Source organism: Oncorhynchus nerka, linkage group LG24 (assembly GCF_034236695.1).
Source record: "Oncorhynchus nerka isolate Pitt River linkage group LG24, Oner_Uvic_2.0, whole genome shotgun sequence".
In the NCBI taxonomy this organism is placed as follows: Eukaryota; Metazoa; Chordata; class Actinopteri; order Salmoniformes; family Salmonidae; genus Oncorhynchus; species Oncorhynchus nerka.
The window spans coordinates 80,109,371-80,179,012 of NC_088419.1; the positions used below are offsets into that span (position 1 = coordinate 80,109,371).

The following is a 69,642-nucleotide window of genomic DNA, read 5'->3' on the forward strand; positions in this document are numbered from 1 at the left end:
GCCACCAGCTGGCATGGATACACTGGAAGTGATTACAACCATAAGCGGGCACACACTGGGTGAGAAGAGAATGGATATCGCCTGGTTGACTGTCTGCCACCTTTCCTTCTGGCAACAGCAGCACTGCTGGCAAACATACAGCATCACAACATAAAATAATATATTAGACATTTCACACAGAATTGTACTTTGACACACTAAGAATAGTAGTTCCCGGGTGGAAGATCCACGTATGGAAGGGAAAGGGACAGGAAAATGTTAATTCTAGAACCAACAAAAGCATGAGTTTCAAATTCCATTTTTGAACGGGTATTTTAGCCATTTGGTTATTTTGCGGTTTTGTTCAGAAAGCAATTACTTTTTGGAGGGAGATATTGTGTTATGGCTCTAGCCTGAGTCATTACATATTTGTATTGCTGAATTCTTGTGGATGTAGGACTTTTGTTGTCTCAACCTGGAGATCATCCAAGCTCACTCAGTATGGTTTGTATTGCTCAAAATAAAACTTTAAAACTGTTTTTTTTCTTATTATGATTCCTATAGGAGTAGAACCAAGTGGAGGTGTGAAGATGGTTTCAGAGAGCTCCATGGTGACCCTAGCAGCACTTTTAATGAGCACAGCACACTATACTGTGTGCTACTCTCTCCTGGGAGTTCTGATTATGTATGATTACCACAAGTGAAAACGGTAAAACTTTAAATGGATAGTTCATCTGTAGATGCTCTAAAGACTATCTACTAATCCTAACCCTTATCCTAATCCTAACTCTAACCCTTATCCTAATCCATCTGTAGATGCTCTACAGACTATCTACTAACCCTAACCCTTATCCTAATCTTAGCCCCAGTCTTTACCTTTACCCTAACCCTTATTCTAAACCTAACCCTAACCTTGGCAAGCAGTTACTTATCAGCAGATAGTTTGTTGATAGTATGACCATCTGTAGAGCATCTACAGATAGGAAATCCGGACTATTCAAATAAAGTGTGACCGTGAAAACGAACTGAAGAATGTTTACATAGGCCCAAATTAACCAGATTCAAGTTCTGTAACAGTGAGGGAAGAAAAGTGATTTGTTTTTTCTGAAGGCGAAGGTCTGTGTTTACGACTGTGTTTATAATGACGCACCTTGTTATTGGCCAAGTACAAGTAGGTCAGCTGTTCCAGCACTGTAAACCCTTCATCTTCAAGGCCTGAAAACACACACACATGCACACACACACACATAAACACACACGCAAACTAAATGGAACATGAATATAGAACATGTTATTCAGCCTTCAACCCATGCTTAAAAGCATATACAACACAGAAGATAAAGATCGGACTGCTTTGCTTAAGTGAAAAAAGCTGGACAGCAAATAAGAGAAAATAACACACATATGTTAATCATAATTCCAGCTAAGCATATATTATAAATGGGGTGGATCTAGAAGAACTGGAGCCCAGTCTGTAGAGGCTGCGATTCCACATGGACCCAGACAGAGAAAGACAGAAAGAACAAGACAATAATAAGACACAAACAGAGTTCTCACAGTTTGTTGTCAACAAATAAAAAAATGTCCAACCATACATAATGTCTGTATCTCCACTAGCTACTTTCAGATATCCGTCCCCTGATGTCATTCATTTGTTGTTTTCGTTTGATTCTTTTTCTCTTGGTCTCTGTATCTGGTTTATCTTGCATGTGTAACGGATGTGAAACGGCTAGCTTAGTTAGCTGTGGTGCGCGCTAAATAGCTTGCAAGGGCCTCGGCTTTTGTGGAGCAATGGGTAACAATGATGGGTAACAATGCTTCGTGGGTGACTGTTGTTGATGCGTGCAGAGGGTCCCTGGTTCGCGCCCGGGTATGGGCGAGGGGACGGTCTACAGTTATACTGTTACACATGGTCAGACTAACGTCTGTCTGTCTCTTTCTCCCTTGGCTACTTTCAGACTAAATGTCTGTCTGTCTGTCTGTCTGTCTGTCTGTCTGTCTCTTGCTCCCATAGAAAACTTAATTAGCTGTTTGCTCTTGATTCTCTTCCAGTCTGACTAGTTTTTACCTTGCTCTCTCTCTCTCTCTGTCTAGTTGTTACCTTGGACTCTATCTCTCTCTCTGTCTAGTTTTTACCTTGCTCTCTCAATTCAATTCAATTCAAGGGGCTTTATTGGCATGGGAAACATGTGTTAACATTGCCAAAGCAAGTGAGGTAGATAATATACAAAAGTGAAATAAACAATCAAAATTAACAGTAAACATTACACATACAGAAATGTCAAAACAATAAAGACATTACAAATGTCATATTATACATATATATATATATATATATATACAGTGTTGTAAGAATGAACAAATGGTTAAAGAACACAAGGGAAAATAAATAAGCATAAATATGGGTTGTATTTACAATGGTGTTTGTTCTTCACTGGTTGCCCTTTTCTTGTGGCAACAGGTCACAAATACTGCTACTGTGATGGCACACTGTGGAATTTCCCCCAGTAGATATGGGAGTTTATCAAAATTGGATTTGTTTTCGAATTCTTTTTGGATCTGTGTAATCTGAGGGAAATGTGTTTCTCTAATATGGTCAAACATTTGGCAGGAGGTTAGGAAGTGCGGCTCAGTTTCCACCTAATTTTGTGGGCAGTGTGCACATAGCCTGTCTTCTCTTGAGAGCCAGGTCTGTCTACGGTGGACTTTCTCAATAGCAAGGCTATGCTCACTAAGTCTGTACATAGTCAAAGCTTTCCTTAAGTTTGGGTCAGTCACAGTGGTCAGGTATTCTGCCACTGTGTACTCTCCGTTTAGGGCCTCTCTCTCTCTAGTTCTTACCTTGCTCTCGCTCGCTCTCTCTCACTCTGTCTAGTTTTTACCTTGCTCTCTCTCTCGCTCTCCCTAGTTCTTACCTTGCTCTCTATTTCACTCTCTGTCTAGTTTTTACCTTGCTCTCTATTTCTCTCTCTGTCTAGTTCTTACCTTTCTCTCTCTCTGTCTAGATTTACTATTTGCTCTCTATTTATTTTTTAAATATTTATTTTACCCCTTTTTCTCTCCAATATCATGGTCTTGTCACATCCCTGCAACTCCCGTACGGACTCGGGAGAGACGAAGTTCGAGAGCCGTGCATCCTCCGAAACACGACCCAGCCAAGCCGCTCTCCTTATTTGACACAATGCATACTTAACCCTGAAGCCAGCCTCACCAATGTGTCGGAGGAAACACCGTACACCTGGAGACCGTGTCAGCGTGCATGCGCACGGCCTCCAACAGGAGTTGCTAGAGCCCGATGGGACAAGGACATCCCTGCCAGCCAAACCCTTCCCTAACCCGGACGACGCTGGGCCAATTGCGTGCCTCCCCACTGGTCTCCCGGTAACGACCGGCTGCGACAGAGCCTAGACTCGAACCAGGATCTCTAGTAGCACAGCTATCACTGTGATGCAGTGTCTTAGACCACTGCGCCACCCGGGAGGCCCCTCTGTCTAGTTTTATACTTGCTCTCTCTCTCCCGACTCGGACTAGTTTTTACCTTGCTCTCTGACTAGTTCTTACCTTGCTCTCTGTCTAGTTTTTACCTTGCTCTCTCTCTCCCGTCTCCGTGTAGTTTTTACGTTGCTCTCTCTCTCCCGTCTCTCTCTAGTTTTTACCTTGCTCTCTCTCTTCCATCTCTGTCTAGTTTTTACCTTGCTCTCTCTCTCCCATCTCTCTCTACTTTTTATCTTGCTCTCTCTCTCCCGTCTCCGTGTAGTTATTACCTTGCTCTCTCTCTCCCGTCTCTCTCTAGTTTTTACCTTGCTCTCTCTCTCTCCCATCTCTGTCTAGTATTTATCTTGCTCTCTCTCTCCCGGCTCTCTCTAGTTTTTACCTTGCTCTCTCTCTCCCGTCTATGTCTAATTTTTACCTTGATCTCTGTCTAGTTATTACCTTGCTCTCTGTCTAGTTTTTACCTTGCTCTCTCTCTCCCGTCTCTGTCTAGTATTTATCTTGCTCTCTTCTCCCGGCTCTCTCTAGTTTTTACCTTGCTCTCTCTCTCCCGTCTATGTCTAATTTTTACCTTGATCTCTGTCTAGTTATTACCTTGCTCTCTCTCTCCCGTCTCTGTCTAGTTATTACCTTGCTCTCTCTCTCCCGTCTCTGTCTAGTTATTACCTTGCTCTCTGTCTAGTTTTTACCTTGCTCTCTCTCTCCCGTCTCTGTCTAGTTATTACCTTGCTCTCTCTCTCCCGTCTCTGTCTAGTTTTTACCTTGCTCTCTCTCTCCCGGCTCTGTCTAGTTATTACCTTGCTCTCTCTCTCCCGTCTGACTAGTAATTACCTTGCTCTCTCTCTCCCATCTCTGTCTAGTTTTTACCTTGCTCTCTCTCTCCCGGCTCTGTCTAGTTATTACCTTGCTCTCCGTCTAGTTATTACCTTGCTCTTTGTCTCCCGTCTCTGTCTAGTTATTACCTTGCTCTCTCTCTCCGGCTCTGTCTAGTTATTACCTTGCTCTCTGTCTAGTTATTACCTTGCTCTCTGTCTCCCGTCTCTGTCTAGTTTTTACCTTGCACTCTCTCTCCCGGCTCTGTCTAGTTATTACCTTGCTCTCTGTCTAGTTATTACCTTGCTCTCTGTCTCCCGTCTCTGTCTAGTTATTACCTTGCTCTCTGTCTCCCGTCTCTGTCTAGTTATTACCTTGCTCTCTCTCTCCCGTCTCTGTCTAGTTATTACCTTGCTCTCTCTCTCCCGTCTCTCTCTAGTTTTTACCTTGCTCTCTCTCTCCCGTCTCTGTCTAATTTTTACCTTGCTCTCTCTCTCCCGGCTCTGTCTAGTTTTTACCTTGCTCTCTGTCTAGTTTTTAGCTTGCTCTCTCTCTCCCGTCTCTCTCTAGTTTTTATCTTGCTCTCTCTCTCCCGTCTCTGTCTAGTTTTTACCTTGCTCTCTCTCTCCCGGCTCTGTCTAGTTTTTACCTTGCTCTCTCTCTCCCGTCTCTGTCTAATTTTTACCTTGCTCTCTCTCTCCCGGCTCTGTCTAGTTATTACCTTGCTCTCTGTCTAGTTTTTATCTTGCTCTCTCTCTCCCGTCTCTGTCTAGTTTTTACCTTGCTCTCTCTCTCCCGTCTCTGTCTAATTTTTACCTTGCTCTCTCTCTCCCGGCTCTGTCTAGTTTTTACCTTGCTCTCTGTCTAGTTTTTAGCTTGCTCTCTCTCTCCCGTCTCTCTCTAGTTATTACCTTGCTCTCTGTCTCCCGTCTCTGTCTAGTTATTACCTTGCTCTCTCTCTCCCATCTCTGTCTAGTTTTTACCTTGCTCTCTCTCTCCCGGCTCTGTCTAGTTATTACCTTGCTCTCTGTCTAGTTATTACCTTGCTCTCTCTCTCCCGTCTCTGTCTAGTTTTTACCTTGCTCTCTCTCTCCCGGCTCTGTCTAGTTATTTCCTTGCTCTCCGTGTAGTTATTACCTTGCTCTCTCTCTCCCGTCTCTGTCTAGTTATTACCTTGCTCTTTGTCTAGTTATTACCTTGCTCTCTGTCTAGTTATTACCTTGCTCTCCGTGTAGTTATTACCTTGCTCTCTCTCTCCCGTCTCCGTGTAGTTTTTACGTTGCTCTCTCTCTCCCGTCTCTCTCTAGTTTTTACCTTGCTCTCTCTCTTCCATCTCTGTCTAGTTTTGACCTTGCTCTCTCTCTCCCATCTCTCTCTACTTTTTATCTTGTTTTCTCTCTCTCGTCTCCGTGTAGTTATTACCTTGCTCTCTCTCTCCCGTCTCTCTCTAGTTTTTACCTTGCTCTCTCTCTCTCCCGTCTCTGTCTAGTATTTATCTTGCTCTCTCTCTCCCGGCTCTCTCTAGTTTTTACCTTGCTCTCTCTCTCCCGTCTATGTCTAATTTTTACCTTGATCTCTGTCTAGTTATTACCTTGCTCTCTCTCTCCCGTCTCTGTCTAGTTATTACCTTGCTCTCTCTCTCCCGTCTCTGTCTAGTTATTACCTTGCTCTCTGTCTAGTTTTTACCTTGCTCTCTCTCTCCCGTCTCTGTCTAGTTATTACCTTGCTCTCTCTCTCCCATCTCTGTCTAGTTTTTACCTTGCTCTCTCTCTCCCGGCTCTGTCTAGTTATTACCTTGCTCTCTGTCTAGTTATTACCTTGCTCTTTGTCTCCCATCTCTGTCTAGTTATTACCTTGCTCTCTCTCTCCCGGCTCTGTCTAGTTATTACCTTGCTCTCTGTCTAGTTATTACCTTGCTCTCTGTCTAGTTATTACCTTGCTCTCTCTCTCCCATCTCTGTCTAGTTTTTACCTTGCTCTCTCTCTCCCGGCTCTGTCTAGTTATTACCTTGCTCTCTGTCTAGTTATTACCTTGCTCTCTCTCTCCCGTCTCTGTCTAGTTATTAACTTGCTCTCTGTCTAGTTATTACCTTGCTCTCTGTCTCCCGTCTCTGTCTAGTTATTACCTTGCTCTCCGTGTAGTTATTACCTTGCTCTCTCTCTCCCGTCTCTGTCTAGTTATTACCTTGCTCTCTCTCTCCCGGCTCTGTCTAGTTATTACCTTGCTCTCTGTCTAGTTATTACCTTGCTCTCTGTCTCCCGTCTCTGTCTAGTTTTTACATTGCTCTCTCTTTCCCGGCTCTGTCTAGTTATTACCTTGCTCTCTGTCTAGTTATTACCTTGCTCTCTGTCTCCCGTCTCTGTCTAGTTATTACCTTGCTCTCTCTCTCCCGGCTCTGTCTAGTTATTACCTTGCTCTCTGTCTAGTTATTACCTTGCTCTCTCTCTCCCGTCTCTGTCTAGTTATTACCTTGCTCTCTCTCTCCCGGCTCTGTCTAGTTATTACCTTGCTCTCTGTCTCCCGTCTCTGTCTAGTTTTTACATTGCTCTCTCTTTCCCGGCTCTGTCTAGTTATTACCTTGCTCTCTGTCTAGTTATTACCTTGCTCTCTGTCTCCCGTCTCTGTCTAGTTATTACCTTGCTCTCTCTCTCCCGGCTCTGTCTAGTTATTACCTTGCTCTCTGTCTAGTTATTACCTTGCTCTCTGTCTCCCGTCTCTGTCTAGTTATTACCTTGCTCTCCGTGTAGTTATTACCTTGCTCTCTCTCTCCCGTCTCTGTCTAGTTATTACCTTGCTCTCTCTCTCCCATCTCTGTCTAGTTATTACCTTGCTCTCCGTCTAGTTATTACCTTGCTCTCTCTCTCCCGTCTCTGTCTAGTTATTACCTTGCTCTCCGTGTGGTTATTACCTTGCTCTCTGTCTCCCGTCTCTGTCTAGTTATTACCTTGCTCTCTCTCTCCCGGCTCTCTCTAGTTTTTACCTTGCTCTCTCTCTCCCGTCTCTGTCTAGTTATTACCTTGCTCTCTCTCTCCCGTCTCTGTCTAGTTATTACCTTGCTCTCTCTCTCCCGGCTCTCTCTAGTTTTTACCTTGCTCTCTCTGTCCCGTCTCTGTCTAGTTATTACCTTGCTCTCTCTCTCCCGGCTCTCTCTAGTTTTTACCTTGCTCTCTCTCTCCCGTCTCTGTCTAGTTATTACCTTGCTCTCTCTCTCCCGTCTCTGTCTAATTTTTAGCTTGCTCTCTCTCTCCCGGCTCTGTCTAGTTTTTACCTTGCTCTCTCTCTCCCGTCTCTGTCTAGTTTTTACCTTGCTCTCTCTCTCCCGTCTCTGTCTAATTTTTACCTTGCTCTCTCTCTCCCGGCTCTGTCTAGTTTTTACCTTGCTCTCTGTCTAGTTTTTAGCTTGCTCTCTCTCTCCCGTCTCTCTCTAGTTTTAATCTTGCTCTCTCTCTCCCGTCTCTGTCTAGTTTTTACCTTGCTCTCTCTCTCCCGGCTCTGTCTAGTTATTACCTTGCTCTCTCTCTCCCGTCTCTCTCTAGTTTTTATCTTGCTCTCTCTCTCCCGTCTCCGTGTAGTTTTTACCTTGCTCTCTCTCTCCCGTCTCCGTGTAGTTTTTACGTTGCTCTCTCTCTCCCATCTCTCTCTAGTTTTTTACCTTGCTCTCTCTCTCCCGTCTCTGTCTAGTATTTACCTTGCTCTCTCTCTCCCGTCTATGTCTAATTTTTACCTTGATCTCTGTCTAGTTATTACCTTGCTCTCTGTCTAGTTTTTACCATGCTCTCTCTCTCCCGGCTCTGTCTAGTTATTACCTTGCTCTCTGTCTAGTTATTACCTTGCTCTCTCTCTCCCGTCTCTGTCTAGTTATTAACTTGCTCTCTGTCTAGCTATTACCTTGCTCTCTGTCTAGTTATTACCTTGCTCTCTGTCTCCCGTCTCTGTCTAGTTATTACCTTGCTCTCTCTCTCCCGTCTCTCTCTAGTTTTTATCTTGCTCTCTCTCTCCCGTCTCTGTCTAGTTTTTACCTTGCTCTCTCTCTCCCGGCTCTGTCTAGTTTTTACCTTGCTCTCTCTCTCCCGTCTCTGTCTAATTTTTACCTTGCTCTCTCTCTCCCGGCTCTGTCTAGTTATTACCTTGCTCTCTCACTAGTTTTTATCTTGCTCTCTCTCTCCCGTCTCTGTCTAGTTTTTACCTTGCTCTCTCTCTCCCGGCTCTGTCTAGTTTTTACCTTGCTCTCTGTCTCCCGTCTCTGTCTAATTTTTACCTTGCTCTCTCTCTCCGGCTCTGTCTAGTTATTACCTTGCTCTCTCTCTAGTTTTTATCTTGCTCTCTCTCTCCCGTCTCTGTCTAGTTTTTACCTTGCACTCTCTCTCCCGGCTCTGTCTAGTTATTACCTTGCTATCTGTCTAGTTATTACCTTGCTCTCTGTCTCCCGTCTCTGTCTAGTTATTACCTTGCTCTCTCTCTCCCGTCTCTCTCTAGTTTTTATCTTGCTCTCTCTCTCCCGTCTCTGTCTAGTTTTTACCTTGCTCTCTCTCTCCCGGCTCTGTCTAGTTTTTACCTTGCTCTCTCTCTCCCGTCTCTGTCTAATTTTTACCTTGCTCTCTCTCTCCCGGCTCTGTCTAGTTATTACCTTGCTCTCTGTCTAGTTTTATCTTGCTCTCTCTCTCCCGTCTCTGTCTAGTTTTTACCTTGCTCTCTCTCTCCGTCTCTGTCTAATTTTTACCTTGCTCTCTCTCTCCCGGCTCTGTCTAGTTTTTACCTTGCTCTCTGTCTAGTTTTTAGCTTGCTCTCTCTCTCCGTCTCTCTCTAGTTATTACCTTGCTCTCTGTCTCCCGTCTCTGTCTAGTTATTACCTTGCTCTCTCTCTCCCATCTCTGTCTAGTTTTACCTTGCTCTCTCTCTCCCGGCTCTGTCTAGTTATTACCTTGCTCTCTGTCTAGTTATTACCTTGCTCTCTCTCTCCCGTTGTCTCTGTCTAGTTTTTACCTTGCTCTCTCTCTCCCGGCTCTGTCTAGTTATTACCTTGCTCTCCGTGTAGTTATTACCTTGCTCTCTCTCTCCCGTCTCTGTCTAGTTATTACCTTGCTCTTTGTCTAGTTATTACCTTGCTCTCTGTCTAGTTATTACCTTGCTCTCCGTGTAGTTATTACCTTGCTCTCTCTCTCCCGTCTCCGTCTAGTTTTTCGTTGCTCTCTCTCTCCCGTCTCTCTCTAGTTTTTACCTTGCTCTCTCTCTTCCATCTCTGTCTAGTTTTGACCTTGCTCTCTCTCTCCCATCTCTCTCTACTTTTTATCTTGTTTTCTCTCTCCCGTCTTCGTGTAGTTATTACCTTGCTCTCTCTCTCCCGTCTCTCTCTAGTTTTTACCTTGCTCTCTCTCTCTCTTTCGTCTCTGTCTAGTATTTATCTTGCTCTCTCTCTCCCGGCTCTCTCTAGTTTTTACCTTGCTCTCTCTCTCCCGTCTATGTCTAATTTTTACCTTGATCTCTGTCTAGTTATTACCTTGCTCTCTCTCTCCGTCTCTGTCTAGTTATTACCTTGCTCTCTCTCTCCCGTCTCTGTCTAGTTATTACCTTGCTCTCTGTCTAGTTTTTACCTTGCTCTCTCTCTCCCGTCTCTGTCTAGTTATTACCTTGCTCTCTCTCTCCCATCTCTGTCTAGTTATTACCTTGCTCTCTGTCTCCCGTCTCTGTCTAGTTATTACCTTGCTCTCCGTGTAGTTATTACCTTGCTCTCTCTCTCCCGTCTCTGTCTAGTTATTACCTTGCTCTCTCTCTCCCATCTCTGTCTAGTTATTACCTTGCTCTCCGTCTAGTTATTACCTTGCTCTCTCTCTCCCGTCTCTGTCTAGTTATTACCTTGCTCTCCGTGTGGTTATTACCTTGCTCTCTGTCTCCCGTCTCTGTCTAGTTATTACCTTGCTCTCTCTCTCCCGGCTCTCTCTAGTTTTTACCTTGCTCTCTCTCTCCCGTCTCTGTCTAGTTATTACCTTGCTCTCTCTCTCCCGTCTCTGTCTAGTTATTACCTTGCTCTCTCTCTCCCGGCTCTCTCTAGTTTTTACCTTGCTCTCTCTGTCCCGTCTCTGTCTAGTTATTACCTTGCTCTCTCTCTCCCGGCTCTCTCTAGTTTTTACCTTGCTCTCTCTCTCCCGTCTCTGTCTAGTTATTACCTTGCTCTCTCTCTCCCGTCTCTGTCTAATTTTTAGCTTGCTCTCTCTCTCCCGGCTCTGTCTAGTTTTTACCTTGCTCTCTCTCTCCCGTCTCTGTCTAGTTTTTACCTTGCTCTCTCTCTCCCGTCTCTGTCTAATTTTTACCTTGCTCCCTCTCTCCCGGCTCTGTCTAGTTTTTACCTTGCTCTCTGTCTAGTTTTTAGCTTGCTCTCTCTCTCCCGTCTCTCTCTAGTTTTAATCTTGCTCTCTCTCTCCCGTCTCTGTCTAGTTTTACCTTGCTCTCTCTCTCCTCTCTGTCTAATTGTCTCTGTCTAGTTTTACCTTGCTCTCTCTCTCCCGGCTCTGTCTAGTTATTACCTTGCTCTCTCTCTCTCCGTCTCTCTCTAGTTTTTATCTTGCTCTCTCTCTCCGTCTCCGTGTAGTTTTTACCTTGCTCTCTCTCTCCCGTCTCCGTGTAGTTTTTACGTTGCTCTCTCTCTCCCATCTCTCTCTAGTTTTTTACCTTGCTCTCTCTCTCCCGTCTCTGTCTAGTATTTACCTTGCTCTCTCTCTCCCGTCTATGTCTAATTTTTACCTTGATCTCTGTCTAGTTATTACCTTGCTCTCTGTCTAGTTTTTACCATGCTCTCTCTCTCCCGGCTCTGTCTAGTTATTACCTTGCTCTCTGTCTAGTTATTACCTTGCTCTCTCTCTCCCGTCTCTGTCTAGTTATTAACTTGCTCTCTGTCTAGTTATTACCTTGCTCTCTGTCTAGTTATTACCTTGCTCTCTGTCTCCCGTCTCTGTCTAGTTTTTACCTTGCACTCTCTCTCCCGGCTCTGTCTAGCTATTACCTTGCTCTCTGTCTAGTTATTACCTTGCTCTCTGTCTCCCGTCTCTGTCTAGTTATTACCTTGCTCTCTCTCTCCCGTCTCTCTCTAGTTTTTATCTTGCTCTCTCTCTCCCGTCTCTGTCTAGTTTTTACCTTGCTCTCTCTCTCCCGGCTCTGTCTAGTTTTTACCTTGCTCTCTCTCTCCCGTCTCTGTCTAATTTTTACCTTGCTCTCTCTCTCCCGGCTCTGTCTAGTTATTACCTTGCTCTCTCACTAGTTTTTATCTTGCTCTCTCTCTCCCGTCTCTGTCTAGTTTTTACCTTGCTCTCTCTCTCCGGCTCTGTCTAGTTTTACCTTGCTCTCTGTCTCCCGTCTCTGTCTAATTTTTACCTTGCTCTCTCTCTCCCGGCTCTGTCTAGTTATTACCTTGCTCTCTCTCTAGTTTTTATCTTGCTCTCTCTCTCCCGTCTCTGTCTAGTTTTTACCTTGCACTCTCTCTCCCGGCTCTGTCTAGTTATTACCTTGCTATCTGTCTAGTTATTACCTTGCTCTCTGTCTCCCGTCTCTGTCTAGTTATTACCTTGCTCTCTCTCTCCCGTCTCTCTCTAGTTTTTATCTTGCTCTCTCTCTCCCGTCTCTGTCTAGTTTTTACCTTGCTCTCTCTCTCCCGGCTCTGTCTAGTTTTTACCTTGCTCTCTCTCTCCCGTCTCTGTCTAATTTTTACCTTGCTCTCCCTCTCCCGGCTCTGTCTAGTTATTACCTTGCTCTCTGTCTAGTTTTTATCTTGCTCTCTCTCTCCCGTCTCTGTCTAGTTTTTACCTTGCTCTCTCTCTCCCGTCTCTGTCTAATTTTTACCTTGCTCTCTCTCTCCCGGCTCTGTCTAGTTTTTACCTTGCTCTCTGTCTAGTTTTTAGCTTGCTCTCTCTCTCCCGTCTCTCTCTAGTTATTACCTTGCTCTCTGTCTCCCGTCTCTGTCTAGTTATTACCTTGCTCTCTCTCTCCCATCTCTGTCTAGTTTTACCTTGCTCTCTCTCTCCCTGCTCTGTCTAGTTATTACCTTGCTCTCTGTCTAGTTATTACCTTGCTCTCTCTCTCCGTCTCTGTCTAGTTTTACCTTGCTCTCTCTCTCCCGGCTCTGTCTAGTTATTACCTTGCTCTCCGTGTAGTTATTACCTTGCTCTCTCTCTCCCGTCTCTGTCTAGTTATTACCTTGCTCTTTGTCTAGTTATTACCTTGCTCTCTGTCTAGTTATTACCTTGCTCTCCGTGTAGTTATTACCTTGCTCTCTCTCTCCGTCTCCGTGTAGTTTTTACGTTGCTCTCTCTCTCCCGTCTCTCTCTAGTTTTTACCTTGCTCTCTCTCTTCCATCTCTGTCTAGTTTTGACCTTGCTCTCTCTCTCCCATCTCTCTCTACTTTTTATCTTGTTTTCTCTCTCCCGTCTCCGTGTAGTTATTACCTTGCTCTCTCTCTCCCGTCTCTGTCTAGTATTTACCTTGCTCTCTCTCTCCCGTCTATGTCTAATTTTTACCTTGATCTCTGTCTAGTTATTACCTTGCTCTCTGTCTAGTTTTTACCATGCTCTCTCTCTCCCGGCTCTGTCTAGTTATTACCTTGCTCTCTGTCTAGTTATTACCTTGCTCTCTCTCTCCCGTCTCTGTCTAGTTATTAACTTGCTCTCTGTCTAGTTATTACCTTGCTCTCTGTCTAGTTATTACCTTGCTCTCTGTCTCCCGTCTCTGTCTAGTTTTTACCTTGCACTCTCTCTCGGCTCTGTCTAGCTATTACCTTGCTCTCTGTCTAGTTATTACCTTGCTCTCTGTCTCCCGTCTCTGTCTAGTTATTACCTTGCTCTCTCTCTCCCGTCTCTCTCTAGTTTTTATCTTGCTCTCTCTCTCCCGTCTCTGTCTAGTTTTTACCTTGCTCTCTCTCTCCCGGCTCTGTCTAGTTTTTACCTTGCTCTCTCTCTCCCGTCTCTGTCTAATTTTTACCTTGCTCTCTCTCTCCCGGCTCTGTCTAGTTATTACCTTGCTCTCTCTCTAGTTTTTATCTTGCTCTCTCTCTCCCGTCTCTGTCTAGTTTTTACCTTGCACTCTCTCTCCCGGCTCTGTCTAGTTATTACCTTGCTATCTGTCTAGTTATTACCTTGCTCTCTGTCTCCCGTCTCTGTCTAGTTATTACCTTGCTCTCTCTCTCCCGTCTCTCTCTAGTTTTTATCTTGCTCTCTCTCTCCCGTCTCTGTCTAGTTTTTACCTTGCTCTCTCTCTCCCGGCTCTGTCTAGTTTTTACCTTGCTCTCTCTCTCCGTCTCTGTCTAATTTTTACCTTGCTCTCCCTCTCCCGGCTCTGTCTAGTTATTACCTTGCTCTCTGTCTAGTTTTTATCTTGCTCTCTCTCTCCCGTCTCTGTCTAGTTTTTACCTTGCTCTCTCTCTCCCGTCTCTGTCTAATTTTTACCTTGCTCTCTCTCTCCCGGCTCTGTCTAGTTTTTACCTTGCTCTCTGTCTAGTTTTTAGCTTGCTCTCTCTCTCCCGTCTCTCTCTAGTTATTACCTTGCTCTCTGTCTCCCGTCTCTGTCTAGTTATTACCTTGCTCTCTCTCTCCCATCTCTGTCTAGTTTTTACCTTGCTCTCTCTCTCCCTGCTCTGTCTAGTTATTACCTTGCTCTCTGTCTAGTTATTACCTTGCTCTCTCTCTCCCGTCTCTGTCTAGTTTTTACCTTGCTCTCTCTCTCCCGGCTCTGTCTAGTTATTACCTTGCTCTCCGTGTAGTTATTACCTTGCTCTCTCTCTCCCGTCTCTGTCTAGTTATTACCTTGCTCTTTGTCTAGTTATTACCTTGCTCTCTGTCTAGTTATTACCTTGCTCTCCGTGTAGTTATTACCTTGCTCTCTCTCTCCCGTCTCCGTGTAGTTTTTACGTTGCTCTCTCTCTCCCGTCTCTCTCTAGTTTTTACCTTGCTCTCTCTCTTCCATCTCTGTCTAGTTTTGACCTTGCTCTCTCTCTCCCATCTCTCTCTACTTTTTATCTTGTTTTCTCTCTCCCGTCTCCGTGTAGTTATTACCTTGCTCTCTCTCTCCCGTCTCTGTCTAGTATTTACCTTGCTCTCTCTCTCCCGTCTATGTCTAATTTTTACCTTGATCTCTGTCTAGTTATTACCTTGCTCTCTGTCTAGTTTTTACCATGCTCTCTCTCTCCCGGCTCTGTCTAGTTATTACCTTGCTCTCTGTCTAGTTATTACCTTGCTCTCTCTCTCCCGTCTCTGTCTAGTTATTAACTTGCTCTCTGTCTAGTTATTACCTTGCTCTCTGTCTAGTTATTACCTTGCTCTCTGTCTCCCGTCTCTGTCTAGTTTTTACCTTGCACTCTCTCTCCCGGCTCTGTCTAGCTATTACCTTGCTCTCTGTCTAGTTATTACCTTGCTCTCTGTCTCCCGTCTCTGTCTAGTTATTACCTTGCTCTCTCTCTCCCGTCTCTCTCTAGTTTTTATCTTGCTCTCTCTCTCCGTCTCTGTCTAGTTTTACCTTGCTCTCTCTCTCCCGGCTCTGTCTAGTTTTTACCTTGCTCTCTCTCTCCCGTCTCTGTCTAATTTTTACCTTGCTCTCTCTCTCCCGGCTCTGTCTAGTTATTACCTTGCTCTCTCACTAGTTTTTATCTTGCTCTCTCTCTCCCGTCTCTGTCTAGTTTTTACCTTGCTCTCTCTCTCCCGGCTCTGTCTAGTTTTTACCTTGCTCTCTGTCTCCCGTCTCTGTCTAATTTTTACCTTGCTCTCTCTCTCCCGGCTCTGTCTAGTTATTACCTTGCTCTCTCTCTAGTTTTTATCTTGCTCTCTCTCTCCCGTCTCTGTCTAGTTTTTACCTTGCACTCTCTCTCCCGGCTCTGTCTAGTTATTACCTTGCTATCTGTCTAGTTATTACCTTGCTCTCTGTCTCCCGTCTCTGTCTAGTTATTACCTTGCTCTCTCTCTCCCGTCTCTCTCTAGTTTTTATCTTGCTCTCTCTCTCCCGTCTCTGTCTAGTTTTTACCTTGCTCTCTCTCTCCCGGCTCTGTCTAGTTTTTACCTTGCTCTCTCTCTCCCGTCTCTGTCTAATTTTTACCTTGCTCTCTCTCTCCCGGCTCTGTCTAGTTATTACCTTGCTCTCTGTCTAGTTTTTATCTTGCTCTCTCTCTCCCGTCTCTGTCTAGTTTTTACCTTGCTCTCTCTCTCCCGTCTCTGTCTAATTTTTACCTTGCTCTCTCTCTCTCCGGCTCTGTCTAGTTTTTACCTTGCTCTCTGTCTAGTTTTAGCTTGCTCTCTCTCTCCGTCTCTCTCTAGTTATTACCTTGCTCTCTGTCTCCCGTCTCTGTCTAGTTATTACCTTGCTCTCTCTCTCCCATCTCTGTCTAGTTTTTACCTTGCTCTCTCTCTCCCGGCTCTGTCTAGTTATTACCTTGCTCTCTGTCTAGTTATTACCTTGCTCTCTCTCTCCCGTCTCTGTCTAGTTTTTACCTTGCTCTCTCTCTCCCGGCTCTGTCTAGTTATTACCTTGCTCTCCGTGTAGTTATTACCTTGCTCTCTCTCTCCCGTCTCTGTCTAGTTATTACCTTGCTCTTTGTCTAGTTATTACCTTGCTCTCTGTCTAGTTATTACCTTGCTCTCCGTGTAGTTATTACCTTGCTCTCTCTCTCCCGTCTCCGTGTAGTTTTTACGTTGCTCTCTCTCTCCCGTCTCTCTCTAGTTTTTACCTTGCTCTCTCTCTTCCATCTCTGTCTAGTTTTGACCTTGCTCTCTCTCTCCCATCTCTCTCTACTTTTTATCTTGTTTTCTCTCTCCCGTCTCCGTGTAGTTATTACCTTGCTCTCTCTCTCCCGTCTCTCTCTAGTTTTTACCTTGCTCTCTCTCTCTCTTTCGTCTCTGTCTAGTATTTATCTTGCTCTCTCTCTCCCGGCTCTCTCTAGTTTTTACCTTGCTCTCTCTCTCCCGTATATGTCTAATTTTTACCTTGATCTCTGTCTAGTTATTACCTTGCTCTCTCTCTCCGTCTCTGTCTAGTTATTACCTTGCTCTCTCTCTCCCGTCTCTGTCTAGTTATTACCTTGCTCTCTGTCTAGTTTTTACCTTGCTCTCTCTCTCCCGTCTCTGTCTAGTTATTACCTTGCTCTCTCTCTCCCATCTCTGTCTAGTTTTTACCTTGCTCTCTCTCTCCCGGCTCTGTCTAGTTATTACCTTGCTCTCTGTCTAGTTTTTATCTTGCTCTCTCTCTCCCGTCTCTGTCTAGTTTTTACCTTGCTCTCTCTCTCCCGTCTCTGTCTAATTTTTACCTTGCTCTCTCTCTCCCGGCTCTGTCTAGTTTTTACCTTGCTCTCTGTCTAGTTTTTAGCTTGCTCTCTCTCTCCCGTCTCTCTCTAGTTATTACCTTGCTCTCTGTCTCCCGTCTCTGTCTAGTTATTACCTTGCTCTCTCTCTCCCATCTCTGTCCAGTTTTTACGTTGCTCTCTCTCTCCCGTCTGACTAGTTATTACCTTGCTCTCTGTCTCCCGTCTGACTAGATATTACCTTGCACTCTCTCTCTCCCGTCTCTGTCCAGTTTTTACGTTGCTCTCTCTCTCCCGTCTGACTAGTTATTACCTTGCTCTCTGTCTCCCGTCTCTGTCTAGTTATTACCTTGCTCTCTGTCTCCCGTCTGACTAGTTATTACCTTGCTCTCTGGCTCCCGTCTCTGTCTAGTTTTTACGTTGCTCTCTCTCTCCCGTCTCTGTCTAGTTATTACCTTGCTCTCCGTGTAGTTATTACCTTGCTCTCCGTGTAGTTATTACCTTGCTCTCTGTCTCCCGTCTCTGTCTAGTTATTACGTTGCTCTCTGTCTAGTTTTTACCTTGCTCTCTGTCTCCCGTCTCTGTCTAGTTATTACCTTGCTCTCTGTCTAGTTATTACCTTGCTCTCTCTCTCCCGGCTCTGTCTAGTTATTACCTTGCTCTCTGTCTAGTTATTACCTTGCTTTCTGTCTCCCGTCTCTTTCTAGTTATTACCTTGCTCTCTGTCTAGTTATTACCTTGCTCTCCGTGTAGTTATTACCTTGCTCTCTGTCTCCCGTCTCTGTCTAGTTATTACGTTGCTCTCTGTCTAGTTTTTACCTTGCTTTCTGTCTCCCGTCTCTGTCTAGTTATTACCTTGCTCTCTGTCTAGTTATTACCTTGCTCTCTCTCTCCCGGCTCTGTCTAGTTATTACCTTGCTCTCCGTCTAGTTATTACCTTGCTTTCTGTCTCCCGTCTCTGTCTAGTTATTACCTTGCTCTCTGTCTAGTTATTACCTTGCTCTCTCTGTCCCGGCTCTCTCTAGTTTTTACCTTGCTCTCTCTCTCCCGTCTCTGTCTAGTTATTACCTTGCTCTCTCTCTCCCGTCTCTCTCTAGTTTTTACCTTGCTCTCTCTCTCCCGTCTCCGTGTAGTTATTACCTTGCTCTCTCTCTCCCGTCTCTGTCTAGTTATTACCTTGCTCTCTCTCTCCCGTCTCTGTCTAGTTATTACCTTGCTCTCTGTCTCCAGTCTCTGTCTAGTTATTACCTTGCTCTCTCTCTCCCGGCTCTCTCTAGTTTTTACCTTGCTCTCTCTCTCCCGTCTCTGTCTAGTTATTACCTTGCTCTCTCTCTCCCGTCTCTCTCTAGTTATTACCTTGCTCTCTGTCTAGTTATTACCTTGCTCTCTGTCTCCCGTCTCTGTCTAGTTATTACCTTGATATCCGTGTAGTTATTACCTTGCTCTCTGTCTCCCGTCTCTGTCTAGTTATTACCTTGTTCTCTGTCTCCCGTCTCTGTCTAGTTATTACCGTGTTCTCTGTCTCCCGTCTCTGTCTAGTTTTTACCTTGCTCTCTCTCTCCCGTCTCTGTCTAGTATTTACCTTGCTCTCTGTCTCCCGTCTCTGTCTAGTTTTTACCTTGCTCTCTCTCTCCCGTCTGACTAGTTGTTACCTTGATCTCTGTCTAGTTTTACCTTGCTCTCTGTCTCCCGTCTCTGTCTAGTTATTACCTTGCTCTCTCTCTCCCGTCTCTGTCTAGTTATTACCTTGCTCTCCGTGTAGTTATTACCTTGCTCTCTGTCTCCAGTCTCTGTCTAGTTATTACCTTGCTCTCTCTCTCCCGTCTCTCTCTAGTTTTTACCTTGCTCTTTCTCTCCCGTCTCCTAGTTATTACCTGTCTCTGTCTAGTTATTACCTTGCTCTCTCTCTCCATCTCTGTCTAGTTATTACCTTGCTCTCTCTCTCCCGTCTCTGTCTAGTTATTACCTTGCTCTCCGTCTAGTGATTACCTTGCTCTCTCTCTCCCGTCTCTGTCTAGTTATTACCTTGCTCTCCGTCTAGTTATTACCTTGCTCTCTGTCTCCAGTCTCTGTTTAGTTATTACCTTGCTCTCTCTATCCCGGCTCTCTCTAGTTTTTACCTTGCTATCTCTCTCCCGTCTCTGTCTAGTTATTACCTTGCTCTCTCTCTCCCGTCTCTCTCTAGTTTTTACCTTGCTCTCTCTCTCCCGTCTCCGTGTAGTTATTACCTTGCTCTCTCTCTCCCGTCTCTGTCTAGTTATTACCTTGCTCTCTCTCTCCCATCTCTGTCTAGTTTTTACCTTGCTCTCTCTCTCCCGGCTCTGTCTAGTTATTACCTTGCTCTCTGTCTAGTTATTACCTTGCTCTCTCTCTCCCGTCTCTGTCTAGTTTTTACCTTGCTCTCTCTCTCCCGGCTCTGTCTAGTTATTACCTTGCTCTCCGTGTAGTTATTACCTTGCTCTCTCTCTCCCGTCTCTGTCTAGTTATTACCTTGCTCTTTGTCTAGTTATTACCTTGCTCTCTGTCTAGTTATTACCTTGCTCTCTGTCTAGTTATTACCTTGCTCTCTCTCTCCGTCTCCGTGTCTAGTTTTTACCTTGCTCTCTGTCTCCCGTCTCTCTAGTTTTTACCTTGCTCTCTGTCTTCCATCTCTGTCTAGTTTTGACCTTGCTCTCTCTCCCATCTCTCTCTACTTTTATCTTGTTTTCTCTCTCCCGTCTCTGTGTAGTTATTACCTTGCTCTCTCTCTCCGTCTCTCTCTAGTTTTTACCTTGCTCTCTCTCTCTCTTTCGTCTCTGTCTAGTATTTACCTTGCTCTCTCTCTCCGTCTCTGTCTAGTTATTACCTTGCTCTCTCTCTCCCGTCTCTGTCTAGTTATTACCTTGCTCTCTGTCTAGTTTTACCTTGCTCTCTCTCCCGTCCTGTCTAGTTATTACCTTGTCTCTGTCTAGTTATTACCTTGTCTCTCTCTCTCTCCATCTCTGTCTAGTTTTTACCTTGCTCTCTCTCTCCCGGCTCTGTCTAGTTATTACCTTGCTCTCTGTCTAGTTTTTATCTTGCTCTCTCTCTCCCGTCTCTGTCTAGTTTTTACCTTGCTCTCTCTCTCCCGTCTCTGTCTAATTTTTACCTTGCTCTCTCTCTCCCGGCTCTGTCTAGTTTTTACCTTGCTCTCTGTCTAGTTTTTAGCTTGCTCTCTCTCTCCCGTCTCTCTCTAGTTATTACCTTGCTCTCTGTCTCCCGTCTCTGTCTAGTTATTACCTTGCTCTCTCTCTCCCATCTCTGTCCAGTTTTTACGTTGCTCTCTCTCTCCCGTCTGACTAGTTATTACCTTGCTCTCTGTCTCCCGTCTGACTAGATATTACCTTGCACTCTCTCTCTCCCGTCTCTGTCCAGTTTTTACGTTGCTCTCTCTCTCCCGTCTGACTAGTTATTACCTTGCTCTCTGTCTCCCGTCTCTGTCTAGTTATTACCTTGCTCTCTGTCTCCCGTCTGACTAGTTATTACCTTGCTCTCTGGCTCCCGTCTCTGTCTAGTTTTTACGTTGCTCTCTCTCTCCCGTCTCTGTCTAGTTATTACCTTGCTCTCCGTGTAGTTATTACCTTGCTCTCCGTGTAGTTATTACCTTGCTCTCTGTCTCCCGTCTCTGTCTAGTTATTACGTTGCTCTCTGTCTAGTTTTTACCTTGCTCTCTGTCTCCTTATTACCTTGCTCTCTGTCTAGTTATTACCTTGCTCTCTCTCTCCCTCTCCCGCTCTGTCTAGTTATTACCTTGCTCTCTGTCTAGTTATTACCTTGCTTTCTGTCTCCCGTCTCTGTCTAGTTATTACCTTGCTCTCTGTCTAGTTATTACCTTGCTCTCCGTGTAGTTATTACCTTGCTCTCTGTCTCCCGTCTCTGTCTAGTTATTACGTTGCTCTCTGTCTAGTTTTTACCTTGCTTTCTGTCTCCCGTCTCTGTCTAGTTATTACCTTGCTCTCTGTCTAGTTATTACCTTGCTCTCTCTCTCCCGGCTCTGTCTAGTTATTACCTTGCTCTCTGTCTAGTTATTACCTTGCTTTCTGTCTCCCGTCTCTGTCTAGTTATTACCTTGCTCTCTGTCTAGTTATTACCTTGCTCTCTCTGTCCCGTTATTACCTTGCTCTCTCTAGTTTTACCTTGCTCTCTCTCTCCCGTCTCTGTCTAGTTATTACCTTGCTCTCTCTCTCCCGTCTCTCTCTAGTTTTTACCTTGCTCTCTCTCTCCCGTCTCCGTGTAGTTATTACCTTGCTCTCTCTCTCCCGTCTCTGTCTAGTTATTACCTTGCTCTCTCTCTCCCGTCTCTGTCTAGTTATTACCTTGCTCTCTGTCTCCAGTCTCTGTCTAGTTATTACCTTGCTCTCTCTCTCCCTTGCTCTCTCTAGTTTTTACCTTGCTCTCTCTCTCCCGTCTCTGTCTAGTTATTACCTTGCTCTCTCTCTCCCGTCTCTCTCTAGTTATTACCTTGCTCTCTGTCTAGTTATTACCTTGCTCTCTGTCTCCCGTCTCTGTCTAGTTATTACCTTGATATCCGTGTAGTTATTACCTTGCTCTCTGTCTCCCGTCTCTGTCTAGTTATTACCTTGTTCTCTGTCTCCCGTCTCTGTCTAGTTATTACCGTGTTCTCTGTCTCCCGTCTCTGTCTAGTTTTTACCTTGCTCTCTCTCTCCCGTCTCTGTCTAGTATTTACCTTGCTCTCTGTCTCCCGTCTCTGTCTAGTTTTTACCTTGCTCTCTCTCTCCCGTCTGACTAGTTGTTACCTTGATCTCTGTCTAGTTTTACCTTGCTCTCTGTCTCCCGTCTCTGTCTAGTTATTACCTTGCTCTCTCTCTCCCGTCTCTGTCTAGTTATTACCTTGCTCTCCGTCTAGTTATTACCTTGCTCTCTGTCTCCAGTCTCTGTCTAGTTATTACCTTGCTCTCTCTCCCGTCTCTCTCTAGTTTTTACCTTGCTCTTTCTCTCCCGTCTCCGTGTAGTTATTACCTTGCTCTCTCTCTCCCATCTCTGTCTAGTTATTACCTTGCTCTCTCTCTCCCGTCTCTGTCTAGTTATTACCTTGCTCTCCGTCTAGTGATTACCTTGCTCTCTCTCTCCCGTCTCTGTCTAGTTATTACCTTGCTCTCCATCTAGTTATTACCTTGCTCTCTGTCTCCAGTCTCTGTTTAGTTATTACCTTGCTCTCTCTATCCCGGCTCTCTCTAGTTTTTACCTTGCTATCTCTCTCCCGTCTCTGTCTAGTTATTACCTTGCTCTCTCTCTCCCGTCTCTCTCTAGTTTTTACCTTGCTCTCTCTCTCCCGTCTCCGTGTAGTTATTACCTTGCTCTCTCTCTCCCGTCTCTGTCTAGTTATTACCTTGCTCTCTCACTCCCGTCTCTCTCTAGTTATTACCTTGCTCTCCGTGTAGTTATTACCTTGCTCTCTGTCTCCCGTCTCTGTCTAGTTATTAACTTGCTCTCTGTCTCCAGTCTCTGTCTAGTTATTACCTTGCTCTCCGTGTAGTTATTACCTTGCTCTCTGTCTCCCGTCTCTGTCTAGTTATTACCTTGCTCTCCGTGTAGTTATTACCTTGCTCTCTCTCTCCCGTCTCTCTCTAGTTATTACCTTGCTCTCTCTCTCCCGGCTCTGTCTAGTTATTACCTTGCTCTCCGTGTAGTTATTACCTTGCTCTCTGTCTCCCGTCTCTGTCTAGTTATTACCTTGCTCTCCGTGTAGTTATTACCTTGCTCTCTCTCTCCCGTCTCTCTCTAGTTATTACCTTGCTCTCTCTCTCCCGGCTCTGTCTAGTTATTACCTTGCTCTCTGTCTCCCGTCTCTGTCTAGTTATTACCTTGCTCTCCGTGTAGTTATTACCTTGCTCTCTGTCTCCCGTCTCTGTCTAGTTATTAACTTGCTCTCTGTCTCCCGTCTCTGTCTAGTTATTACCTTGCTCTCCGTGTAGTTATTACCTTGCTCTCTGTCTCCCGTCTCTGTCTAGTTATTACCTTGCTCTCCGTGTAGTTATTACCTTGCTCTCCATGTAGTTATTACCTTGCTCTCTGTCTCCCGTCTCTGTCTAGTTATTACCTTGCTCTCCGTGTAGTTATTACCTTGCTCTCTGTCTCCCGTCTCTGTCTAGTTATTACCTTGCTCTCTGTCTCCCGTCTCTGTCTAGTTATTACCTTGCTCTCTGTCTCCCGTCTCTGTCTAGTTATTACATTGCTCTCTGTCTAGTTATTACCTTGCTCTCTGTCTAGTTATTACCTTGTTCTCTGTCTCCCGTCTCTGTCTAGTTATTACCTTGTTCTCTGTCTCCCGTCTCTGTCTAGTTATTACCTTGCTCTCTGTCTAGTTATTACCTTGCTCTCTGTCTCCCGTCTCTGTCTAGTTATTACCTTGCTCTCTGTTATTACTCTCTGTCTGTCTCCCGTCTCTGTCTAGTTATTACCTTGCTCTCCGTCTAGTTATTACCTTGCTCTCTGTCTCCCGTCTCTGTCTAGTTATTACCTTGCTCTCTGTCTAGTTATTACCTTGCTCTCTGTCTAGTTATTACCTTGCTCTCTGTCTAGTTTTTACCTTGCTCTCTCTCTCCCGTCTCCGTGTAGTTATTACCTTGCTCTCTCTCTCCCGTCTCTGTCTAGTTATTACCTTGCTCTCTCTCTCCCGTCTCTGTCTAGTTATTACCTTGCTCTCTGTCTCCAGTCTCTGTCTAGTTATTACCTTGCTCTCTCTCTCCCGGCTCTCTCTAGTTTTTACCTTGCTCTCTCTCTCCCGTCTCTGTCTAGTTATTACCTTGCTCTCTCTCTCCCGTCTCTCTCTAGTTATTACCTTGCTCTCTGTCTAGTTATTACCTTGCTCTCTGTCTCCCGTCTCTGTCTAGTTATTACCTTGATATCCGTGTAGTTATTACCTTGCTCTCTGTCTCCCGTCTCTGTCTAGTTATTACCTTGTTCTCTGTCTCCCGTCTCTGTCTAGTTATTACCTTGTTTCTCTGTCTCCGTCTCTGTCTAGTTTTTACCTTGCTCTCTCTCTCCCGTCTCTGTCTAGTATTTACCTTGCTCTCTGTCTCCCGTCTCTGTCTAGTTTTTACCTTGCTCTCTCTCTCCCGTCTGACTAGTTGTTACCTTGATCTCTGTCTAGTTTTACCTTGCTCTCTGTCTCCCGTCTCTGTCTAGTTATTACCTTGCTCTCTCTCTCCCGTCTCTGTCTAGTTATTACCTTGCTCTCCGTGTAGTTATTACCTTGCTCTCTGTCTCCAGTCTCTGTCTAGTTATTACCTTGCTCTCTCTCTCCCGTCTCTCTCTAGTTTTTACCTTGCTCTTTCTCTCCCGTCTCCGTGTAGTTATTACCTTGCTCTCTCTCTCCCATCTCTGTCTAGTTATTACCTTGCTCTCTCTCTCCCGTCTCTGTCTAGTTATTACCTTGCTCTCCGTCTAGTGATTACCTTGCTCTCTCTCTCCCGTCTCTGTCTAGTTATTACCTTGCTCTCCGTCTAGTTATTACCTTGCTCTCTGTCTCCAGGCTCTGTTTAGTTATTACCTTGCTCTCTCTATCCCGGCTCTCTCTAGTTTTTACCTTGCTATCTCTCTCCCGTCTCTGTCTAGTTATTACCTTGCTCTCTCTCTCCCGTCTCTCTCTAGTTTTTACCTTGCTCTCTCTCTCCCGTCTCCGTGTAGTTATTACCTTGCTCTCTCTCTCCCGTCTCTGTCTAGTTATTACCTTGCTCTCTCACTCCCGTCTCTCTCTAGTTATTACCTTGCTCTCCGTGTAGTTATTACCTTGCTCTCTGTCTCCCGTCTCTGTCTAGTTATTAACTTGCTCTCTGTCTCCAGTCTCTGTCTAGTTATTACCTTGCTCTCCGTGTAGTTATTACCTTGCTCTCTGTCTCCCGTCTCTGTCTAGTTATTACCTTGCTCTCCGTGTAGTTATTACCTTGCTCTCTCTCTCCCGTCTCTCTCTAGTTATTACCTTGCTCTCTGTCTCCCGTCTGTCTAGTTATTACCTTGCTCTCTGTCTCCCGTCTCTGTCTAGTTATTACCTTGCTCTCTGTCTAGTTATTACCTTGCTCTCTGTCTCCCTTGCTCTCTGTCTAGTTATTACCTTGCTCTCTGTCTCCCGTCTCTGTCTAGTTATTACCTTGCTCTCTGTCTAGTTATTACCTTGCTCTCTGTCTCCCGTCTCTGTCTAGTTATTACCTTGCTCTCCGTGTAGTTATTACCTTGCTCTCCATGTAGTTATTACCTTGCTCTCTGTCTCCCGTCTCTGTCTAGTTATTACCTTGCTCTCCGTGTAGTTATTACCTTGCTCTCTGTCTCCCGTCTCTGTCTAGTTATTACCTTGCTCTCTGTCTCCCGTCTCTGTCTAGTTATTACTTGCTCTCTGTCTCCCGTCTCTGTCTAGTTATTACATTGCTCTCTGTCTAGTTATTACCTTGCTCTCTGTCTAGTTATTACCTTGTTCTCTGTCTCCCGTCTCTGTCTAGTTATTACCTTGTTCTCTGTCTCCCGTCTCTGTCTACTTATTACCTTGCTCTCCGTGTAGTTATTACCTTGCTCTCTGTCTCCCGTCTCTGTCTAGTTATTACCTTGCTCTCTGTCTCCCGTCTCTGTCTAGTTATTACCTTGCTCTCCGTGTAGTTATTACCTTGCTCTCTGTCTCCCGTCTCTGTCTAGTTATTACGTTGCTCTCTGTCTAGTTATTACCTTGCTCTCTGTCTAGTTATTACCTTGCTCTCTGTCTAGTTATTACCTTGTTCTCTGTCTCCCGTCTCTGTCTAGTTATTACCGTGTTCTCTGTCTCCCGTCTCTGTCTAGTTTTTACCTTGCTCTCTCTCTCCCGTCTCTGTCTAGTATTTACCTTGCTCTCTGTCTCCCGTCTCTGTCTAGTTTTTACCTTGCTCTCTCTCTCCCGTCTGACTAGTTATTACCTTGATCTCTGTCTAGTTTTACCTTGCTCTCTGTCTCCCGTCTCTGTCTAGTTATTACCTTGCTCTCTCTCTCCCGTCTCTGTCTAGTTATTACCTTGCTCTCCGTCTAGTTATTACCTTGCTCTCTGTCTCCAGTCTCTGTTTAGTTATTACCTTGCTCTCTCTATCCCGGCTCTCTCTAGTTTTTACCTTGCTATCTCTCTCCCGTCTCTGTCTAGTTATTACCTTGCTCTCTCTCTCCCGTCTCTCTCTAGTTTTTACCTTGCTCTCTGTCTCTCCGTCTCCGTGTAGTTATTACCTTGCTCTCTCTCTCCGTCTCTGTCTAGTTATTACCTTGCTCTCTCTCCTCTCTCTCTAGTTATTACCTTGCTCTCTGTCTAGTTATTACCTTGCTCTCTGTCTCCCGTCTCTGTCTAGTTATTAACTTGCTCTCTGTCTCCCGTCTCTGTCTAGTTATTACCTTGCTCTCCGTGTAGTTATTACCTTGCTCTCTGTCTCCCGTCTCTGTCTAGTTATTACCTTGCTCTCCGTGTAGTTATTACCTTGCTCTCCGTGTAGTTATTACCTTGCCCTCTGTCTCCCGTCTCTGTCTAGTTATTACCTTGCTCTCCGTCTAGTTATTACCTTGCTCTCTGTCTCCCGTCTCTGTCTAGTTATTACCTTGCTCTCTGTTATTATTTGCTCTCTGTCTCCAGTCTCTGTCTAGTTATTACCTTGCTCTCTCTCTCCCGGCTCTCTCTAGTTTTTACCTTGCTATCTCTCTCCCGTCTCTGTCTAGTTATTACCTTGCTCTCTCTCTCCCGTCTCTCTCTAGTTTTTACCTTGCTCTCTCTCTCCCGTCTCCGTGTAGTTATTACCTTGCTCTCTCTCTCCCGTCTCTGTCTAGTTATTACCTTGCTCTCTCACTCCCGTCTCTCTCTAGTTATTACCTTGCTCTCTGTCTAGTTATTACCTTGCTCTCTGTCTCCCGTCTCTGTCTAGTTATTACCTTGATATCCGTGTAGTTATTACCTTGCTCTCTGTCTCCCGTCTCTGTCTAGTTATTACCTTGTTCTCTGTCTAGTTATTACCTTGCTCTCTGTCTCCCGTCTCTGTCTAGTTATTACCTTGCTCTCTCTCTCCCGTCTCTCTCTAGTTTTTATCTTGCTCTCTCTCTCCCGTCTCTGTCTAGTTTTTACCTTGCTCTCTCTCTCCCTGTCTCTCTGTCTAGTTTTTACCTTGCTCTCTGTCTCCCGTCTCTGTCTAGTTTTTACCTTGCTCTCTCTCTCCCGTCTGTCTAGTTATTACCTTGCTCTCTGTCTAGTTTTTATCTTGCTCTCTCTCTCCCGTCTCTGTCTAGTTTTTACCTTGCTCTCTCTCTCCCGTCTCTGTCTAATTTTTACCTTGCTCTCTCTCTCCCGGCTCTGTCTAGTTTTTACCTTGCTCTCTGTCTAGTTTTTAGCTTGCTCTCTCTCTCCCCGTCTCTCTCTAGTTATTACCTTGCTCTCTGTCTCCTGTCTCTGTCTAGTTATTACCTTGCTCTCTCTCTCCCATCTCTGTCTAGTTTTTACCTTGCTCTCTCTCTCCCGTCTGTCTAGTTATTACCTTGCTCTCTGTCTAGTTATTACCTTGCTCTCTCTCCCCGTCTCTGTCTAGTTTTTACCTTGCTCTCTCTCTCCCGGCTCTGTCTAGTTATTACCTTGCTCTCCGTGTAGTTATTACCTTGCTCTCTGTCTCCGTCTCTGTCTAGTTATTACCTTGCTCTTTGTCTAGTTATTACCTTGCTCTCTGTCTAGTTATTACCTTGCTCTCCGTGTCTAGTTATTACCTTGCTCTCTCTCTCCCGTCTCCGTGTAGTTTTTACCTTGCTCTCTCTCTCCTTGCTCTCTCTAGTTTTTACCTTGCTCTCTCTCTTCCATCTCTGTCTAGTTTTACCTTGCTCTCTCTCTCCCATCTCTCTCTACTTTTTATCTTGTTTTCTCTCTCCGTCTCCGTGTAGTTATTACCTTGCTCTCTCTCTCCCGTCTCTCTCTAGTTTTTACCTTGCTCTCTCTCTCTCTTTTATTACGTCTCTGTCTAGTTTTATCTTGCTCTCTCTCTCCCGTCTCTGTCTAGTTTTACCTTGCTCTCTCTCTCCCGTCTATGTCTAGTTTTACCTTGATCTCTGTCTAGTTATTACCTTGCTCTCTCTCTCCGTCTCTGTCTAGTTATTACCTTGCTCTCTCTCTCCCGTCTCTGTCTAGTTATTACCTTGCTCTCTGTCTAGTTATTACCTTGCTCTCTCTCTCTCCCGTCTCTGTCTAGTTATTACCTTGCTCTCTCTCTCCCATCTCTGTCTAGTTTTTACCTTGCTCTCTCTCTCCCGGCTCTGTCTAGTTATTACCTTGCTCTCTGTCTAGTTTTTATCTTGCTCTCTCTCTCCCGTCTCTGTCTAGTTTTTACCTTGCTCTCTCTCTCCCGTCTCTGTCTAGTTTTACCTTGCTCTCTCTCTCCCGTCTCTGTCTAGTTTTTACCTTGCTCTCTGTCTAGTTTTTTAGCTTGCTCTCTCTCTCCCGTCTCTCTCTAGTTATTACCTTGCTCTCTGTCTCCCGTCTCTGTCTAGTTATTACCTTGCTCTCTCTCTCCCATCTCTGTCCAGTTTTTACGTTGCTCTCTCTCTCCCGTCTGACTAGTTATTACCTTGCTCTCTGTCTCCCGTCTGACTAGATATTACCTTGCTCTCTGTCTCCGTCTCTGTCCAGTTTTTACGTTGCTCTCTCTCTCCCGTCTGACTAGTTATTACCTTGCTCTCTGTCTCCCGTCTCTGTCTAGTTATTACCTTGCTCTCTGTCTCCCGTCTGACTAGTTATTACCTTGCTCTCTGGCTCCCGTCTCTGTCTAGTTTTTACGTTGCTCTCTCTCTCCCGTCTGTTACTCCTTGCTCTCTGTCTCCCGTCTGACTAGATATTACCTTGCTCTCTCTCTCCGTCTCTGTCTAGTTTTTACCTTGCTCTCTCTCTCCCGTCTGACTAGTTATTACCTTGCTCTCTGTCTCCCGTCTCTGTCTAGTTATTACCTTGCTCTCTGTCTCCCGTCTGTCTAGTTATTACCTTGCTCTCTGGCTCCCTTGTCTCTGTCTAGTTTTACCTTGCTCTCTCTCTCCGTCTCTGTCTAGTTATTACCTTGCTCTCTGTCTGTCTTATTACCTTGCTCTCTGTCTAGTTATTACCTTGCTCTCTCTCTCCCGTCTCTGTCTAGTTATTACCTTGCTCTCTGTCCCGTCTCTCTCTAGTTATTACCTTGCTCTCTGTAGTTATTACCTTGCTCTCTGTCTCCCGTCTCTGTCTAGTTATTAACTTGCTCTCTGTCTCCAGTCTCTGTCTAGTTATTACCTTGCTCTCTGTCTAGTTATTACCTTGCTCTCTGTCTCCCGTCTCTGTCTAGTTATTACCTTGCTCTCCGTCTAGTTATTACCTTGCTCTCTCTCTCCCGTCTCTGTCTCTAGTTATTACCTTGCTCTCTCTCTCCCGTCTGTCTAGTTATTACCTTGCTCTCTGTCTCCGTCTCTGTCTAGTTATTACCTTGCTCTCCGTCTAGTTATTACCTTGCTCTCTGTCTCCCGTCTCTGTCTAGTTATTAACTTGCTCTCTGTCTCCCGTCTCTGTCTAGTTATTACCTTGCTCTCCGTGTAGTTATTACCTTGCTCTCTGTCTCCCGTCTCTGTCTAGTTATTACCTTGCTCTCCGTGTAGTTATTACCTTGCTCTCCATGTAGTTATTACCTTGCTCTCTGTCTCCCGTCTCTGTCTAGTTATTACCTTGCTCTCCGTGTAGTTATTACCTTGCTCTCTGTCTCCCGTCTCTGTCTAGTTATTACCTTGCTCTCTGTCTCCCGTCTCTGTCTAGTTATTACCTTGCTCTCTGTCTCCCGTCTCTGTCTAGTTATTACATTGCTCTCTGTCTAGTTATTACCTTGCTCTCTGTCTAGTTATTACCTTGTTCTCTGTCTCCCGTCTCTGTCTAGTTATTACCTTGTTCTCTGTCTCCCGTCTCTGTCTACTTATTACCTTGCTCTCCGTGTAGTTATTACCTTGCTCTCTGTCTCCCGTCTCTGTCTAGTTATTACCTTGCTCTCTGTCTCCCGTCTCTGTCTAGTTATTACCTTGCTCTCCGTGTAGTTATTACCTTTTCTCTCTGTCTCCTAGTCTCTGTCTAGTTATTACCTTGCGTTGCTCTCTGTCTAGTTATTACCTTGCTCTCTGTCTAGTTATTACCTTGCTCTCTGTCTAGTTATTACCTTGTTCTCTGTCTCCCGTCTCTGTCTAGTTATTACCTTGTTCTCTGTCTCCCGTCTCTGTCTAGTTTTTACCTTGCTCTCTCTCTCCCGTCTCTGTCTAGTATTTACCTTGCTCTCTGTCTCCCGTCTCTGTCTAGTTTTTACCTTGCTCTCTCTCTCCCGTCTGACTAGTTGTTACCTTGATCTCTGTCTAGTTTTACCTTGCTCTCTGTCTCCCGTCTCTGTCTAGTTATTACCTTGCTCTCTCTCTCCCGTCTCTGTCTAGTTATTACCTTGCTCTCTGTCTAGTTATTACCTTGCTCTCTGTCTCCAGTCTCTGTTTAGTTATTACCTTGCTCTCTCTCTCCCGGCTCTCTCTAGTTTTTATTACCTTGCTCTCTGTCTAGTTATTACCTTGCTCTCTGTCTCTCTCTAGTTTTTACCTTGCTCTCTCTCTCCCGTCTCCGTGTAGTTATTACCTTGCTCTCTCTCTCCCGTCTCTGTCTAGTTATTACCTTGCTCTCTCACTCCCGTCTCTCTCTAGTTATTACCTTGCTCTCCGTGTAGTTATTACCTTGCTCTCTGTCTCCCGTCTCTGTCTAGTTATTAACTTGCTCTCTGTCTCCCGTCTCTGTCTAGTTATTACCTTGCTCTCTGTCTAGTTATTACCTTGCTCTCTGTCTCCCGTCTCTGTCTAGTTATTACCTTGCTCTCTGTCTTGCTCTCCGTGTAGTTATTACCTTGCCCTCTGTCTCCCGTCTCTGTCTAGTTATTACCTTGCTCTCCGTCTAGTTATTACCTTGCTCTCTCTCTCCCGTCTCTGTCTAGTTATTACCTTGCTCTCCGTGTAGTTATTACCTTGCTCTCTGTCTCCAGTCTCTGTCTAGTTATTACCTTGCTCTCTCTCTCCCGGCTCTCTCTAGTTTTTACCTTGCTATCTCTCTCCCGTCTCTGTCTAGTTATTACCTTGCTCTCTCTCTCCCGTCTCTCTCTAGTTTTTACCTTGCTCTCTCTCTCCCGTCTCCGTGTAGTTATTACCTTGCTCTCTCTCTCCCGTCTCTGTCTAGTTATTACCTTGCTCTCTCACTCCCGTCTCTCTCTAGTTATTACCTTGCTCTCTGTCTAGTTATTACCTTGCTCTCTGTCTCCCGTCTCTGTCTAGTTATTACCTTGATATCCGTGTAGTTATTACCTTGCTCTCTGTCTCCCGTCTCTGTCTAGTTATTACCTTGTTCTCTGTCTAGTTATTACCTTGCTCTCTGTCTCCCGTCTCTGTCTAGTTATTACCTTGCTCTCTCTCTCCCGTCTCTCTCTAGTTTTTATCTTGCTCTCTCTCTCCCGTCTCTGTCTAGTTTTACCTTGCTCTCTCTCTCCCGTCTGTCTAGTTTTACCTTGCTCTCTCTCTCCCGTCTCTGTCTAATTTTTACCTTGCTCTCTCTCTCCCGGCTCTGTCTAGTTATTACCTTGCTCTCTGTCTAGTTTTTATCTTGCTCTCTCTCTCCCGTCTCTGTCTAGTTTTTACCTTGCTCTCTCTCTCCCGTCTCTGTCTAATTTTTACCTTGCTCTCTCTCTCCCGGCTCTGTCTGTCTAGTTTTTACCTTGCTCTCTGTCTAGTTTTTACCTTGCTCTCTCTCTCCCGTCTCTGTCTAGTTATTACCTTGCTCTCTGTCTCCCGTCTCTGTCTAGTTATTACCTTGCTCTCTGTCTAGTTATTACCTTGCTCTCTGTCTAGTTATTACCTTGCTCTCTGTCTCCCGTCTCTGTCTAGTTATTACCTTGCTCTCTGTCTAGTTATTACCTTGCTCTTTGTCTCCCGTCTCTGTCTAGTTATTACATTGCTCTTTGTCTAGTTATTACCTTGCTCTCTGTCTCCCGTCTCTGTCTAGTTATTACCTTGCTCTCTGTCTAGTTATTACCTTGCTCTCTGTCTCCCGTCTCTGTCTAGTTTTTACCTTGCTCTCTGTCTCCCGTCTCTGTCTAGTATTTACCTTGCTCTCTCTCTCTCCTGTCTGACTAGTTATTACCTTTATCACTGTCTAGTTTTTCCTTGCTCTCTGTCTCCCGTCTCTGTCTAGTTATTACCTTGCTCTCTGTCTAGTTATTACCTTGCTCTCTGTCTCCCGTCTCTGTCTAGTTATTACCTTGCTCTCTGTCTAGTTATTACCTTGCTCTCTGTCTAGTTATTACCTTGCTCTCTGTCTCCCGTCTGTCTAGTTATTACCTTGCTCTCTGTCTCCTTGTCTCTGTCTGTCTAGTTATTACCTTGCTCTCTGTCTAGTTATTACCTTGCTCTCCGTGTAGTTATTACCTTGCTCTCTGTCTAGTTATTACCTTGCTCTCTGTCTAGTTATTACCTTGCTCTCCGTGTAGTTATTACCTTGCTCTCTGTCTAGTTATTACGTTGCTCTCTGTCTAGTTTTTACCTTGCTCTCTGTCTCCCGTCTCTGTCTAGTTATTACCTTGCTCTCTGTCTAGTTATTACCTTGCTCTCTGTCTCCCGTCTCTGTCTAGTTATTACCTTGCTCTCTGTCTAGTTATTACCTTGCTCTCTGTCTCCCGTCTCTGTCTAGTTATTACCTTGCTCTCTGTCTAGTTATTACCTTGCTCTCTGTCTCCCGTCTCTGTCTAGTTATTACCTTGCTCTCTGTCTAGTTATTACCTTGCTCTCTGTCTAGTTATTACCTTGCTCTCTGTCTAGTTATTACCTTGTTCTCTGTCTCCCGTCTCTGTCTAGTTATTACCTTGTTCTCTGTCTCCCATCTCTGTCTAGTTTTTACCTTGCTCTCTCTCTCCCGTCTATGTCTAGTTTTTACCTTGATCTCTGTCTAGTTATTACCTTGCTCTCTGTCTAGTATTTACCTTGCTCTCTGTCTCCCGTCTCTGTCTAGTTTTTACCTTGCTCTCTCTCTCCCGTCTCTGTCTAGTATTTACCTTGCTCTCTCTCTCCCGTCTGACTAGTTATTACCTTGATCTCTGTCTAGTTTTTACCTTGCTCTCTGTCTCCCGTCTCTGTCTAGTTATTACCTTGCTCTCTGTCTAGTTATTACCTTGCTCTCTGTCTCCCGTATCTGTCTAGATATTACCTTGCTCTCTGTCTAGTTATTACCTTGCTTTCTGTCTCCCGTCTCTGTCTAGTTATTACCTTGCTCTCTGTCTAGTTATTACCTTGCTCTCTGTCTAGTTATTACCTTGCTCTCTGTCTCCCGGCTCTGTCTAGTTATTACCTTGCTCTCTGTCTAGTTATTACCTTGCTTTCTGTCTTCCGTCTCTGTCTAGTTATTACCTTGCTCTCTGTCTAGTTATTACCTTGCTCTCTGTCTCCCGTATCTGTCTAGTTATTACCTTGCTCTCTGTCTAGTTATTACCTTGCTCTCTGTCTCCCGTCTCTGTCTAGTTATTACCTTGCTCTCTGTCTAGTTATTACCTTGCTCTCTGTCTCCCGTCTCTGTCTAGTTATTACCTTGCTCTCTGTCTAGTTATTACCTTGCTCTCTGTCTAGTTATTACCTTGCTCTCTGTCTAGTTATTACCTTGCTCTCTGTCTCCCGTCTCTGTCTAGTTATTACCTTGCTCTCTGTCTAGTTATTACCTTGCTCTCTGTCTAGTTATTACATTGCTCTCTGTCTAGTTATTACCTTGCTCTCTGTCTCCCGTCTCTGTCTAGTTTTTACCTTGCTCTCTGTCTAGTTATTACCTTGCTCTCTGTCTAGTTATTACCTTGCTTTCTGTCTCCCGTCTCTGTCTAGTTATTACCTTGCTCTCTGTCTAGTTATTACCTTGCTCTCTGTCTAGTTATTACCTTGCTCTCTGTCTCCCGTCTCTGTCTAGTTATTACCTTGCTCTCTGTCTAGTTATTACCTTGCTCTTTGTCTCCCGTCTCTGTCTAGTTATTACCTTGCTCTCTGTCTAGTTATTACCTTGCTCTCTGTCTCCCGTCTCTGTCTAGTTATTACCTTGCTCTCTGTCTAGTTATTACCTTGCTCTCTGTCTCCCGTCTCTGTCTAGTTATTACCTTGCTCTCTGTCTAGTTATTACCTTGCTCTCTGTCTAGTTATTACCTTGCTCTCTGTCTAGTTATTACCTTGCTCTCTGTCTCCCGTCTCTGTCTAGTTATTACCTTGCTCTCTGTCTAGTTATTACCTTGCTCTCTGTCTAGTTATTACCTTGCTCTCTGTCTAGTTATTACCTTGCTCTCTGTCTCCCGTCTCTGTCTAGTTTTTACCTTGCTCTCTGTCTAGTTATTACCTTGCTCTCTGTCTAGTTATTACCTTGCTCTCTGTCTCCCGTCTCTGTCTAGTTATTACCTTGCTCTCTGTCTCCCGTCTCTGTCTAGTTATTACCTTGCTCTCTGTCTAGTTATTACCTTGCTCTTTGTCTCCGTCTCTGTCTAGTTATTACCTTGCTCTCTGTCTAGTTATTACCTTGCTCTCTCTCCTTGTCTCTGTCTAGTTATTACCTTGCTCTCTGTCTAGTTATTACCTTGCTCTCTGTCTCCCGTCTCTGTCTAGTTTTTACCTTGCTCTCTGTCTCCCGTCTCTGTCTAGTATTTACCTTGCTCTCTCTCTCTCCTGTCTGACTAGTTATTACCTTTATCACTGTCTAGTTTTTCCTTGCTCTCTGTCTCCCGTCTCTGTCTAGTTATTACCTTGCTCTCTGTCTAGTTATTACCTTGCTTTCTGTCTCCCGTCTCTGTCTAGTTATTACCTTGCTCTCTGTCTAGTTATTTGCCTTGTCTCTCTCTGTCTAGTTATTACCTTGCTCTCTGTCTCCTTGACCTGTCTAGTTATTACCTTGCTCTCTGTCTAGTTATTACCTTGCTTTCTGTCTCCCGTCTCTGTCTAGTTATTACCTTGCTCTCTGTCTAGTTATTACCTTGCTCTCTGTCTCCCGTCTGTCTAGTTATTACCTTGCTCTCTGTCTAGTTATTACCTTGCTCTCTGTCTCCCGTCTCTGTCTAGTTATTACCTTGCTCTCTGTCTAGTTATTACCTTGCTCTCTGTCTCCCGTCTCTGTCTAGTTATTACCTTGCTCTCTGTCTAGTTATTACCTTGCTCTCTGTCTAGTTATTACCTTGCTCTCTGTCTAGTTATTACTTGCTCTCTGTCTAGTTATTACCTTGCTCTCTGTCTCCCGTCTCTGTCTAGTTATTACCTTGCTCTCTGTCTAGTTATTACCTTGCTCTCTGTCTAGTTATTACATTGCTCTCTGTCTAGTTATTACCTTGCTCTCTGTCTCCCGTCTCTGTCTAGTTTTTACCTTGCTCTCTGTCTAGTTATTACCTTGCTCTCTGTCTAGTTATTACCTTGCCTTTCTGTCTCTCTCTCTGTCTAGTTATTACCTTGCTCTCTGTCTAGTTATTACCTTGCTCTCTGTCTAGTTATTACCTTGCTCTCTGTCTCCCGTCTCTGTCTAGTTATTACCTTGCTCTCTGTCTAGTTATTACCTTGCTCTCTGTCTCCCGTCTCTGTCTAGTTATTACCTTGCTCTCTGTCTAGTTATTACCTTGCTCTCTGTCTCCCGTCTCTGTCTAGTTATTACCTTGCTCTCTGTCTAGTTATTACCTTGCTCTCTGTCTCCCGTCTCTGTCTAGTTTTTACCTTGCTCTCTCTCTCCTGTCTGACTAGTTATTACCTTTATCTGTCTAGTTTTTCCTTGCTCTCTGTCTCCCGTCTCTGTCTAGTTATTACCTTGCTCTCTGTCTAGTTATTACCTTGCTCTCTGTCTAGTATTTACCTTGCTCTCTGTCTCCCGTCTCTGTCTAGTTTTTACCTTGCTCTCTCTCTCCTGTCTCTGTCTAGTATTTACCATGCTCTCTCTCTCCCATCTGACTAGTCTCCCGTCTCTGTCTAGTTATTACCTTGCTCTCTGTCTAGTTATTACCTTGATCTCTGTCTAGTTTTACCTTGCTCTCTGTCTCCTGTCTCTGTCTATTTATTACCTTGCTTTCTGTCTCCCGTCTCTGTCTAGTTATTACCTTGCTCTCTGTCTAGTTATTACCTTGCTTTCTGTCTCCCGTCTCTGTCTAGTTATTACCTTGCTCTCTGTCTAGTTATTACCTTGCTCTCTGTCTAGTTATTACCTTGCTCTCTGTCTCCCGTCTCTGTCTAGTTATTACCTTGCTCTCTGTCTAGTTATTACCTTGCTCTCTGTCTCCCGTCTCTGTCTAGTTATTACATTGCTCTTTGTCTAGTTATTACCTTGCTCTCTGTCTCCCGTCTCTGTCTAGTTATTACCTTGCTCTCTGTCTAGTTATTACCTTGCTCTCTGTCTAGTTAATACCTTGCTCTCTGTCTCCCGTCTCTGTCTAGTTTTTACCTTGCTCTCTGTCTCCCGTCTCTGTCTAGTATTTACCTTGCTCTCTCTCTCCTGTCTGACTAGTTATTACCTTTATCACTGTCTAGTTTTTCCTTGCTCTCTGTCTCCCGTCTCTGTCTAGTTATTACCTTGCTCTCTGTCTAGTTATTACCTTGCTCTCTGTCTAGTTATTACCTTGTTCTCTGTCTCCCGTCTCTGTCTAGTTATTACCTTGTTCTCTGTCTCCCGTCTCTGTCTAGTTTTTACCTTGCTCTCTCTCTCCCGTCTATGTCTAGTATTTACCTTGCTCTCTCTCTCCCGTCTGACTAGTTATTACCTTGATCTCTGTCTAGTTTTACCTTGCTCTCTGTCTCCCGTCTCTGTCTAGTTATTACCTTGCTTTCTGTCTCCCGTCTCTGTCTAGTTATTACCTTGCTCTCTGTCTAGTTATTACCTTGCTCTCTCTCTCCCGGCTCTGTCTAGTTATTACCTTGCTCTCTGTCTAGTTATTACCTTGCTCTCTGTCTCCCGTCTCTGTCTAGTTATTACCTTGCTCTCTGTCTAGTTATTACCTTGCTCTCTGTCTAGTTATTACCTTGCTCTCTGTCTAGTTATTACCTTGCTCTCTGTCTAGTTTTTACCTTGCTCTCTGTCTCCCGTCTCTGTCTAGTTATTACCTTGCTCTCTGTCTAGTTATTACCTTGCTCTCTGTCTCCCGTCTCTGTCTAGTTATTACCTTGCTCTCTGTCTAGTTATTACCTTGCTTTCTGTCTCCCGTCTCTGTCTAGTTATTACCTTGCTCTCTGTCTAGTTATTACCTTGCTCTCTGTCTCCCGTCTCTGTCTAGTTATTACCTTGCTCTCTGTCTAGTTATTACCTTGCTCTCTGTCTAGTTATTACCTTGCTCTCTGTCTAGTTATTACCTTGTTCTCTGTCTCCCGTCTCTGTCTAGTTATTACCTTGTTCTCTGTCTCCCGTCTCTGTCTAGTTTTTACCTTGCTCTCTCTCTCCCGTCTATGTCTAGTTTTTACCTTGATCTCTGTCTAGTTATTACCTTGCTCTCTGTCTAGTATTTACCTTGCTCTCTGTCTCCCGTCTCTGTCTAGTTTTTACCTTGCTCTCTCTCTCCCGTCTCTGTCTAGTTATTACCTTGCTCTCTCTCTCCCGTCTGACTAGTTATTACCTTGATCTCTGTCTAGTTTTTACCTTGCTCTCTGTCTCTCTGTCTAGTTATTACCTTGCTCTCTGTCTAGTTATTACCTTGCTCTCTGTCTCCCGTCTCTGTCTAGTTATTACCTTGCTCTCTGTCTAGTTATTACCTTGCTTTCTGTCTCCCGTCTCTGTCTAGTTATTACCTTGCTCTCTGTCTAGTTATTACCTTGCTCTCTGTCTAGTTATTACCTTGCTCTCTGTCTCCCGGCTCTGTCTAGTTATTACCTTGCTCTCTGTCTAGTTATTACCTTGCTCTCTGTCTCCGTCTCTGTCTAGTTATTACCTTGTTGCTCTCTGTCTAGTTATTACCTTGCTCTCTGTCTCCCGTCTCTGTCTAGTTATTACCTTGCTCTCTGTCTAGTTATTACCTTGCTCTCTGTCTCCCGTCTCTGTCTAGTTATTACCTTGCTCTCTGTCTAGTTATTACCTTGCTCTCTGTCTCCCGTCTCTGTCTAGTTATTACCTTGCTCTCTGTCTAGTTATTACCTTGCTCTCTCTGTCTCCCGTCTGTCTAGTTACCTTGCTCTCTGTCTAGTTATTACCTTGCTCTCTGTCTGATCTCTGTCTAGTTTTACCTCTCTGTCTAGTTATTACCTTGCTCTCTGTCTAGTTATTACCTTGCTCTCTGTCTAGTTATTACCTTGCTCTCTGTCTAGTTATTACCTTGCTCTCTGTCTAGTTATTACCTTGCTCTCTGTCTCCCGTCTCTGTCTAGTTATTACCTTGCTCTCTGTCTAGTTATTACCTTGCTCTTCTGTCTCCCGTCTCTGTCTAGTTATTACCTTGCTCTCTGTCTAGTTATTACCTTGCTCTCTGTCTCCCGTCTCTGTCTAGTTATTACCTTGCTCTCTGTCTCCCGTCTCTGTCTAGTTATTACCTTGCTCTCTGTCTCCCTCTCTGTCTAGTTATTACCTTGCTCTCTGTCTCCCGTCTCTGTCTAGTTATTACCTTGCTCTCTGTCTAGTTATTACCTTGCTCTCTGTCTAGTTATTACCTTGCTCTCTGTCTCCCGTCTCTGTCTAGTTTTTACCTTGCTCTCTGTCTCCCGTCTCTGTCTAGTATTTACCTTGCTCTCTCTCTCCTGTCTGACTAGTTATTACCTTTATCTCTGTCTAGTTTTTCCTTGCTCTCTGTCTCCCGTCTCTGTCTAGTTATTACCTTGCTCTCTGTCTAGTTATTACCTTGCTCTCTGTCTAGTTATTACCTTGCTCTCTGTCTAGTTATTACCTTGTTCTCTGTCTCCCGTCTCTGTCTAGTTATTACCTTGTTCTCTGTCTCCCGTCTCTGTCTAGTTTTTACCTTGCTCTCTCTCTCCCGTCTATGTCTAGTTTTTACCTTGCTCTCTGTCTCCTTGCTCTCTGTCTAGTTATTACCTTGTTCTCTGTCTCCCATCTCTGTCTAGTTTTTACCTTGCTCTCTCTCTCTCCCGTCTATGTCTAGTATTTACCTTGCTCTCTCTCTCCCGTCTGACTAGTTATTACCTTGATCTCTGTCTAGTTTTACCTTGCTCTCTGTCTCCCGTCTCTGTCTAGTTATTACCTTGCTCTCTGTCTAGTTATTACCTTGCTCTCTGTCTCCCGTATCTGTCTAGTTATTACCTTGCTCTCTGTCTAGTTATTACCTTGCTTTCTGTCTCCCGTCTCTGTCTAGTTATTACCTTGCTCTCTGTCTAGTTATTACCTTGCTCTCTGTCTCCCGTCTCTGTCTAGTTATTACCTTGCTCTCTGTCTAGTTATTACCTTGCTCTCTGTCTCTGTCTAGTTATTACCTTGCTCTCTGTCTAGTTATTACCTTGCTCTTCTGTCTCCGTCTCTGTCTAGTTATTACCTTGCTCTCTGTCTAGTTATTACCTTGCTCTCTGTCTCTGTCTAGTTATTACCTTGCTCTCTGTCTAGTTATTACCTTGCTTTCTGTCTTCCGTCTCTGTCTAGTTATTACCTTGCTCTCTGTCTAGTTATTACCTTGCTCTCTGTCTCCCGTCTCTGTCTAGTTATTACCTTGCTCTCTGTCTAGTTATTACCTTGCTTTCTGTCTCCCGTCTCTGTCTAGTTATTACCTTGCTCTCTGTCTAGTTATTACCTTGCTCTCTGTCTAGTTATTACCTTGCTCTCTGTCTCCCGTCTGACTAGTTATTACCTTGATCTCTGTCTAGTTTTTACCTTGCTCTCTGTCTCTGTCTAGTTATTACCTTGCTCTCTGTCTAGTTATTACCTTGCTCTCTGTCTCCCTTGTCTGTCTAGTTATTACCTTGCTCTCTGTCTAGTTATTACCTTGCTCTCTGTCTCCCGTCTCTGTCTAGTTATTACCTTGCTCTCTGTCTATTATTACCTTGCTCTCTGTCTCCCGTCTCTGTCTAGTTATTACCTTGCTCTCTGTCTAGTTATTACCTTGCTCTCTGTCTGTCTAGTTATTACCTTGCTCTCTGTCTAGTTATTACCTTGCTCTGTCTGTCTTCCCGTCTCTGTCTAGTTATTACCTTGCTCTCTGTCTAGTTATTACCTTGTTCTCTGTCTCCCGTCTCTGTCTAGTTATTACCTTGCTTCTGTCTAGTTATTACCTTGCTTTCTGTCTCCCGTCTCTGTCTAGTTATTACCTTGCTCTCTGTCTAGTTATTACCTTGCTCTCTGTCTCCCGTCTCTGTCTAGTTATTACCTTGCTCTCTGTCTAGTTATTACCTTGCTTTCTGTCTCCCTTGTCTCTGTCTAGTTATTACCTTGCTCTCTGTCTCCTTGCTCTCTGTCTAGTTATTACCTTGCTCTCTGTCTCCCGTCTCTGTCTAGTTATTACCTTGCTCTCTGTCTAGTTAGTTACCTTGCTTTCTGTCTCCCGTCTCTGTCTAGTTATTACCTTGCTCTCTGTCTAGTTATTACCTTGCTCTCTGTCTCCTTGTCTGTCTAGTTATTACCTTGCTCTCTGTCTAGTTATTACCTTGCTCTCTGTCTCCGTCTCTGTCTAGTTATTACCTTGCTCTCTGTCTAGTTATTACCTTGCTCTCTGTCTAGTTATTACCTTGCTCTCTGTCTCCCGTCTCTGTCTAGTTATTACCTTGCTCTCTGTCTAGTTATTACCTTGCTTTCTGTCTCCGTCTCTGTCTAGTTATTACCTTGCTCTCTGTCTAGTTATTACCTTGCTCTCTGTCTCCCGTCTCTGTCTAGTTATTACCTTGCTTCTCTGTCTCCCGTCTCTGTCTAGTTATTACCTTGCTCTCTGTCTAGTTATTACCTTGCTCTCTGTCTCCCGTCTCTGTCTAGTTATTACCTTGCTCTCTGTCTAGTTATTACCTTGCTCTCTGTCTAGTTATTACCTTGCTCTCTGTCTCCCGTCTCTGTCTAGTTATTACCTTGCTCTCTGTCTAGTTATTACCTTGCTCTCTGTCTAGTTATTACCTTGCTCTCTGTCTAGTTATTACCTTGCTCTCTGTCTCCCGTCTCTGTCTAGTTTTTACTTCTAGCTCTCTGTCTGTCTAGTTATTACCTTGCTCTCTGTCTAGTTATTACCTTGCTTTCTGTCTCCCGTCTCTGTCTAGTTATTACCTTGCTCTCTGTCTAGTTATTACCTTGCTCTCTGTCTAGTTATTACCTTGCTCTCTGTCTCCCGTCTCTGTCTAGTTATTACCTTGCTCTCTGTCTAGTTATTACCTTGCTTTCTGTCTCCCGTCTCTGTCTAGTTATTACCTTGCTCTCTGTCTAGTTATTACCTTGCTCTCTGTCTCCCGTCTCTGTCTAGTTATTACCTTGCTCTTTGTCTCCCGTCTCTGTCTAGTTATTACATTGCTCTTTGTCTAGTTATTACCTTGCTCTCTGTCTCCCGTCTCTGTCTAGTTATTACCTTGCTCTCTGTCTAGTTATTACCTTGCTCTCTGTCTAGTTAATACCTTGCTCTCTGTCTCCCGTCTCTGTCTAGTTTTACCTTGCTCTCTGTCTCCCGTCTCTGTCTAGTATTTACCTTGCTCTCTCTCTCCTGTCTGACTAGTTATTACCTTTATCACTGTCTAGTTTTTCCTTGCTCTCTGTCTCCCGTCTCTGTCTAGTTATTACCTTGCTCTCTGTCTAGTTATTACCTTGCTCTCTGTCTAGTTATTACCTTGCTCTCTGTCTAGTTATTACCTTGCTCTCTGTCTAGTTATTACCTTGTTCTCTGTCTCCCGTCTCTGTCTAGTTTTTACCTTGCTCTCTCTCTCCCGTCTCTGTCTAGTTTTTACCTTGATCTCTGTCTAGTTATTACCTTGCTCTCTGTCTAGTTATTACCTTGCTCTCTGTCTCCCGTCTCTGTCTAGTTTTACCTTGCTCTCTGTCTCCCGTCTCTGTCTAGTTTTACCTTGCTCTCTCTCTCCCGTCTGACTAGTTATTACCTTGATCTCTGTCTAGTTTTACCTTGCTCTCTGTCTCCCGTCTCTGTCTAGTTATTACCTTGCTCTCTGTCTAGTTATTACCTTGCTCTCTGTCTCCCGTCTGTCTAGTTATTACCTTGCTCTCTGTCTAGTTATTACCTTGCTTCTGTCTCCCGTCTCTGTCCTAGTTATCTGTCTAGTTACCTTGCTCTCTGTCTAGTTATTACCTTGCTCTCTGTCTCCCGTCTCTGTCTAGTTATTACCTTGCTCTCTGTCTAGTTATTACTCTCCGGCTCTGTCTAGTTATTACCTTGCTCTCTGTCTAGTTATTACCTTGCTCTCTGTCTCCCGCTCTGTCTAGTTATTACCTTGCTCTCTGTCTAGTTATTACCTTGCTCTCTGTCTCCCGTCTCTGTCTAGTTATTACCTTGCTCTCTGTCTAGTTATTACCTTGCTCTCTGTCTAGTTTTTCCTTGCTCTCTGTCTAGTTATTACCTTGCTCTCTGTCTAGGTATTACCTTGTTCTCTGTCTCCCGTCTCTGTCTAGTTATTACCTTGCTCTCTGTCTCCCGTCTCTGTCTAGTTATTACCTTGCTCTCTGTCTCCCGTCTCTGTCTAGTTATTACCTTGCTCTCTGTCTAGTTATTACCTTGCTCTCTGTCTCCCGTCTCTGTCTAGTTATTACCTTGCTCTCTGTCTAGTTATTACCTTGCTCTCTGTCTCCCGTCTCTGTCTAGTTATTACCTTGCTCTCTGTCTAGTTATTACCTTGCTCTCTAGTTATTACCTTGCTCTCTGTCTAGTTATTACCTTGCTCTCTGTCTCCCGTCTCTGTCTAGTTATTACCTTGCTCTCTGTCTAGTTATTACCTTGCTCTCTGTCTAGTTATTACCTTGCTCTCTGTCTAGTTTTTCCTTGCTCTCTGTCTAGTTATTACCTTGCTCTCTGTCTCCTTGCTCTCTGTCTAGTTATTACCTTGCTCTCTGTCTCTGTCTCTGTCTAGTTATTACCTTGCTCTCTGTCTAGTTATTACCTTGCTTTCTGTCTCCCGTCTCTGTGTAGTTATTACCTTTATTTACCTTGCTCTCTGTCTCCCGTCTCTGTCTAGTTATTACCTTGCTCTTTGTCTCCCGTCTCTGTCTAGTTATTACATTGCTCTTTGTCTAGTTATTACCTTGCTCTCTGTCTCCCGTCTCTGTCTAGTTATTACCTTGCTCTCTGTCTAGTTATTACCTTGCTCTCTGTCTAGTTATTACCTTGCTCTCTGTCTCCCGTCTCTGTCTAGTTTTTACCTTGCTCTCTGTCTCCCGTCTCTGTCTAGTATTTACCTTGCTCTCTCTCTCCTGTCTGACTAGTTATTACCTTTATCACTGTCTAGTTTTTCCTTGCTCTCTGTCTCCCGTCTCTGTCTAGTTATTACCTTGCTCTCTGTCTAGTTATTACCTTGCTCTCTGTCTAGTTATTACCTTGCTCTCTGTCTAGTTATTACCTTGCTCTCTGTCTAGTTATTACCTTGTTCTCTGTCTCCCGTCTCTGTCTAGTTATTACCTTGCTCTCTGTCTTCCATCTCTGTCTAGTTATTACCTTGCTTGTCTCTCTCTGTCTCCTTGTCTCTGTCTAGTTTTTACCTTGCTCTCTCTCTCCCGTCTCTGTCTAGTATTTACCTTGCTCTCTCTCTCCCGTCTGACTAGTTATTACCTTGCTCTCTGTCTAGTTTTTACCTTGCTCTCTGTCTCCCGTCTCTGTCTAGTTATTACCTTGCTCTCTGTCTAGTTATTACCTTGCTCTCTGTCTCCCGTATCTGTCTAGTTATTACCTTGCTCTCTGTCTAGTTATTACCTTGCTCTCTGTCTCCCCTTGCTCTCTGTCTCCCGTCTCTGTCTAGTTATTACCTTGCTCTCTGTCTAGTTATTACCTTGCTCTCTGTCTCCCGTCTCTGTCTAGTTATTACCTTGCTCTCTGTCTAGTTATTACCTTGCTCTCTGTCTAGTTATTACCTTGCTCTCTGTCTAGTTATTACCTTGCTCTCTGTCTCCGTCTCTGTCTAGTTATTACCTTGCTCTCTGTCTAGTTATTACCTTGCTCTGTCTCCGTCTCTGTCTAGTTATTACCTTGCTCTCTGTCTAGTTATTACCTTGCTCTCTGTCTCCCGTCTCTGTCTAGTTATTACCTTGCTCTCTGTCTAGTTATTACCTTGCTCTCTGTCTCCCGTCTCTGTCTAGTTATTACCTTGCTCTCTCCCGTCTAGTTATTACCTTGCTCTCTCTGTCTAGTTATTACCTTGTCTCTGTCTAGTTATTACCTTGCTCTCTGTCTCCTTGTCTCTGTCTAGTTATTACCTTGCTCTCTGTCTCCTTGGTGTCTAGTTATTACCTTGCTCTCTGTCTAGTCTCTTAGTTTTTACCTTGCTCTCTGTCTCCCGTCTCTGTCTAGTTATTACCTTGCTCTCTGTCTAGTTATTACCTTGCTCTCTGTCTCCCGTCTCTGTCTAGTTATTACCTTGCTCTCTGTCTAGTTATTACCTTGCTCTCTGTCTCCTCTGTCTCTGTCTAGTTATTACCTTGCTCTCTGTCTAGTTATTACCTTGCTCTCTGTCTCCCGTCTCTGTCTAGTTATTACCTTGCTCTCTGTCTAGTTATTACCTTGCTCTCTGTCTAGTTATTACTAGTTCTGTCTAGTTAGTTACCTTGCTCTCTGTCTCCCTTGTCTCTGTCTAGTTTTTACCTTGCTCTCTGTCTAGTTATTACCTTGCTCTGTCTAGTCTAGTTACCTTGCTCTGTCTAGTTATTACCTTGCTCCTGTCTCCCGTCTCTGTCTAGTTTTTATTACTAGTTTTACCTTGCTCTCTTAGTTATTACCTTGTCTCTCTGTCTAGTTATTACCTTGCTCTCTGTCTAGTTATTACCTTGCTCTCTGTCTCTCTGTCTAGTTATTACCTTGCTCTCTGTCTCCCGTCTCTGTCTAGTTATTACCTTGCTCTCTGTCTCTGTCTCTGTCTAGTTATTACCTTGCTCTCTGTCTCCTTGCTCTTGTCTAGTTATTACCTTGCTCTCTGTCTCCCGTCTGTCTAGTTATTACCTTGCTCACTGTCTAGTTATTACCTTGCTCTCTGTCTAGTTATTACCTTGCTCTTTGTCTCCCGTCTCTGTCTAGTTATTACCTTGCTCTCTCTCTCCCGTCTCTGTCTAGTTATTTACCTTGCTCTCTCTCTCTGACTAGTCTTGACTAGTTATTACCTTGTTTTACCTTGCTCTCTGTCTCTTGCTGTCTAGTTATTACCTTGCTCTCTGTCTAGTTATTACCTTGCTCTCTGTCTCCTTGCTCTCTGTCTAGTTATTACCTTGTTCTCTGTCTCCCGTCTCTGTCTAGTTATTACCTTGCTTCTCTGTCTCTCTCTCTCTGTCTAGTTTTTACCTTGCTCTCTGTCTCCCGTCTCTCTGTTTTTAGTTAGTCTGTCTAGTTTTTACCTTGCTCTCTGTCTAGTTATTACCTTGCTCTCTGTCTAGTTATTACCTTGCTCTCTGTCTAGTTATTACCTTGCTCTCTGTCTAGTTATTACCTTGCTCTCTGTCTAGTTTTTCCTTGCTCTCTGTCTAGTTATTACCTTGCTCTCTGTCTAGGTATTACCTTGTTCTCTGTCTCCCGTCTCTGTCTAGTTATTACCTTGTTCTCTGTCTTCCATCTCTGTCTAGTTTTTACCTTGCTCTCTCTCTCCCGTCTATGTCTAGTATTTACCTTGCTCTCTCTCTCCCGTCTGACTAGTTATTACCTTGATCTCTGTCTAGTTTTACCTTGCTCTCTGTCTCTGTCTAGTTATTACCTTGCTCTCTGTCTAGTTATTACCTTGCTCTCTGTCTCCCGTCTCTGTCTAGTTATTACCTTGCTCTCTGTCTCCCGTCTCTGTCTAGTTATTACCTTGCTCTCTGTCTCTGTCTAGTTTTTACCTTGCTCTCTGTCTCCCGTCTCTGTCTAGTTATTACCTTGCTCTCTGTCTCCCGTCTCTGTCTAGTTATTACCTTGCTCTCTGTCTAGTTATTACCTTGCTCTCTGTCTCCCGTCTCTGTCTAGTTATTACCTTGCTCTCTGTCTAGTTATTACCTTGTTCTCTGTCTCCCGTCTCTGTCTAGTTTTTACCTTGCTCTCTGTCTAGTTATTACCTTGTTCTCTGTCTCCCGTCTCTGTCTAGTTTTTACCTTGCTCTCTGTCTCCCGTCTCTGTCTAGTTATTACCTTGCTCTCTGTCTAGTTATTACTTTGTTCTCTGTCTAGTTTTTACCTTGCTCTCTGTCTAGTTATTACCTTGCTCTCTGTCTAGTTTTTACCTTGCTCTCTGTCTCCGTCTCTGTCTAGTTTTACCTTGCTCTCTGTCTCCCGTCTCTGTCTAGTTATTTGCCTTGTTCTCTCTGTCTCCCCTTGTCTCTGTCTAGTTATTACCTTGCTCTCTGTCTCCCGTCTCTGTCTGTTGCTCTCTGTCTAGTTATTACCTTGTTATTACCTTGATCTCTGTCTAGTTATTACCTTGCTCTCTGTCTAGTTATTACCTTGCTCTCTGTCTCCCGTCTCTGTCTAGTTTTTACCTTGCTCTCTGTCTAGTTATTACCTTGCTCTCTGTCTAGTTTTTCCTTGCTCTCTGTCTAGTTATTACCTTGCTCTCTGTCTAGTTATTACCTTGCTCTCTGTCTAGTTATTACCTTGTTCTCTGTCTCCTTGCTCTGTCTCCCGTCTCTGTCTAGTTATTACCTTGCTCTCTGTCTCCCGTCTCTGTCTAGTTATTACCTTGCTCTCTGTCTCCCGTCTCTGTCTAGTTTTTACCTTGCTCTCTCTCTGTCTAGTATTTACCTCTGTCTAGTATTTACCTTGCTCTCTCTCTCTCGGCTCTGTCTAGTATTTACCTTGCTCTCTATCTCCCGTCTGACTAGTTATTACCTTGATCGCTGTCTAGTTTTACCTTGCTCTCTGTCTCCCGTCTCTGACTAGTTATTACCTTGATCTCTGTCTAGTTTTACCTTGCTCTCTCTCTCCCGTCTGACTAGTTATTACCTTGATCTCTGTCTAGTTTTACATTGCTCTCTGTCTCTTGTCTCTGTCTAGTTATTACCTTGCTCTCTGTCTAGTTATTACCTTGTTCTCTGTCTCCCGTCTCTGTCTAGTTTTTACCTTGCTCTCTGTCTCCCGTCTCTGTCTAGTTATTACCTTGCTCTCTGTCTAGTTATTACTTTGTTCTCTGTCTAGTTTTTACCTTGCTCTCTGTCTAGTTATTACCTTGTTCTCTGTCTAGTTTTTACCTTGCTCTCTGTCTCCCGTCTCTGTCTAGTTTTTACCTTGCTCTCTGTCTAGTTATTACCTTGTTCTCTGTCTCCCGTCTCTGTCTAGTTATTACCTTGTTCTCTGTCTAGTTTTTACCTTGCTCTCTGTCTCCCGTCTCTGTCTAGTTATTACCTTGCTCTCTGTCTAGTTTTTACCTTGCTCTCTGTCTCCCGTCTCTGTCTAGTTTTTACCTTGCCCTCTCTCTCTCCATGTCTGGTGTTTAGCTTGCTCTCACTCTGTCTAGTTTTTACTTTGCTCTCTCTCTGTCTAGTTCTTACCTTGCGTGGTCAGACGGTTGTTTTGCAGATTTAGTGTTTCCAGTTGCTGCAGACGTGCCAGGTCCTCAACAGTTAATATTTCTATCCGGTTGTTCTAAGACAAAGCGGAGGCATAAAGGAGACACAAATATTATTTGCCAGAACAGCAATGCCTCATTCATTCATTATTGATTGACATAGACTAATTTGACTTCCGCCTTGGAGAGCATTCACTAATGCTTTTAAAACCTTACATCAGTCCTATGAAGTAAGATCTATCAAGTTTTAGGTGTGTGTGTGACCCACTTGTGGTAAGATCTATCAGACATTGGGTGTGTCTGTCAATGTCCAATTCACTCGTGCTAACTGACTGATATGTGACTAATGCAGGGGTGTCAAACACATTTCTCCCCGGGAGTCACAATCTTCAACAAAGTCCGGAGGGCCTCACTGAAAATGTGTTGTATTTCCTTGCCATCACAATTTTCAAAAAATTGTCCTCTATCCATCGTTTTGGGATTTTTCGATGCTCCCTGACTATCTAGCTTTCATTTGGGTGATTATTAACGAGCTGGACACAATGAAGAAAGTGTATGAATACAGGTCCATTATCATTTCTATACAGTTTCAATTTAGTTTTAATAATTTTAAAGTACAGTACCAGTCAAAAGTTTGGATACACCTACTCATTCAAGGGTTTGTCTTTATTTTTTACTATTTTCTACACTGTAGAATAATAGTGAAGACATCAAACTATGAAATAACACATATGGAATCATGTACTAACCAAAAAAGTATTAAACAAACCAAAATGTATTTTAGAAAACATTTCATGTTACAATTAGTTTTGTTCTGTAGAAAAAAAGAAAGAAAGAAAGAAAATGTATATACAGTACATACAGTATATATACAGTTTCAGTCAAAATTTCAGACACACCTGCTCATTCAACGGTTTTTCTTAATTCTTACTATTTTCTACATTGTAGATGAATGAAGACATCACAACTATGAAACAACACATATGGAATCATGTAGTAAGCAAAAAAGAGTTAAACAAATCTAAATATATTTTATATTTGAGATTCTTCAACGTAGCCATCCTTTGCCTTTATGACAGCTTTGCACACTCTTGGCATTCTCTCAAACAGCTACATAAGGAATGCTTTTCCAAGTCTTGATGGAGTTCCCACATGCTGAGCCCTTGTTGGCTGCTTTTCCTTCACTCTGTGGTCCAACTCATCTCAAACCATCTCAATTGGGTTGAGGTCGGGTGATTGTGGAGGCCAGGTCATCTGATGCAGCACTCCATCACTCTCCTTCTTGGTCAAATAGCCCTTGCACAGCCTGGAGTTTTGTTTTGGGTCATTGTCCTGTTGAAAAACAAATGACAGTCCCACTAAGCGCAAACCAGATGGGATAGCGTATCACTGCAGAATGCTGTGGTAGACATGCTGATTAAGTGTGCCTTGAATTCTAAATAAATCACTGACAGTGTCACCAGCAAAGCACCCCCACACCATCACATCTCCTCCATGCTTCATGGTGGGAACCACACATGCAGAGATCATTCGTTCACCTACGCTGTGTCTCACCAAAGGACAAAATAACAGATTTCCACTGGTTCAATATCCATTGCACTTGTTTCTTGGCCCAAGCAAGTCTCTTCTTCTTATTGGTGTCCTTTAGAAGTGGTTTATTTGCTGCAATTCGACCATGATGGCCTGATTCCCGCAGTCTCTTCTGAACAGTTGATGTTGAGATGTGTCTGTTACTTGAGCTCTGTGAAGCATTTATTTGGGCTGCAATCTGAGGTGCAGTTAATGAACGTATACGGTGCAGCAGATGTAACTCTGGGTCTTCCTTTTCTGTGGCGGTCATGACAGCCATTTTCATCATAGCGCTTAATGGTTTTTGAGATCACACTTGAAACTTTCAAAGTTCTTGACATTTTCCGGATTGACTAACCTCCGTGTTTTAAATTAATGATGGATTGACTGTAGGTGGATGCCGGTACAGAGTCAATGTGCAGGGGCACAGGTTAGTTGAGGTAGTATGTACATGCAGGTAGAGCTAATTAAAGTCACTTTGCATAGATGACAACAGAGAGTGGCAGTGGTGTGGAGAGGGGAAGGGGGAGGGGCAATGCAAATAGTCTGGGTAGCCATTTGACTAGATGTTCAGGAGTCTGCAATAGAGTCTGCATCATCTGTGGATCTGTTGGGGTGGTATGCAAAATGGAGTGGGTCTAGGGTTTCTGGGATGATGGTGTTGATGATGATGGTGTTGATGAGCCATGACCAGTCTTTCAAAGCACTTCATGGCTACAGATGCTACAGGTCGGTAATCATTTAGGCAGGTTACCTTAGTGTTCTTGGGCACAGGCACTATGGTGGTCTGCTTAAAACATGTTGGTATTACAGACTCGGACAGGGACAGGTTGAAAATGTCAGTGAAGACACTTGCTAGTTGGTCAGCGCATGCTCGCAGTACACGTCCTGGTAATCCGTCTGGCCCTGCGGCCTTGTGAATGTTGACCTGTCTAAAGGTCTTACTCACATTGGCTATGGAGAGCGTGATGACACAGTCTTCCGGTACAGCTGGTGCTCTCATGCATGTTTCAGTGTTATTTGCCTCGAAGTGAACATAGAAGTAGTTCAACTCGTCTTTTAGGCTGTTGTCACTGGGCAGTTCTCGGTTGTGTTTCCCTTTGTAGCCTGTAACGGTTTGCAGACCCTGCCACATCCGACGAGCCTCAGAGCCGGTGTAGTATGACTAGATCTTAGTCCTGTAAATTTTTGCTTGTAAGCAGGAATCAGGAGGATGGAATTATGGTCAAATTTGCCAAATGGAGGGCGAGGGAGAGCTTTGTATGCGTCTCTGTGTGTGGAGTATAGGTCCAGAGTTATTTTCCCTCTGGTAGCACATTTAAAATTTGTACAAACTGATTTAAGTTTCCCTGCATTAAAGTCCCCGGCTAATAGGAGCGCCAACTCTGGGTGAGCGTTTTCTTGTTTGCTTATGGCGGAATACAACTCGTTCAATGCTATCTTAGTGCCTGCCTCTGACTGTGGTGGTATGTAAATAGCTACAAAGAATACAGATGAAAACACTCTAGGTAGGTAGTGTGGTCTACAGCTTATCATAAGAAACTCAACCTCGGGCGAGTAATAGCACGAGACTTCCTTAGATATTGTGCACCAGCTGTTGTTTACAAGAATACATAGACCGCCGCCAGTTGTCTTACCAGACGCCGCTGTTCTATCCTGCCGGTACATCGTATAACCAGCCAGCTGTACATTGATGTTGTCGTCGTTCAGCCACGACTCCATGAAGCATAAGATGTTACAGTTTTTAATGTCCCGTTGGTAGTTTAATCTTAACCGTAACTCGTAACTCGTGATTTTATTGTCCAAAGATTGGACATTTGCTAGCAGAACTGAGGGAAGTGGGAATTTATTCGATCGCCTTCAACTTCTCAGCAGGCAGCACACTCTCTGGCCTCTTTTTCTCAGCCTCCTCTTCATGCAGATAACAGGGCTCGGGGCCTGTTCCCGAGGAAGCCGTATATCCTCCGCCTCGGGCTCGTCAGAGTCGTGAAAGAAGAAAACGGATTCTGCTAGGTTCGTGGTGAGTAATCGCAGTCCTGATGTCTAGAAGTTATTTTCGGTCATAAGAGACGGTAGCGGCAACATTATTTACAAAATTAGTAAAAAAATAAGTCACAAATAACACAGATAAACAAACAAATAACACAATCAGTTGGGGGCACGTAAAACGTCTGCCTTCTGCTCCGGACCCATTTGAATTTACTATAGATTGATATTTTACCACATAGGGGTCTCTTCTGTATACCACCTCTACCTCGTCACAACACAACTGATAGGCTCAAACGCATTAAGAAGGAAAGAAATTCCACAATATAACTTTTAACAAGGCACACCTGTTAATTGAAATGCATTCCAGGTGATTACCTCATGAAGCTGGTTGAGAGATTGCCAAGAGTGTGCAAAGCTGTCATCAAGGCAAAGGGTGACTACTTAAATATATTTACACATTTTTGGTTACTAAATGATTCTATGTGTTATTTCATAGATTTGATGTATTCACTATTATTCTACAATGTAAAAAATAGTAAGCGTAAAGAAAAAACCTGGAATGACCTGGACCCCCTCACAGACTGGATCGAGCTGGCAGGCCGTATGTTAAACCCTCCCCACAGGTCTAATGGATGTGTGATTACCCACCTGTAGGAAGAGAAAGTTTGTGTTGGGTGTGTATGACCCACCTGCAGCGAGAGAATGCGCGTGCTCTCAGACAGCTCACTAGGAAAGTCCATGAGGTCAACCCCAGCACAGTCCACTGCTCCCTCCTCTGTACAGCTACACTCGCCAGGACACACCACCGGCTCCACCTTCGCCACGGCCGGGACCAGGAAGTTCTCTATCTCTGTCTCCTCCATGGGATCGTCCTCTTCCTCTTCCTCCTGGGGCTCCAGAGGGGCTTGGCAGTGCACCAGAGCCCAGGCCAGGAGCAACACAGTCAGGCCCTGCAGCAGAGATGTCCTGGCCATGTCTGCTGGTGGTGCCTGGTCGTCTCACTTCTTCAGCTACCTAACCTACCTGAGCTGCCCTGTACCACCGATGGTCAGATAGGTCTGGAAAACAGTTTAATAACAGTGTATTGCATCAAAGCATGGATAAATTAAGTAGATATTGTGTAATCAGTGCCCATAGATAACATATCACAATTAATAAGAGGGACACATTTTTTTAATGTTGCCTTTATAGAGGTTTTCAACAGAAAATAAATGCTTACATTTACATTTTAGTCATTTAGCAGAAGCTTTTATCCAGAGCGACTTACAGTAGTGAGTGCATACATGTTCATACTTTTTTCATACTGAGCAAATAGAGCAATGGTCCTGCATAGCCAAATGATATTTTGACAGGAGAGATAAAACATAAAAGGATGTGTACTACAGAAGGTAGCTCATGTTGCTCACATTGTCAGAACAGCAGGCCTCCCGGCGGTGGTTAGGCGAAGGAGGACACGAAGTGTAGTATCTGTGACAATAAAAACATCTTACATTTTAGTTCCACTGCCCCAACAACCAACCCTGGAGTGCTGAGCAGGGCTGGCCATCCCTGACCACCTGCAAGGACTGAGGATTGTTAGACATTCTGTTCCTGTTTGGCTTATTTTTCAAATCTGTTCTCTCATACCTTGTGTTGATTTTATGGGTTGACCTACAGCACCCAGCATCCATGTTCTCTTTTATTAAAATGTCTTGTCCAATTCAGGTTGACTATTTTCCATATAGTTGAGTGAAATATACACAAAGTCTGTTGTTGTTTTTTGTGTGTGTTTTTTCTGTACAATAAAGACATTGCGGTGCTGCTATGCAGTGTAGTTAAGTTGCCTTCTCTTGTGCTGATGGACATGTTCCAAACAGGCACTCTGCTCTCCTGGCTAACCTTTAAAAACCATTCATCTACCAGAGAGTGCATAGCACCAGTCTGTCCAATCCAGCTGAGGGACTGGAGAGACACCTCTACTTCACCTCTGTGTGTGTGTGTGTGTGTGTGTGTGTGTGTGTGTGTGTGTGTGTGTGTGTGTGTGTGTGTGTGTGTGTGTGTGTGTGTGTGTGTGTGTGTATGTGTGTGTGTGTGTGTGTGTGTGTGTGTGTGAACCAGGGGAATCACAGTGTGTCTAAACACCAGCCAAGTGTCTATGTTCACATCAGATGAGAAAAACATGTGACCCTGAGTATGGTGCTGTATCCCCCACACAAATATGTGCACACATACCACCCACTCTGGCAATAACAAATGCACAACGCATATAGCAGGAATCCATTAAACCCCACATGCACTATGCTACTCATAAACCGACTGATCACATTCTCACACCAACCTAAATTATTAGTTTACACGCTCAAAAACATTGAACATTGAATCAAAATCTCAGCTATATAATCTTTTTATATGTTTTATGTGATAGTCTGTAAAAGCTCGTACACATCTGGACAGCTGTGCACTTGCACGGCTTACTATTATTCGCTAAGATAATGGTTGGCACTCTGCCACTCAGTCCAGTCATTCACTACTATATTGCTATATGATTGGTGGCACATTATCAATTCATAGTCAGCCCATAATGCATTACGAACATTAGACTCTGTCCACATGAGAACCATATAACTTGAGCCAGTTTGCTACAGCAGGAACATCATTCTGCAGCAACAGGAAATGTGAACTATTATGTGGATTATAATTAATGGACATTTTTGTATGGGTTGATACATTTTTCATTAGGGAAAATCAAGTCTGACATTTCAAAGTAGATATAACAAACTTCAGAAACCTTTTTAAACCTCAAATATGCTATACGTTTAAAATTGCACCATTGCAGTTTTCCTGCAACCGGGTGATCAAATTAATATCTTACATTATATACAGAGCATTTATTTAAAGCTCTGGTCCACATGTTCAAAGTGCCATGAAAGAGTGACTATGGAACTGACAATCATATTCCACCGTAGCATTATCTAACAAGAGCCTAACGTATAAAGTAACAAGCGTGCATGCATAAATACATACTCAAATATTACAGAAGATATCCAGTATACATGCATTCTTTACCTTCTCTGACAGAGGGAGGTTAGCAGAGACAGAGGCAAAGCAGTCTGGTTTCCAGTCCAGCCAGAGACAGTCCCATAGCAGGATAGAGAGGAGCCACAGTAACTACACAGTCACTCCCAGGGCCGGCCCTGGTCAGTTCAGATCCAGATCCCCACCAGATGTGACAGGAGAGTGGGAGTGAGAAAGGGAAAGTTCAGAGAAAGAAGGAAAGAAGGAAAGAGAGAAGAGAGAGAGGGAAAACAGTGCGAGTGGGAGAGGAAACTGAGTTGAAGGATAGCCAAATGCCCAGAATTCTTTGCTTTCTTGCTTCTATTTTTTTAGTCGTCTGAGACAGGTTTTTACCAATCCCTATATGGTAATGAAAACATTTCATGTTGCAATTCGTTTTTTCTGTAGAAAGAAAGAAAGAAAGAAAGAAAGAAAGAAAGAAAGAAAGAAAGAAAGAAAGAAAAATGTATATACAGTATATATACAGTACAAGTCAAAAGTTGACACACCTAATCATTCAAGGGTTTTTCTTTATTTTTACTATTTTCTACATTGTAGAATAATAGTAAAGACATCAAAACTATGAAATAACACATGGAATCATGTAGTAACCCAAAAAAGTGTTAAACAAATCTAAATATATATTTGATATTTGATATTCTTCAAAGTAGCCTTGATGACATTTCCTTGATGACAGCTTTGCACACTCTCGGCATTCTCTCAACCAGCTTCATGAGGTAGTCACTTGGAATGCATTTCAATTAACAGGTGTGCCTTGTTAGAAGTTAATTTGTGGAATTTCTTTCATTCTTAATGTGTTTGAGCCAATCATTAGTGTTGTGACAAGGTAGGGGTGGTACACAGAAGATATCCCTATTTGGTAATAGACCAAGTCCATATTATGGCAAGAACAGCTCAAATAATTCATGGCACACTTAACCAGCATGGCTACCACAGCATTCTGCAGCAATACGCCATCCCATCTGGTTTGCGCTTAGTGGGACTATTATTTATTTTTCAACAGCACAATGACCCAACACACCTCCAGGCTGTGTAAGGGCTATTTGACCAAGAAGGAGAGTGATGGAGTGCTGCATCAGATGACCTGGCCTCCACAATCACCTGACCTCAACCAAATTGAGATGGTTTGGGATGAGTTGGACTGTAGAGTGAAGGAAAAGCAGCCCAAAAGTGCTCAGCATATGTGGGAACTGCTTCAAGACGGTAGATGTGTCCAAACGTTTGACTGGTACTGTATATATTTCTCATGAATCAACAGAGATTAGTATCACAGCAAAACTGAGTGAGTATATTGGACTGAAAGTATCTTGGATGAACATAAAAGTAATTTCACTTCAAATAGATGATGTTGCTGAATCATACATTCCCTGTTTCTTCTTTGAGCCTGCTACAAAGAGAGTTATCATGACCCAGGGAGCCAGGAATGGCAGTAACATTGTCGTGTTAGCAATTTGTTCCCTCAAAGGCCTAAACATCCTCTCCTGTTTTCTCATTATATCACATCGAACAACTGCAGTGCTTGAGATTAAATAAATAAATGTTTTACTAAAGATGAACAAAAATTGTAACCAATATGAGCCTAGAATCTGATCAGTATTAGAAAACAAGTATTTATAGAGAACTCATGTAATTCACATTTATCTTGAAAGGGCATTTATTTTGAAGACATTTCATATAGACAGGAAACAAGAGTCTGCCCGAAAGAGGCGACAGACAGGATATGGCCTAATAACTCACACGTTGTGTAGAAGGGTCTCTCTCTACATAGTCTATACCTCCCATTAGGCATTATGGTGTTGTACATCTGCTTTCTGTAAAAATGTCTTTGTATCGCAAATTCCACCAACAGCAAGCCTATTTTTCTATATTCCCTAAGACACTTCTCAGAGGACATTCCGCCGGAGTTATGTCACATAAATTATAGGACTAAACCTGGATCAAAAATAAATTATAAAGTATGACACAGTGGCTTCCTTCTTGATTCCTATGGCTGTAAATTGTGAATTTAGATAGAAAGAAGTAATTATCACTTTGGGGCAGTTTCCCAGACAGATATTAAGCCTAGTCCTGGACTAAAAAACACGTTCAATGTAAAAGGGGAACTCAAAATGATCTTTTAGCATTTTTTTCATTAGTCCACTGTTGATAGAGTCCCAAAATGTGTTGCATGTCAGCAGTCAAGTTTTCAAGATATTGGACTTTCAAGAAGCAAAGTGTCACTGGCCACATCATCATGATGATGTAAAATGTATCCACTTTAAAGTCAAGTGAAGAGAGAGTCTGACTAGACTGTCTGTGCACGTCTGCAGAGCCGCATTCCCATCTGAGGCTATGAGGCCTTGATTTGGGCATGTATTTTTATTTCACCTTTATTTAACCAGGTAGGCAATTGAGACCTGGCCAAGATAAAGCAAAGCAGTTCGACACATACAACAACACAGAGTTACACATGGAGTAAAACAAACATACAGTCAATAATACAGTAGAAACAAGTTTATATACAATGTGAGCAAATGAGGTGAGATAAGGGAGGTAAAGGCAAAAAAAGGCCATGGTGGCAAAGTAAATACAATATAGCAAGTAAAACACTGGAATGGTAGATTTGCAGTGGAAGAATGTGCAAAGTAGAAATAAAAATAATGGGGTGCAAAGGAGCAAAATAAATAAATTAAATACAGTAGGGAAAGAGGTAGTTGTTTGGGCTCAATTATAGGTGGGCTTTGTAAGTCGCTCTGGATAAGAGCGTCTGCTAAATGACTTAAATGTAATGTAAATGTACAGGTGCAGTAATCTGTGAGCTGCTCTGACAGCTGGTGCTTAAAGCTAGTGAGGGAGATAAGTGTTTCTAGTTTCAGAGAGTTTTGTAGTTCGTTCCAGTCATTGGCAGCAGAGAACTGGAAGGAGAGGCGGCCAAAGAAATAATTGGTTTTGGGGGTGACCAGAGATATATACCTGCTGTGCTACAGGTGGGTGCTGCTATGGTGACCAGCGAGCTGAGATAAGGGGGGACTTTACCTAGCAGGGTCTTGTAGATGACATGGAGCCAGTGGGTTTGGCGACAAGTATGAAGCGAGGGCCAGCCAACGAGAGTGTACAGGTCGCAATGGTGGGTAGTATATGGGGCTTTGGTGACAAAACGGGTGGCACTGTGATCGACTGCATCCAATTTATTGAGTAGGGTATTGGAGGCTATTTTGTAAATGACATCGCCAAAGTCGAGGATTGGTAGGATGGTCAGTTTTACAAGGGTATGTTTGGCAGCATGAGTGAAGGATGCTTTGTTGCGAAATAGGAAGCCAATTCTATATTTAACTTTGGATTGGAGATGTTTGATGTGGGTCTGGAAGGAGAGTTTACAGTCTAACCAGACACCTAGGTATTTTGTAGTTGTCCACGTATTCTAAGTCAGAGCCGTCCAGAGTAGTGATGTTGGACAGGCGGGCAGGTGCAGGCAGCGATCGGTTGAAGAGCATGCATTTAGTTTTACTTGTATTTAGGAGAAATTTGAGGCCATGTATGCAGGGGTGGAAGTAACAAATTACAAATAATCTTGTTACTGTAATTGAGTAGCTTTTGGAGTACTTGTACTTTTTTTTTTTTCAAAGTCAGTAACTTTACTTTTACTTAAGTATGTTCTGAATTAAGTATTGTACTTCGCTACCTTATTAAAACCATCCGTTATAGAGTACAATTTTGTAGGCTGTTCATAATAGAAGATCATGACGGCATGGAAATTTTGCAACTCTGAGCCAGAAAAAAATGCTCATCGTTGTCTAGTCAGTGACCAATTAAATCAAATTTCACACATTGCGCCAATCAAATCAAGCTGTGCACACAAACTGATGATGGTCGGAAGATTTTCAAAAAGGCAAAAATAACTTTGTTTATTATGAGACATGTCGTGAAAGATTGGAACGTTTATCAAAGCAGTTTGTGTGAAAACAATGGAGATGGAGGAGACTGTTTAGTTTAAATTAGTTTAATTTATTGCACAAAGGAAAACAAGTGATTAACAACAATACAGATAAAAACAACAACAACAAAAGGGTTGGAAGCACAAGGGCTTATATGGAAACCACAACACAAACAAATATATACAATAGATAAGTACAAACATAAAAACAGTTAGTTAAAACAGATAACAAAACTATTCATTATAAATGTATAAATTAACTGATCAGTAATCACAAACATTTTTTAGTTTTGTTTAAATGTATGTGTGTAGGTGTGCATGTGAGTGTGTGAAAGTTAGGCTATATGGAGGAGATTACTGAGTAGTTTGTATCATCAGGCTGACCCCCAGTCTTCTCTTTAAGTTATTGTGTGTATGTGAGAGTTAGGCTATATGGAGGAGATTACTGAGTAGTTTGCTTCATAAGGCTGACCCCCAGTCTTCTCTTTAAGTTATTGAGGGATGATGATGTTTTAGCAATGTGAAGATAATAAATCCTGAGTAAGGTACCTCTGTATCTGATAAAGAATTGACTATGTGAGGTGTGGCAGTGGGGAAGGTGAAGGTTATCACAGTGTCTTGTGTTGTTTCAGAATTAACCTGGAAGATCCATTGAAGGGTTTAGGTAGACTTCTGGGAGGTATGAGTATTTGTAGATGGAAGTGCATAATTGGTGTACATTAATGTTGTAAATAGAAAAGATATTGAGTTTCTTAAACAAAGGTGCAGTTGGAGCCAGGTAATTAATTAGAGGAGACGGCTAGTCTTGAACATTTATTTTGTATGATAAGTAATTTGTGTAGGTAGGAGGCATATGTACTGGCCCAGACAATATTACATTAAATGAGATACGGGTAAATTAAGCTATTGTATAGAGTTTGGAAGCAAGCCTGATGAGCCAAACCACTAATATTTCTGATGATACCAACAGATTTCATCACTTTGTTGCAGACGAATGAAATATGATCTTTCCAGGATAACTTCAAATCAATTAAAACTCAGAGGAAGTGGATGTGACTTGTTCCATTTCATTCCCACCAAATGAGATTCTGACTGTTTATTTTTCTAACTAGTGAATACAATACATTTAGATTGTTTAACATATAAAGATAAAACACTTATCTGGAACCATTCAGACAATTTGGCCATGCCTGAGTTGGCTTCACTAATTTGTTCATAAAAATTGTGTGATAAAATCAAATTGGTGTCTTCAGCAAAGAAGACACCACAGGATATCTTGGCTCTGGTAGACGCACAGCCGGCTGCATAAACAAATTGTCCTCCAACCAATTATATGTATATTCATGAAAACCGTAATAATGCCATTTAGAAAGTACTATTTCATGATCAACAATGTCAAAGGCTTTCGATAAATCTAAAAACATGCCAAGAGCGTATTCATTGTTGTTAAGGACTGTAAAGATTTGATACACAAGTTGCAAAAGAGCCATATCTGTGGAGTAGTTTTTACAAAAAACATATTTGTGCTCATATAGAATACAGTGTTGATTTAAATGTTTAAACATACTATTATAAACCAATTTTTCTAGGATTTTTGAAAAACATGGTAGTACAGATATTGGGCGATAATTTGTAAAAAATCATGGATCACCAGATTTATAGAGGGGGATAACTTTAACAGTACCAGTACCAGTTTGCTTTGACCAGTTCTCTTTCAAGCACAGTAGAGGCGATGTAATGCAAGCTTTGCGTACACACGATGGCGAAGGTGGCAGCCTACAATAACTCTGCCTCAAACATGAGAAAACATTGTAGAGTTAAGATAACTAGCTAGCTATGAATGACAAAAACTGTGTTTTATGGATGGCTTTGGCAGCTGGCTATCTAATAGTCTAACTTATGGATGTTAGCATTAGCCTAGTTGTCAAGAATACTAAAGTTAGCAAGCTATCCTTGCAGTAAGAAGCGCAACTTTAGTTTTAGAAGTGGGGGGGCATAATAGTTTTTTTATCCAGTCGGATAAACACTCGAAACAGCCTACCCGACTGCTCAGAGGCGTCCGTGTGGCCCTAAAGCAGACCGTTGCCTCGCTTTGTATCACATTACAATTACAAAACTGGGGGTTGGGGGGTGCAATGTCATAATGTGGGGGGGACATGTCTCCCCAGTGAAAGTTGCGCCCCTGCTTGCAGCTAAGTTAGCTGGCTAGCTACATGGCTAACCAACACTTGATGATAGTGACATTGAAGTGCAAGCCATAATGGCTATGTGTGGTGGTAAGTTATCTGGACTAGCTAACAACATTAGACTAACATCAGCAAGTGAATTAGCTAGCTAGCAAGCTGATGTTAGCTTGCTTGGTCATGACATACCATATTTAGACATTAGCTGACTAAACTCCACTCCATAGTGAAGTAAGGTTTTGATGAACTCCACCAGCGTAGTGGAGCAGAGACCAGGCTTTGTGGATTTCAGCTCACACTACATCAATTCGCCCAAGGTCAATACTTTAAAAAAGTATTATTATGAAACACTTACCTTGTACCTATTATTGTCCTCTGTAGTTTTTTTAGGGGGTAGATAAGCTTTAATAGTGCAGATAGATTGTGGCTTCTATCACCATAATGGTCTGCATAATTTCCAATCCGCCATATACAGTGGGGAGAACAAGTATTTGATACACTGCCGATTTTGCAGGTTTCCTACTTACAAAACATGTAGAGGTCTGTAATTTTTTATCATAGGTACACTTCAACTGTGAGAGACTCACATCTAAAATAAAAATCCAGAAAATCACATTGTATGATTTTTAAGTAATTAATTTGCATTTTATTGCATGACATAAGTATTTGATCACCTCCCAACCAGTAAGAATTCCGGCTCTCACAGACCTGTTAGTTTTTCTTTAAGAAGCCCTCCTCTTCTCCACTCATTACCTGTATTAATTGCACCTGTTTGAACTCGTTACCTGTATAAAAGACACCTGTCCACACACTCAATCAAACAGACTCCAACCTCTCCACAATGGCCAAGACCAGGGAGCTGTGTAAGGACATCAGGGATAAAATTGTAGACCTGCACACGGCTGGGATGGGCTACAGGACAATAGGCAAGCAGCTTGGTGAGAAGGCAACAACTGTTGATGCAATTATTAGAAAATGAAAGAAGTTCAAGATGACGATCAATCAGCCTCGGTCTGGGGCTCCATGCAAGATCTCGCCTCGTGGGGCATCAATGATCATGCGGAAGGTGAGGTATCAGCCCAGAACTACACGGCAGGACCTGGTCAATGACCTGAAGAGAGCTGGGACCGCAGTCTCAAAGAAAACCATTAGTAACACACTACGCAGTCATGGATTAAAATCCTGCAGCGCACGCAAGGTCCCCCTGCTCAAACCAGCGCATGTCCAGGCCCGTCTGAAGTTTGCCAATGTGGTCTGATGAGACAAAAATAGAGATTTTTGGTCTAAACTCTCCTCTCCGTGTTTGGAGGAAGAAGAAGGATGAGTACAACCCCAAGAACACCATCCCAACCGTGAAGCATGGAGGTGGAAACATCATTCTTTGGGGATGCTTTTCTGCAAAGGGGACAGGACGACTGCACCGTATTGAGGGGAGGATGGATGGGGCCATGTATCGCGAGATCTTGGCCAACAACCTCCTTCCCTCAGTAAGAGCATTGAAGATGGGTCGTGGCTGGGTCTTCCAGCATGACAACAGACCCGAAAACACACAGCCAGGGCAACTAAGGAGTGGCTCCGTAAGAAGCATCTCAAGGTCCTGGAGTGGCCTAGCCAGTCTCCAGACCTGAACCCAATAGAACATCTTTGGAGGGAGCTGAAAGTCCGTATTGCCCAGTAACAACCCCGAAACCTGAAGTATCTGGAGAAGGTCTGTATGGAGAAGTGGGCCAAAATCCCTGCTGCAGTGTGTGCAAACCTGGTCAAGAACTACAGGAAACGTATGATCTCTGTAATTGCAAACAAAGGTTTCTATAACAAATATTAAGTTCTGCTTTTCTGATGTATCAAATACTTATGTCATGCAATAAAATGCAAACTAATTACTTAAAAATCATACAATGTGATTTTTGTTTAAGATTCGGCCTCTCACAGTTGAAGTGTACCTATGATAAAAATGACAGACCTGCTTTGTAAGCAGGAAAACTTGCAAAATCGGCAGTGTATCAAATACTTGTTCTCCCCACTGTATATATTTTTGTAAACATATATATGATTTAAAATATATTTGTTTTAATATATTTTCCTTTTATATTATTTTCCCCCGAACCCTACCACCGCTCTAGTTGCGTGATTTCGTTTGCTGAAATTGATATTTGTTTTTATAAACGTTAATCAAATACAACCACTAACTGTTTCCTTGTTGAGATTCAATTCAGCTGCCCTCTTAGAGCAACAGGAATGAGAAACAGTCGGTTGTATTTGATTAACGTTTATTGAAAAAGTATGGATTTCAGAAAACAAAGAAAGGCACGACACTACTGTGGACAAACATAGGTACAAGTGAAAAGTTTCATAATTAGGGTGAATCAATGGAGTCGGATCTGCTTTTACACCTGCATTGCTTGCTGTTTGGGGTTTTAGGCTGGGTTTCTGTACAGCACTTTGAGATATCAGCTGATGTACGAAGGGCTATATAAATACATTTGATTTGATTTGAATTCCACAAAGCCCGGTCTCTGCTCTACTCCATTGGTGGAGTTAATAAGAAACTTCCTTCACCGTGGAGTGGAGTTTAGTCAGCTTGAGAGACCTAGGATTTTTAGTTATGTACTGTAATCTAGAAGACAGAGACTCAGTAAGTCTAACTGTGCACATAACTGTGTGAGTCCACACAATAGGTACAGCTAAACATACTCTTATGTGACCCGATTTAGGAAACTAGGCGTATGTCGCAAGTCACGACTTCACAGGAGAGCCGTTTGAACGTTAAAAAAGTTTTTTATCAAAATATGTTTTTAGCAGAAGTGTCTTCTTGAACATGTAAACTTCCATGTCAGTAAACGTCTGCAAAAAAGCGTTGAAATTGTTACCAGCAGAGCTGGTTAGGCTGTTTTCATGTTATCCAGAGGTAAACAAATCATCGGCCAGTGTCAAGTGTGCACTTCGAAAGCGAAACAATATGGGTGGGGCTAAAGCTTAGGGTGAGGGTGTGAATGATGCTGAATGAATGTAGACAAAGAAGAGCTCTTCACTAGATAGCAAAACACTCAAAGGCGATTTTCTCAAAAGTGAGTTTACAAGTTGATCAACTTTCAACGCAGAATTACTTTCCCATTGTTCCTCAAATGCAGTGTATGACATACCATTTTGAGCCTCTACTTTTATCTAATGTAAAAAACACAATTTCAAATTTTGCCACATAAGACCATAACTTTTTAGGTCTGAGAACATCTGAAAAACTCACTACAGTCTCAGTATCTGAGATAATAAGTATGGAAAGTCTGTGTTTGGGCTATTGTAATGTGAGTGATATGATGAACTACATTTCCACATAAAGAAGAATTTGCCAAAATATTCAGTATATGTATTTGTCACTATACAGGTTTGGTCTACCTGAAGCATCATATTGACACAATGACATAGGATGAGAGGAATAAGAGAAATAGGATGGCGCCATACTGTAGGCTGCCAACTTGCGAGCTCCGACCCAACTTTGCTATTTTGTGATTCTTTTGGCGTTTATCTTTACAAAATGTGTCCGCTATCATTTCTTATGATCAACAAGAACTTCCGAACATCAGATATTCCGTTACTAACCTCAATTCAGGCTTCAACTTCGACTAATGGGCTCTTTGTGTAATTCCGAACCACTTTTCGGGCTATCCAAGAGGAAACGCAGGCAAAAAAAGAGTCAAGAGAAGCCGAGATTAAGGTGAAGCGAAAACTTGACACCTCTTCCCTCCATTCTATTGCCTGGCTTTTGGACAAGATAGCCCCCATGGCTATCCCACTCAATGGATTCTCCATTCACTGAGCAGACAGGACATTGGATTCAGGGAAATTGAAAGGGGGAGGGGTTTGCCTCTTCATCAACAGCACATGGTGTGCTGACACTGGCGCAGTGGAAGTTTCGACCCATTGTTCACCCATCTTGGAATACTTGATGGTCAAATGCCGACCCTTCTACTTCCCGAGAGTTTTCATCTTTTATCGTGACTTCTGTATTTATTCCACCTCAGGACAATGAAAACAACAAGCTGGCACTTAACAAACTCTACGAGGCTATAAACAAGCAGCAAACCGTGCATCCGGAGGCGCCGGTGATTTAAATTCTGCATCATTAAGACACATATTGCCCAACTTAAATCAACACTTCTCCTTCCAGGGGCAATAAAGTCCTAGACCACTGTTACTCTACCCACAAGCAAGCATGCAAGGCCCTCCCTCGTCCCCCCTTCAGGGCAAATCAGATCATGACTCTATACTCCTGCTTCCTGTTTACAAGTAGAAGCTCAAACAGTGATGCGCTCCATTGAGAAATGGTCCTCCATTTTGGAGGCTATGCTACAAGACTGCTTTGCTGACTCTCTCCGAGGCCAATGTAAGGATTTATTTTATTGTATATTTTACCCCCTTTTTCGATCTTGTCTCATCGCTGAAACTCCCCAAAGGGCTCGAGAGGTGATGGTCGAGTCATGCATCCTCAAAAACATGACCCGCCAAACCGCACTTCTTAACACCCACCCGCTTAACCCGGAAGGCAGCCGCAGCAATGTGTTGGAGGAAACACCGTTTACCTGATGACCGAGGTCAAACATGCAGGCGCCCGGCCCGCCATAAGGAGTCCCTAGAGCGCGATGAGCCAAGTAAAGCCCTCCCGGCAAAACCCTCCCTTAACCCGGACAACACTGGGCCAATTGTGCAGCGCCCTATGGGACTCTAGATCACGGCCAGTTGTGATACAGCCCGGGAGCGAACCAGGGTCTGTTGTGACGCCTCTAGCTCTGCAATATAGTGCCTTAGACTGCTGCGCCACTCAGGAGCCCCAAAAGCAACGTTTTTAATCAGGTCAAAACTCATAAGGCCGTGGGGCCGGACAGCATTCCAGGGCGCGTTCTCAGAGCATGCGCAGCTGGTAGGCATATTCACGGTCATTTTCAACCTTTCCTTGTCTGTTATCCCCACATGCCTCAAGCTGACCACCATAATTTCTGTTCCCAAGAACTCTAAGGCTACCTGCCACAATGACTACCACCCTGTAGCACTCACATCTGTAATGAAGTGCTTTGAAAGACTGGTTATGACACACATCGACTCCATCATCCCAGACACCCTAGAACCATTGACTGCAATTTTCATACTGCCCCAACAGATCCATAGACAATGCAATCTCAATTGCACTCCATACTATCCTCATCCAACTAGATAAGAGGAATATCCATTTAAGAATGCTGCTTATTGACAACAGTTCACCGTTCAACACCAGAGTCTCCTCTGAGTTCGTCAGCAACCTTGAGACCCTGGGACTGAACATTTCCCTCTGCAACTGGATCCTGGAATTCCTGACGGGCCGACCCCAGGTGGTGAGGGTAGGAAACATTAACTCAGCCATGCTGTCCCTGAATGCTGAGGCCCCACAGGGGTGTGTGCTTAGTCCCCTCCTGTACTCCCTGTTCATCCATGACTGTGTGGCCTTGCACGACTCCAACACCATCATCAAAAACAGCGCCTCTTCAACCTCAGGAGGCTAAAGAAATTCAGCTTGGCCCCAAGACTCTCACAAACTTCTACAGATGCATCATTGAGAGTATCCTGTCGGGCTATGTCAATGCCTGGTACAGAAATGGCACAGTCCGCAACTGCAGGGCTCTCCAGAGGGTGGTGCGGGCACACTGCCTGCCCTCCAGGACATCTACAGCACCCAGTGTCATGGTGTCATAGCAAGTCCAAGAAGATCATCAAGGACCTCACCCACCTGAGCCACGGCCTATTCACCCCGCTACCATCTAGAAGGTGGAGACAGTACAGGTGCATCATAGCTGGGACCGAAAGACTGATATCTCCAGGTTGTTATACAGTCACCACTATCACCACTAGCCGGCCTACACCCAGAACCCTGCCCTGAACCTTAGTCACTCTTACAAGCCGGATACCACTTGGTACTCTACCCTGCACCTTTGAGACTGCTGCTCTATGTACATAGAGTCATTGACCACTGATCACTTTAATAATGTTTACATACTGTATTCTAGTCATGGCTTAACCTACTGCTGTACACACCTTTTCTATTCATATACTGTCCATACACACCATTATATACACTGAGTATACCAAACATTAGGAACACCTTAATAATAATGAGTTGCACACTTAACAAGTGACATTAACAAGGGATAATAGCTTTTACCTGGTCAGTCTATCTATGTAATAGGAAGAGCATGTGTTTTAATGTGTTGTATACTCAGTGTATACAGAACCAGTCAAACGTTTGGACACACTTTCTCATTCCCAGTGGCGATTTTAGCATGTAAATCTTGGTGTAGCAAAAAATAAATAAAGTGGGATGCATACCAGCAAAGCCACTACACAACACTATAAAATACATGAATTGCACTATAACAGTGACAAACGGTGCCCACAAACTGTTAGGGCCTACATAACACTGTCCCAACATCTTACCACTGCTACACCTGGCTATCAGCAGAGCCTTGTCTGGCAGAAAAACAGTTCATTCAGCCTCATTTACTGCCTTTTAAAAGAAACATAGCTGATATGCCTGACTTGATTAAACAAATGTGGTTTTTAATGACAATTGAGATGGACAAACTATGGCATATTTTTTTTTATGTAATCTTTATTTAACCAGGTAGGCTAGTTGAGAACAAGTTCTCATTTGCAACTGCGACCTGGCCAAGATAAAGCATAGCAATTAGACACATACAACAACACAGAGTTACACATGGAATAAACATAGTCAATAATACTGCAGAACAAAAGAAAACAAAAAGTGTGCAAATGAGGTAAGATAAGGGAGTTAAGGCAATAAATGGGCCATGGTTGCGAAGTAATTACAATATAGCAATTTAAACACTGGAATGGTAGATGTGCAGAAGATGAATGTGCAAGTAGAGATACTGGGGTGCAAAGGAGCAAGATAAATAAATAAATACTGTATGGGGATGAGGTAGGTAGATAGATGGGCTGTTTACAGATGGGCTATGTACAGGTGCAGTGATCTGTGAGCTGCTCTGACAGCTGGTGCTTAAAGCTAGTGAGGGAGATATGAGTCTCCAGCTTCAGTGATTTTTGCAGTTCATTCCAGTCATTGGCAGCAGAGAACGGGAAGGAAAGACGACCAAAAGAGGAATTGGCTTTGGGGGTGACCAGTGAACAGGTCACAATGGTGGGTAGTGTATGGGGCTTTGGTGGCAAAACAGATGGCACTGTGATAGACTGCATCCAGTTTGTTGAGTAGAGTGTTGGAGGCTATTTTATAGATGACATCACCGAAGTCGAGGATCGGTAGGATGGTCAGTTTTACAAGGGTATGTTTGGCAGCATGAGTGAAGGATGCTTTGTTGTGATATAGGAAAACAATTCTAGATTTAATTTTGGATTGGAGATGCTTAATGTGAGTCTGGAAGGAGAGTTTACAGTCTAACCAGACACCTAGGTATTTGTAGTTGTCCACGTATTCTAAGTCAGAGCGGTCCAGAGTAGTGATGCTGGACGGGTTAGCAGGTGCGGGCAGGGATCGGTTGAATAGCATGCATTTAGTTTCCCCTACGTTTAAGAGCAGTTTGAGGCCACAGAAAGAGAGATGTATGGCATTGAAGCTCATCTGGAGGTTAGTTAACACAGTGTCCAAAGAGGGACCAGAAGTATACAGAATGCTTCATTGACAGCATTGCCAATGTTGAATGTTTATCATTTAAAACTTGGAAAAGAGCCTCTTAACCACACAGCCACTCCACTGAATAGCAGGCTAGTGATTGCTTTGCAATGCTTGCAGTTTGCCACTGTAACTGATTCCTTCCAATCCCCTCATTGTTGATTTTGCAATTTCCAACTTGTTGTGTAATGTTTATGTCCAATGGCCGATAAGCTCTGATACGTTATATCTATAACTTCTCTTCATTATTTCTCTTCATATGACATGGATTAAGAAGGATTTGCCAGTAGATTGTCGACATGATTCATGATGGTGACTGCAAGCTAAGACTTTGAAAGTATGATGTTGACATGATCAGTCCAATCAAAACTACTATACATATAGCGTTATTGCTTTTGCGTCTTCTTCACCACGTTGTCTGTGTGGGTGGACCATTTCAGTTTGTCCGTGATGTGTACGCCGAGGAACTTAAAACTTAAACTTAAAACTCCACAGAAAACACTCTAAAGTTTCTAAAACTGTTAAAATGATGTATGTGAGTATAACAGAACTGATTTGGCAGGCGAAACCCCGAGGACAATCCATCCAGGGGGGGGTTGAGGTCATTGGATTTTCCAATGCTTTTCTATGGGAAACTCAAATTATTAGGACTCAGATTGCAGTTCCTATGGCTTCAACTAGATGTCACCAGTCTTTAGAAATTGTTCAATGTTTTTTAATTTTTTTTATGAATAAGTATTCGTATTCTTTCTAAGTGTCACTCAGGTGGACTCTAGTCTTTAGGTGCGCGTGAATGAGAGCGCTCCTCATTGTTTTTCTCTGGTATTGGAAACAGTTTATTCCAACTTAAAATGTATCAATTATTTACATTTTAGGGTACCTGGGGTTGGATTAGAAACATTGTTTTAAATGTTTGGACCAAGTTTACAGGTAATTTATTAGATCCTTTGTAGGCATGTTTTTGAAATCTGACAGCGGCTGGATTAACAAGAAGTGTATCTTTTAAATGATGTAAGACACTTGTATAGTCATGAATGTTTAATATTACGAATGTAGTATTTTTGAATTTTGCGCTCAGCAATTTACCGGATGTTGTCAAATCGATCCCGTTAACGGGATTCTAGCCGTAGGGGATCCCTAAGAGGTTTTAATAGTCGCCATGGGTACAACAACACCAATTCACTTGCTATTAAACTCACTCACTGAATCAGCATATACATCAACGTTGTTGTTCGACGCTATCCGGAACCAGTCCACGTCCACGTGATCGAAGCAATCTTGAAGCGTGGAATCAGATTGGTCGGACCAGCGTTGAAGAGACCTGAGCATGGGCGTTTCCTGTTTTAGTTTCTGTCTATAGGCTGGGAGCAACAAATGATCAGATTTGCCGAAAGGAGGGCGAGGTCGAGCCGTGTATGCGTTTCGGAAGTTAGAGTAACAATGATCTAGAATTTTAACAGTCTGGGTCATGCATTCGATATGCTGATAAAATTTAGGTAGCCTTGTTTTAAGATTAGCCTAAAATCCCCAGCTACAATAAATGCAGCCTCAGGGTATGTGGTTTCCAGTTTACATGGAGTCCAATTAAGTTCTTTCAGGGCCGTCGAGGTGTCTGCTTGGGGGGGGATATACATGACTGTGATTAAAATCGAAGAGAATTCTCTTGGTAGATAATGCGGTCAGTATTTGATTGTAAGGAATTCTAGGCCAGGTAAACAAAATGACTTGAGTTCACATTTCAACTCGTTAATCATAAGGCATACACCCCCGCCCTTCTTCTTACCAGAGAGATGTTTGTTTCTGTCGGCGTATCCCGAGTGAGCCATGTTTCCGTGAAACAACGAACGTTACCATCTCTGATGTCTCTCTGAAAGGCAACCCTTGCTCGGATTTCGTGTACCTTGTTGTCAAGAGACTGGACATTGGCGAGTAGTATACTCGGGAGCGGTATGCCCATTTACGGAGCCTGACCAGAAGACCGCTCGGTCTGCCCCTTCTGCAGCGCCGTTGTTTTGGGTCGCCTGCTGGGATCTGATCCATTGTCCTGGGTGGTGGACCAAACAGAGGATCCGCTTCGGTAAAGTCCTATTCCTGGTCATAATGTTGGTAAGTTGACATTGCTCTTCC

At 43.4% G+C, this 69,642-nt stretch overlaps 1 protein-coding gene and 1 long non-coding RNA gene across 3 annotated transcripts; both read right to left on the bottom strand.

The window, feature by feature from the left end:
* Positions 1-1,015: 1,015 nt before the first annotated feature.
* Positions 1,016-54,003, bottom strand: LOC115107439 (podocan-like). Of its 2 annotated transcripts, XM_065009190.1 has the most exons (5): positions 53,739-53,998; positions 52,100-52,160; positions 51,383-51,751; positions 47,119-47,212; positions 1,016-1,194 (listed from the first exon to the last, which is right to left on the bottom strand). In XM_065009190.1, the coding sequence occupies exons 3-5, from the start codon at positions 51,665-51,667 to the stop codon at positions 1,031-1,033; spliced, it is 543 nt and encodes a 180-aa protein (XP_064865262.1). In that variant the 5' UTR covers positions 51,668-51,751; positions 52,100-52,160; positions 53,739-53,998; the 3' UTR covers positions 1,016-1,030. The 2 variants fall into 2 exon arrangements, with proteins under 2 accessions (XP_064865262.1, XP_064865263.1); XM_065009191.1 differs by lacking the exons at positions 1,016-1,194; positions 47,119-47,212 and adding an exon at positions 47,783-48,467 and having other exon boundaries at positions 53,739-54,003.
* On the bottom strand, positions 36,101-37,176 carry LOC135564349 (uncharacterized). Its single transcript, XR_010460949.1, has 2 exons — positions 36,225-37,176; positions 36,101-36,188 (listed from the first exon to the last, which is right to left on the bottom strand). It is a non-coding gene; the product is annotated as an uncharacterized LOC135564349 (long non-coding RNA).
* Positions 54,004-69,642: the final 15,639 nt, after the last annotated feature.

Excerpts from the sequence above, each read along its gene's own strand:
- LOC115107439 (XM_065009190.1), bottom strand. The coding sequence starts at position 51,667 with ATGGCCAGGACATCTCTGCTGCAGGGCCTGACTGTGTTGCTCCTGGCC. Across the intron at positions 47,213-51,382 it reads CGCGCATTCTCTCGCTGCAG|AACAACCGGATAGAAATATT; the intron begins GTGGGTCATACA and ends GCTTTGTCTTAG. Across the intron at positions 1,195-47,118 it reads CAACCGTCTGACCACGCAAG|GCCTTGAAGATGAAGGGTTT; the intron begins GTAAGAACTAGA and ends GTGTGTTTTCAG.